Consider the following 72089-nt stretch of genomic DNA (forward strand, 5'->3'; position numbering starts at 1 on the left):
GCTCCCGACAATCAAAGTTACTAAGGGCAGGTGCAGAGGACCGTATTTTCGGTCCAAGTGGGTGGAATCCAACAAATCATCGGATCACACTTGAACCAATGTTAGTCTATGGGGCCTCGCACATATTCGATTTTTTCCTCGGACAGAGACTCTCTGTTGAAAAACATGGCAGCATGCCAGAGTTTGATCCGATATTCAGATCGCACTCGGCCATTCAAATCAATGAGTGTGTTGTAAACATCAGACTGAACTCTGAGTATAGTCTGATTTCTGCCCACTGACACAGTGGAGAAGATTGAGAAATTTCTGAGATAATCAGAGCACACTCTGATCAAACTCTGATCAGAGTTTGATCAGTGTCATTTTCATAATCATCCCGATTCTCTCTAATGAGAGAATCTATGGTCGTCTGCAGTGCACCTGCCCTTATACTGATCATTCTTTCTTAAAGTCTATTTTAATGCAAAAATGTCATATTTATTTAAGATGCAATATAATATAATATGTAAGATATACAACATCCTGTGTAAAAGGATTGCAGTCATTCATTTCCATTTGCAATGCACCCTTCACTCCAAATGGTCAGACTGGCTTACCAGAGCTCCAAAGAATCCTTAGATGGACATAGGTTCCAACATTATAATAGTTGCTGCCCCCTGGTGATTGCTTTCACCAATTTCCCCAAGATCAGGGTGTGGAGCAGAGATTAAGCATGGCGCTGCTAGGCTTGTCTTTTATTAGGAAATTAACACAGAAATTAATAGGATATTTAAAAAATAATTTCATGACGTAAATATTATAATATCTTATCTACATAATTTCATGGATTGCATTTAGAAGAAACTCCTGTACAATGATATATATATATATATATATATATATATATATATATATATATACATACAAAGAAAAAATGGAGCGCTGACTTCATATATACTAATTAGAAAACATTTTTTATTAATCACAAAAAAATAGAAAAATAATTATAAATCTACATTTGCAAATTTTAAAACAGGTGAACATAAAGAAGAACAAGGGTTCCACAGGAAGGGTAAGAAGTTCTGAATATTATTACCGGATTCACAATACATTCGAAGGGAAAGAGGGATGAAATATAACTAGTGTTGAGCGAACATGCTCGACACTGCTCAGTACTCGCCCGAGCATCACGCTACTCGGGATGTTCGGCGAGCACCGAGCATTTCCGGGTTACTCGGGCGGGAGCTCGGGTCTCCGCCCTGCATGTTTGGCGCTCTTTACAGAGCCAATGAACATGCAGGGATTGCCAGCCAGTCACTGTAATGCTGCAGCCATGTTGGTTGTGGGCATTACAGTGATTGGCTGGCCGCACAGCATCACCTCGAGTATTTAAAACCGGGCGCCGCCATCTTGGACACAGTCGCTCCAGATTAGACAGTGTAGGGACAGCGCTGCTGATTTAGGGAGAGATATAAACTGCGAAATAGTTAGTGTAGGGTCTGTAAAGGCTGCCAGAACAAACAAACAGTCCTTTTCAGGACTAATATCCATCCCAGATACCAGGCAGGGAAGGCAGGCTGTATAGGAGACACAGTGGTTATACCAGCAAACGCTGCATTACAGTCCTGGGTGCTCCTGTTGCTGGACTTAGCACCAGGTGTCAGGGGCCATGAAAAATCCTTTTTTTTCATCTAAATCCTCCTTTTTTTTTCCTCCTTCACACTGTTCAAATACCCGTTTTATTAACCTTTTGGTGTGTCCCACCCCCCCCAAAAAAAGCGTGTCTCTGATTTTTCAGACACAAATATAACTGTTGAAAATAGTCTGGTGTAGGCTAGAGAAACAGAAGTGTTGTTTTACACTTCCACGGTTCAAACCTCTGTATTATCCATTTTGGGCCATTTTTATCGAAAAAAAAAAACAGTTTGAGTGCGTCGCTCACTGTTCAGCCGCAAATATCTCTATTTAAAAAAGTGTGGTATACCCAAGTAAACAATAACTGTGGTTTTGCCATCCCACGGTAAAAAATCTCTATTATTCAGGTTTTGGTATATTTTCCGTAAAGAAAAACAGTAGTGTCTCCTGACTGTTGTGACACAAAAATATATCTGTTGAAAATAGTCTTGTGTAGGCCCGACATCCCAGTGTGGTTTCGCAGTTCCACAGGTCAAATCGCTGTACTATCCAGTTTTGGGCCTTTGGTATCTAAAAAACAAGCAGTTTGAGTGTGTCGCTCACTGTTCAGCCGCAAATATCTCTATTTAAAAAAGTGTGGTATCCCCCAGTAAACAATAACTGTGGTTTTGCCATCCCACGGTAAAAAATCTCTATTATTCAGCTTTTCGTAGTTTGACGATGACGAGACACAATTGCCAGGAAGTGAGGAGGAGGATCGTGGTGCGCAAGTGGAAGAGGAGGAGGTGGTGGACGATCTATTAACTGAGCCAACGTGGAAGGAGGACATGCAGAGTGAGGCCAGCAGCACACAGGGGGAGGGAGGCAGAGTACCCCAACAGGCAGGAAGAAGCAGTGTGGTGGCCGCAGACAGAAGGCAGGCAACCGTTCCCCGTAACACCAACACGAGGGACGTTGCCAGTACAAGCGGTAGGTCTTCCAGAGTCTGGAATTTTTTTAAAGACTCTGCTGATAACCCCAAAAAGGCCATATGTTCCACCTGCCATGCCAGCATCAGCAGGGGTGACAAAACTACCAGCCTGACCACCACCAGCATGATCAGGCACATGGCAGCAAAGCACCCGACTTTGTGGGGCGAAACCCAGGGTCCACGACCAGTGTCAGCGGGTGTCACCACTGCTTCTTCCACTGTTGTGCATGCAATAGAACCCCCTGTTGTGTGTGCAAGGCAATCCCCTGTCCATACTGCAAGTAAAGATGCCCCCTCCTCTCAGTCTTCACTTGTTATGGCAGTTTCTCAAGAAACAGCATCAACGTCCACGTCCACGTCCCACCGCAGCGTTCAATTGTCCATATCCCAGACCTTTGAACGAAAGCGGAAATTCGCAGCTAACGCCCCACAGGCCACAGTCCTAAATTCGCACATTTCATGACTGCTTGCGTTGGAAATGCTGCCTTTTAGGCTGGTGGAGACGGAATCCTTCAACAATCTTATGGCGGTGGCCGTCCCTCGGTACTCGGTCCCCAGCCGACACTATTTTGCCCGGTGTGCCATCCCCGCAGTACACAAGCACGTGTCCCAAAGCATCTGCCATGCCCTCAACAACGCAGTTACTGGGAGAGTCCACCTGACAATGGACACGTGGACAAGTGCTTGTGGCCAGGGACAGTACATCTCTCTGACGGCACACTGGGTAAACATAGTGGAAGCCGGGACCCAGTCGGACCTTGGGACGGAACACATCCTCCCCACACTGAGGATTGCGGGCCCTATGTCAGTCAGAGTAGCCCCCACAGTGTACAGCTCCTGCGCATCCTCCTCCTCCCCCTCCTCCTCCTCATGTTCAGCCTCCATCTCAGATATCACCACATCAGTTACAAGCTGGAAGCATTGCAGTACTGCCTCCACCAAGCGGCAACAGGCTGTGCTGAAACTCATAAGCTTAGGTGATAAACCTCACACTGCTTGTGAGTTGTGGACAGCTGTGAAAGAGCAGGCAGATCTGTGGCTGAGACCGCTGAACCTACATCCCGGCATGGTCGTGTGTGACAATGGCCGTAACCTGGTGACGGCTCTGAGGCGAGGTGAGATCACACACGTACCATGCCTGGCTCATGTGCTTAACCTCGTGGTTCAGCGGTTTCTTAAATCGTACCCCGAGTTGCCAGATCTGCTCGTGAAAGTACGCCGCCTGTCAGCTCATTATCGCAAGTCGGCTACAGCTTCCGCCGCCCTTGCTGTGTTGCAGCAGCGTTTGCAGCTTCCGGCACACCGACTGGTGGAACTCTACCCTCCACATGTTGCAAAGGATTTGTGAGCAGAAGAGAGCAGTTGTGGAGTACCAGCTGCAACAAGGCCGTCAATATTCAGGTCAGACTCCACACATAAGACCTCCAGGAGTGGACCTGGATGTCTGACATATGTACCATCCTGACAAACTTTGAGGAGGCCACCAAGATGGTGAGTGGCGATGACGCCATCATTAGTATCAGCATCCCACTTGTCTGTCTTTTGCAACGCTCTCTGCAGAGAATTAAACAGGAGGCATTGCAGCCAGAGTATGATGAGATGGATCAAGAAGCCGTAGCGGGCGATTATACACAGCCCAGCCTCATCTCATCCCAACGTGCATTGGGGGACAATGAGGGAGAGGAGGAGGAGGAGGAGGAGGAAGAACAGGAGCTGCTATCATGCGCTGTAGACGGTAGTACCTGTACAAGTGTCATACCGTCGGTTCAGCGTGGGTGGCCTGAGGACAGGGGGGAGGAGGAGGAGGAGGAGGAGAGCATGGTCAGTCGTCATCTTGGTGAGGACACGGAAATCTTTCCTGTTACCAGTCTGGCACGCATGGCTGACTTTATGTTACGCTGCCTTAACCGTGACCCTCGCGTTGTCAAAATGTTGGGTGACAGTCATTACTGGTTGGTGACACTTGTAGACCCCCGCTACAAGGAGAACTTTCACTCTCTTATTCCTGAGGTGGAGAGGTCTACAAAAATGGGGCAGTACCAGAAGGCCCTTGCTGCAGAACTCTTAAAAAAATTCCCATCTGAACATGCTAGCGGCAGAGGTCACAGTTCGTTGCCCAACCAAGGCGTACAGGCGAGAGAGATGCAACTCCAATCCAGCAGAGGCAGGGGAACACTGTCAACGTTCTGGGACAGTTTTCTGACACCCTCCCAGCTTACAGGCCCTGAGGCGCGGGGTACTCTCACAAGGAGTGGAAAGTTTCAAAAGATGGTGAGGGAGTACCTTGCCGACCGTACCAGCGTCCTCCGTGATTCCTCTGTGCCTTTTAATTATTGGGTATCCAAGCTGGACACTTGGAATGAACTCGCTCTGTACGCCTTGGAGGTCCTGGCCTGCCCGGCCGCTAGCGTGTTATCGGAGCGTGTTTTTAGTGCCGTTGGGGGAATTATAACTGATAAGCGCACTCGCCTGTCAGCTGACAAGCTGACCCTTATCAAAATGAACAAGGGCTGGATTGGGCCAGACTTCTCATCACCACCAAATGACAACAGAGTAACATAAAGTCAAATCCACTGTGTTATTTCGGGAGGTGTATTCACATGCACCGCTTCACACCCACACATGGGTATACGCTTCCTCGTTTCGGCTGTTTTATCTTCTTCTCCTTATCCTCAGCCTCCACCACCACTATACCAAAAGAGTGCCAGCATTGCAAGTTCCTCCGTCCTTATTTTTGGCAGCTTTTGCTTGGAAAGCATAAGCAAATACTATGGGAGACCCACTCCCCAATAATGGGACTTATGTTTGTAATATACTGTACTGCATGGCTCTTGTAAGGGGCATTGCAAGTTGCTCCATCCTAATTTTTGGCAGCTTTTGCTTGCAAGACATAAGCAAATACTATGGGACACCCACTCCCCAATAATGGGACTTATGTTTGTAATATACTGTACTGCATGGCTCTTGTAAGGGGCATTGCAAGTTGCTCCGTCCTAATTTTTGGCAGCTTTTGCTTGCAAGGCATAAGCAAATACTATGGGACACCCACTCCCCAATAATGGGACTTATGTTTGTAATATGCTGTACTACATGGCTCTTGTAAGGGGCATTGCAAGTTGCTCCGTCCAAATTTTTGGCAGCTTTTGCTTGGAAAGCATAAGCAAATACTATGGGAGACCCACTCCCCAATAATGGGACTTATGTTTGTAATATGCTGTACTGCATGGCTCTTGTAAGGGGCATTGCAAGTTGCTCCGTCCTAATTTTTGGCAGCTTTTGCTTGGAAAGCATAAGCAAATACTATGGGAGACCCACTCCCCAAAAATGGGACTTATGTTTGTAATATGCTGTACTGCATGGCTCTTGTAAGGGGCATTGCAAGTTGCTCCGTCCTAATTTTTGGCAGCTTTTGCTTGCAAGGCATAAGAAAATACTATGGGACACCCACTCCCCAATAATGGGACTTATGTTTGTAATATGCTGTACTGCATGGCTCTTGTAAGGGCCATTGCAAGTTGCTCCATCCTAATTTTTGGCAGCTTTTGCTTGCAAGGCATAAGCAAATACTATGGGAGACCCACTCCCCAATAATGGGACTTATGTTTGTAATATGCTGTACTGCATGGCTCTTGTAAGGGGCATTGCAAGTTGCTCTGTCCTAATTTTTGGCAGCTTTTGCTTGCAAGGCATAAGCAAATACTATGGGAGACCCACTCCCCATTAATGGGACTTATGTTTGTAATATGCTGTACTGCATGGCTCTTTTAAGGGGCATTGCAAGTTGCTCCGTCCTAATTTTTGGCAGCTTTTGCTTGGAAAGCATAAGCAAATACTATGGGAGACCCACTCCCCAATAATGGGACTTATGTTTGTAATATGCTGTACTGCATGGCTCTTGTAAGGGGCATTGCAAGTTGCTCCGTCCTAATTTTTGGCAGCTTTTGCTTGGAAAGCATAAGCAAATACTATGGGAGACCCACTCCCCAATAATGGGACTTATGTTTGTAATATGCTGTACTGCATGGCTCTTGTAAGGGGCATTGCAAGTTGCTCCGTCCTAATTTTTGGCAGCTTTTGCTTGCAAGGCATAAGCAAATACTATGGGACACCCACTCCCCAATAATGGGACTTATGTTTGTAATATGCTGTACTGTATGGCTCTTGTAAGGGGCATTGCAAGTTGCTCCGTCCTAATTTTTGACAGCTTTTGCTTGCAAGGCATAAGCAAATACTATGGGAGACCCACTCCCCAATAATGGGACTTATGTTTGTAATATGCTGTACTGCATGGCTCTTGTAAGGGGCATTGCAAGTTGCTCCGTCCTAATTTTTGGCAGCTTTTGCTTGCAAGGCATAAGCAAATACTATGGGACACCCACTCCCCAATAATGGGACTTATGTTTGTAATATGCTGTACTGTATGGCTCTTGTAAGGGGCATTGCAAGTTGCTCCGTCCTAATTTTTGACAGCTTTTGCTTGCAAGGCATAAGCAAATACTATGGGAGACCCACTCCCCAATAATGGGACTTATGTTTGTAATATGCTGTACTGCATGGCTCTTGTAAGGGGCATTGCAAGTAGTGTTGAGCCACCCCCGTAGTGTTTGAGTTCGGTTCGGTTCGTCGAACACCCGTGTGTTCGCCGAACTGTTCGTCGAACTGTTCGTCGAACACCTTCGAACACCGTTAAAACCAATGGCAGGCAAACAAAAACACATAGAAACACATAGAAAACACCTTCAAAGGTGTCCAAAAGCTGACAAACTGCTCAGAAGACACAACTAACACAAGTACATATAGTCATGCGAAAAGAAAAGAGGTGGAGGAGTAAAAGGAGGGGGAGACACAGATATAGGCATATCATGCCCTTCTAAAATCCAAAAAGTGAGAAGCCGACACGTTCAGTCCGCTCCTGCCCCTGCCACCTCCGTGTCACCGGGTTTGTGCCAGAGCCGCGGTGAACCCTGACGGCCAGCCCCCCTCTCCCAATACTGGTGCCTGTCCGCTGGTGGGTCGAGCGAGCCCCCCTGTGGTGGAGGTAGCTCTAAGCTTTTTAATTTAAATTTTCTCTCTAATTTGAATGAATACACTTTAAATCCATTTACAAGGATCTATTGGAGGGCAAGTCTCATGCCAGCAGCCGCGTAATTCCAGCTCCAGTAGCGTCCACTAAAGCTGCTGCAGTTAAAAAGCTTTTATAAGGATCGAGCTCGGCTGTCCACCGCAAGGCATCCTACTGCCAGTCCCAGCCCCTATGCCTTGGGGTGCCTCCTGATGCTCTTCACTGAGTATCCCGTGGTCCCAAAGCATTTTCTTTGAAAAAATTAAGTGTCCAAACTACAGGTGGTGTAGCTTGCTTAACAGCCGGGATAATCCGCTGACTAGCAGACACTGCTACTAGGCACAAAGTATTTCCTGGGCTAGATGCAGTTAAAAATTTGTAATTAGATACTCTCGTTGGATGGTGAGAAAGCATTCCATAGAGTCTCCTGGCACGCCATATATGATTCTCTTAAAAAGCTTGGGGTAGGGGTCTAGGGGACCCTTTTATAGCCAAAATCACGGCCCTGTATCACAATACGTCACCTAGGCTGAAGATAAATGGAACTGTAGCACCCTGAGGGCTCAGTTGCTACAGAGGTATTGCACCTCACCCAGAGGTGTGATATCTCACTCTCAGGTAAGGATGGAGTGTGGATCAGGACCCGACACCTGCATGCATTACACCACATTGCCGTGGGGCAGGGCGACCAATATGCCTCTGAGATGGGCATGACAGTCCCTGTCCCTGGCTGGAGTGGGGGGAGGGAACACTGAGGAAGGGGAACCCTGTAGTGCAGGAGCAGGGAGGAAGCAGTTCCTGGGTGCATTGAGAAGGGAGTATAAAAGGTGGGCACCATCTTAGTTCAGTGCAGAGAAGTCTGAGCAGAAGTGGCAGGGAGCAGAGGCTCTGCATGAGCACTGCTCCGGAGGCGGGCCTAGTAACAGAGGCCCAGGCCTGGAAGAGGGAGAAGGAAGGAAGAGGAGCGGAGAAGGCTCCAGGAACGAGGAATGAAGGGATCCCAGGGGTGCGGACGGGCGAGTCGCCACCGCACGCCCGAATCCACCTGCGTGGAGGGGTCAGGCCAAAGGGGGAGACCGGTCCCCGAAACTAGTGGAGGCAGGAAACGACCCTCAGCTAGAAACCGGAGGCTGTGACATTTTATGTGGCGCAGCCCCTCGCTACACCCGCTAGGAAGGCACCACATAGGGTCAGGGAAACTGGCGCCAAGTTTACCAAGAGGAGGCCCGAGGCAGCCGGACAGAAGGGTTGGTAAGAAAGGCCAGACAAAGGACACACAAAGGGGGTCCTGTGAAGCGCTCCAAAGTTATCTGGGAGTTGTCTGAGCCCCTCACCTGGTGAGCACAGTACGACCTGGGCAGCCGTTACCTGCAGACGTGGTCTGGATAATAAGAACTGTGAGTAAAGGCCCTGGACTGCATCACTGACTCCGTGTCGTTACTGCTGCTGCCCTGCACCATCACCCCCATCCTCTGCATACACTGCCCTGAGGCTATACTCCTCCCGTGGGGAGTTATGCTACGCTCTGCTGCACCCACAACACCAGCCTCAGCGGTCTGCCCTGCAGCGGCGGTTCACTCTGACCGCAATCGACGGGTGGCGTAGTCGGACATTTAAACATCAAAACCACATAAATAGTTCCGCCACTGGTTTGACCACCCTGAGCCACGGAACCGGGTCGCCGCCACGAAGACTACAACCACCAGCATCCACCAAAAAGGGTCCGGCTCCGGGTGTCCCAAGGCCCAGGGGGTGCATCAGAACATTTTCATCACCTTTCACAATCACCAATGGGACAAGGCAGGGATGTCCTCTGTCCGCTCTCTTATACATCCTAGTGACGGAGCACCTGCTCTCATCAATTCGCCATAACCCCAATATTAGGTGGATTGAGGTGGGAGGCACCGAGTACAAGTGCTCTCTATTTGCTGATGATGTCCTAGTATATATCACTCAATCACATATATCCATCCATGCTGTTATGGCTGAAATAGATCACTTTGTTACATGGTCAAATTTTAAAATCAATGCAGCGAAGTCTGAGGCCCTCGATGTCTCCCTCCCCAAATCCATATAGGATTCCATCCAGTCCAACTTTCCCTTTGCCTGGCCCTCACAGGGTATTAAATACTTAGGAATTCCTATTCATAGAGACCTCTCCCATCTATGTTATCTTAATTTTGGTCCCTTTATTGAACAACTCCATACAGACCACGGTTGGCAAGTTAGAACTGTAAGATTCACTACGTGAACCACTGGTGTTTTGTGGAAAAGCACATGTACACTGTGTTCCAAATTATTATGCAAAAAGTGTTTAGGAGTGATAAGGGAAGAATTTGTTTGTTTGTCAGTTAAACTCATTGATGGTGATGTGTGTCAGGGCTCTTTATATCACTGTAAGCAATTGCAGACACCTGTGCTAATTAGTTTGGCAGGTGTGTCCAATGAAAGGCAAGACTACTTAAGAAGGCTGTCTCACATTATTAAGCAGCCTACATTTTCTGCCAAAATGGGAAAGAAAAAGGATGTGTCGGCTGCTGAGAAGCAACAAATTGTGGAGTGTTTAGGTCAAGGCATGAGTACAATCAACATTGTGTGATGATCAGGATGAAGTGTCTTGGCAATCAAGAAGTATGTAGCTGATTCACAGTACACACGTGTGCGTGCTGATAAGGGCAAATTGAGGACTCTTTCCTACAGGCAATTACGTCAGGTTAAAAGAGCAGCGGCAAAAAAGCCTTGTCATAGCAGCAGACAAGTTTTTGAAGCTGCTGGTGCCTCCAACGTCCCCCGAACAACAAGATGCAGGGTCCTTCAGAGGTTTGCAGCTGTGCATACGCCATCCTGTCGACCTCCTCTATCCACTTCACACAAGCAGAAACGGCTCCAGTGGGCCAAACATTACATGAAGACTGATTTCAAAACTGTTTTGTTCACAGATGAGTGCCGTGCAGCGCTCGATGGTCCAGATGGATGGAGTGGAGGATGGCTGGTTGATGGACACCCCACGCAAACACGGCTACAGCGCCAACAAGGAGGAGGTGGAGTAATGTTTTGGGCTGGAATCATGGGGAGAGAGATTGTCGGCCCCTTTAGGATCCCTGAAGGCACTAAAGATGAACTCCATAATGTATGTGGATTTTCTCAAACAGCACTTCCTGCCATGGTTCAAGAAGAAGAACCGTGTATTTCACAGCAAGATCATTTTTTTGCATGATAATGCACCATCTCATGCTGCACATAAAACATCTGCATCTCTGGCTGATATGGGCATAAAAGGGGACAAACTTATGGTGTGACCCCCATGCTCCCCTCTACCCCATTCAGAACCTCTGGAGCATCATCAAAAGGAGTGTCTATAATGGCGGGAGGCAGTTCACATCTAAGCAACAGCTCTGGGAGGGTATTCTGTCCTCATGCAAAACAATTGAAGCAGAAACCATCCAAAACCTGACAAATTCAATGGACGAGAGAGTTCAGAAGCTCCTTTCGAACAAGGGGTCCTATGTGAAAATGTAACATCACCTAGAATAAAGTTTTGAGTTGAAAACTGTTTGATTTCAGTTTCTAATAACCTGCTAATGCTTATAATTTCAAAAATGACCATTTTTTTGGTCTTTATTAAAATGAAAAGGTTGATCGAAAAGTTTGGGGGATCTAAGATGGTGGCAACCCAGTAGTCATGATTACTTCGAATTCTGACAATATGAGGGTCATGTTGCAGGTAGTGCAGAAAGAAGGCACTTATGTGTCTTGCGCATCTCGGAGCCCCAAAATTATTTTCCGGGCTAGATGCAGCTAAAAATTATTATTAATTTTAAATCTGGTGGAGCTTAGTATAGATGGCCTAATAGGATCAGTGCTGCACACTGCTACAAAGCCCAAATTATTTTCCAGTCAAGATACAGATAAACATGATTAGTAATTTTAAATCTGGTGGAGCTTATTATAGATGGCCTAATAGAATCAGTGCTGCACACTGCTACAAAGCCCAAATTATTTTCCAGCCAAGATACAGATAAACATGATTAGTAATTTGAAAGCTTAAAACGGTTGGTAGGGTGATTTTAACCAATCATCAAGCTTTTACTCTCCCCAGGATGACACAGGGGTAGAAAAGTCGTTTCGGATCCATGATTTGTTCATCTTTATGAACGTGAGTCTGTCTACATTATCAGTGGAGAGCCGCGTGCGCTTATCTGTCAGCACACCACCAGCAGCGCTGAACACATGTTCAGACAGAACGCTGGCTGCGGGGCATGACAAGATCTCCAAGGCGTAAGTGGCTAGCTCCGGCCATTTATCCAGATTGGAAGCCCAAAAAGAGCAAGGGTCCAGTGACACAGTCATGGCTTCAATGTTTACTTGGAGATACTCCTGTACCATCGTCTCTAGGCGTTGACTATGTGTCAGACTTCTTGTCTCCTGTGGCCTTGCAAAGGATGGGCTAAAAAAGTGGTGAAATGATTCCGCAAAATTTATGTTACCAGCAGATACTGTGGTTCTGTTACGGTTTGAGTGCTGAACACTTGACGGTCCCACGGTTGGCAAGTTGGAACTGTGAGATTCACTACGTGCACCACTGGTGTTTTGTGGAAAAGCACATGTAAGATTCTGCAACAGTCTCTGCTGATACTCCTGCATGCGTGCATCCCTTTCTATGGCAGGAATAATTTCTGCAAATTTACTTTTGTACCGGGGATCTAACAGTGTGGCAACCCAGTAGTCAGGATTATTTCTAATTCTCACAATTCGAGGGTCATGTTGCAGGTAGTGCAGCAAGAAGGCACTCATGTGTGTTGCGCATCCAGGAGCACCAAGTCCCTGTTGTGTTGGTGGCGAGGTAACAATCATGCTTCCTTCCTCTGTACTCTCCCCCCAACCTCGCACAACAGAAATGTGATCAAGGTCTCCCTCATCTGATGAGTCTTCCATCAGTTCGTCCTCCACTTCTTCCTGGGCTCCTGCACCTTCCTCACTAGTTTGGCTGCTACCATGCGCCCTGGTAAAACCATTTCCCCCACCCTCACATGCCTGCCGCCTTGGTGCTGCCGACTGTCTGGACCTTGCAGATGTTAGCCCTTCCGCATACAACTCCTCCTCCTCTACTTCCTCCACCTCCTCTTGTGCCACCACCTGACTCCGAATTCTGTTTAACATGTGCTCCAGCATGTAAATCACCGGAATAGTCATGCTGATAATGGCATCGTCAGCACTAAACATCTTCGTCGCCATTTCAAAACTGTGCAGAAGGGTGCATAGGTCCCTGATCTGAGACCACTCCTCCAGAGTGATTTGCCCCACCTCTGGATCTCGTTGGCCCAGGCTATACGTCAGAACGTATTGCACCAGGGCTTGTCGGTGCTGCCACAGTCGCTGCAACATGTGCAGAGTTGAATTCCACCGGGTAGGCACATCGCATTTTAGCCGGTGAAGTGGCAGGCCCAACGACTTCTGTAGAGATGTAAGTCGCTGAGCGAACGGCGGAAGTAAGCACACAGCGACCGTGCCCTCTGCAGAAGGCCATCTAGTCTGGGATAGTGGGCTAAAAATTGCTGGACAACCAGGTTCAACACGTGAGCCATACAAGGCACGTGTGTGACATTGCCCCGGCGAAGGGCCGCACCCAGGTTTGCAGCATTGTCGCACACGGCCTTCCCTGGTTTCAGGTCCAGTGGAGACAACCATTCATGAAATTGGTTTTCCAGAGCTGACCACAACTCCTCAGCTGTGTGACTCACATTTCCCAGACATTTCAAAGTAAAAACCGCCTGATGACGTTGAGCCCTACTGCCGGCATAGTAAGGAGGTGTGCAGGATCCCTTCTGCGCAGTTAGAAAGCTTGTGGCATGACCAGACAGGCTTTGGGTGCAGGTGGAAGACCGAGAGGAGGTTGAGGAGGCAGAAGCAGTGGAGGAACTTTGACATAAAGAGGATTGACGCACAACTCGTGGGGACGGCAAGACTTGGACAGCAGCCCCTTGTCCTGCTGTCACCATAGTTACCCAGTGCCCAGTCAGCGACATGTAACGCCCCTGTCCATGCCTAATCGTCCAAGTGTCTGTGGTGAAATGCACCCTGTCACATACAGAGTTTCTCAAAGAAGCGGTGATGTTGTGTGCGACATGCTGGTGGAGCGCAGGCACACCTTTCTTTGAGAAGTAGTGCCGACTGGGCATCTGGTACTGGGGCACTGCGACGGACATAAGGTCTCGAAAATCCTCTGTGTCCACCAGGCGGAAAGGCAGCATTTCTGTAGCCAAGAGCTTGCAGATGGTGAAATTCAACCTCTTAGCTTTCTCATGGCTAGGAGGAAATGGTCTTTTACTTGTCCACATCTGAGGGACCGAGGGCTGGCTATTGTGCTTAGACGGGGTTGATAAGGGTGTCCCCGGCAAACTGCTGGTCTGTGAGGAAGATGCAGGCGGACATGTTAGGTTGCCTTGATCCAAAGGTGGTGCTATCGATGTCGGACAGCGCTCAACACCAGCTGGTGTTACCACCTCCAAAGAAAATGATAACCTGCCAATCACGCTGGCTGTTGCGGGTAAAGAGGTGGCAGGTCTGCGCCCCAAAACAGGTGTGACTGCTGTCCCCCCAGTCACAGAGGATGAAGAGGCCGCGGATGCACAAGATATGGCAGACGGTGGTTGGCCCGGCCGGCTAGGCCGCATTGTAGCACACTGAGCTTCCCACTGCAACTTATGCTTCATGTCCATGTGCCGGTTCATGCATGAAGTACTCAAACTATGTATTTTTTGGCCTCTACTTAGCTTTTGCTGACAAATGTTACAAATAACACGAGTTGGGTCATCTTTATCGATCTGAAAAAATGCCCAGGCTATGCAAGGCTTAGCACCCATGCGACCTGAAGAGCCACCACGACTTGTGGTGAGAGGCAGAGTTGTGTTTGAGGATGCAGTTGTTGACGTGCTTCCAGTACTACGTCTCTGTCCAGGAAGGCGCAACCTGACCTTGTCGTCACTAGCATCTTCCTCCACCTCCTCTGCTGACCTCATCTCTTGGCTGACTGTGGGTTGACAGTAAGTGGGATCTCCAACCTCATCATCATCACCTTGTGCGTTATCACACCCGTCGTCCTCAGAGCCAACCTGTTCCTGCCCTGACAAAAAACTAAAGTTGTCGCTCCAATCAGGTATTTGAGTCTCATCATCGTCTTCCTCATTGTCTCCACCAACAGGAGTTACAGTTTGGGAATGAGGGTCTACATTATGGTCAGAACCTTCTGCGTCTGGTCCTGGATCCGACTCATAAAGATTCTGGGCATCAGTGCAGATCATTTCCTCGTCTGGATTCACAGAAGCGCTGGAGTCGACCTCTGATTCCCAGGCTATAGTATGAGTAAACAGCTCTGCAGACTCAACCACCTGTTCTACCTCATACTCAGACGGGCAGCTGGAGATTTGGGAGCTGTGAGGAAGTAAGTGCGATTGGGGTGACACCTTTGAGGACTGGAGTATTTGTGATGTTGAAGTTGATGTAGAGGAGAGCCCACTTAAAGGAGCACTTGATATCCGTTGAAGCACCTGCTGTTTTTGTGCCTCATCTGGAATTTGTAGCGATTGGCGTGGCCGTAAGAAAGGGATCTTATCACATTGTTCGCTAAAAGAAGTAGACATTTTAGTTTGGCTGGAAGATGGTCTTTCTTCTGCAGATGTTACTGTTGCTTTAACACCTACCCCACGGACACAACCTTTTTTCCCCTTCCCAACACGCCTATTCCCCTTTCCACCAGCAGCAGGCCTTTTTCCACTCATTTTGGTGGTTAACTAATTCACAACTCTGGAGTTGTTTGCACAAAAAAACAATGGATGGGAACCGAGCAGAGCTGAGTGGCCAAACTGTGGTATTAGGCCAAAACTATTGGCTGGGTTAGATGCAGAAAAAAATTATATTCAATTTGCAACCTGATGGAGGTCAGTATAGATGGACTAATAGAGAAAGTCCCACACACTGCTAGAAGGCCAAATATTTTTTCAGAGCTAGATGCAGACAAAAAATTATTTTTAATTTGCAACCTGATGGAGGTCAGTATAGATGGACTAATAGAGAAAGTCCCACACACTGCTAGAAGGCCAAATATTTTTTCAGAGCTAGATGCAGATAAAAATTATTTTTAATTTGCAACCTGATGGAGGTCAGTATAGATGGACTAATAGAGAAAGTCCCACACACTGCTAGAAGGCCAAATATTTTTTCAGAGCTAGATGCAGAAAAAAATTATATTCAGTTTGCAACCTGATGGAGGTCAGTATAGATGGACTAATAGAACAAGTCCCACACACAGCTAGAAGCCCAAATATTTTTTCAGAGGTAGATGCAGAAAAAAATTATATTCAGTTTGCAACCTGATGGAGGTCTGTATAGATGGATTAATAGAACAAGTCCCACACACAGCTAGAAGCCCAAATATTTTTTCAGAGGTAGATGCAGAAAAAAATTATATTCAGTTTGCAACCTGATGGAGGTCTGTATAGATGGATTAATAGAACAAGTCCCACACACAGCTAGAAGCCCAATATTTTTTCAGAGGTAGATGCAGAAAAAAAATATATTCAGTTTGCAACCTGATGGAGGTCAGTATAGATGGACTAATAGAGAAAGTCCCACACACTGCTAGAAGGCCAAATATTTTTTCAGAGCTAGATGCAGACAAAAAATTATTTTTAATTTGCAACCTGATGGAGGTCAGTATAGATGGACTAATAGAGAAAGTCCCACACACTGCTAGAAGGCCAAATATTTTTTCTGAGCTAGATGCAGATATAAATTATTTTTAATTTGCAAACTGATGGAGGTCAGTATAGATGGACTAATAGAGAAAGTCCCACACACTGCTAGAAGGCCAAATATTTTTTCAGAGCTAGATGCAGAAAAAAATTATATTCAGTTTGCAACCTGATGGAGGTCAGTATAGATGGACTAATAGAACAAGTCCCACACACAGCTAGAAGGCCAAATATTTTTTCAGAGGTAGATGCAGATAAAAATTATTTTTAATTTTCAGCCTGATGGAGGTCAGTATAGATGGACTAATAGAGAAAGTCCCACACACTGCTAGAAGGCCAAATATTTTTTCAGAGCTAGATGCAGACAAAAAATTATTTTGAATTTGCAACCTGATGGAGGTCAGTATAGATGGACTAATAGAGAAAGTCCCACACACTGCTAGAAGGCCAAATATTTTTTCAGAGCTAGATGCAGACAAAAAATTATTTTTAATTTGCAACCTGATGGAGGTCAGTATAGATGGACTAATAGAGAAAGTCCCACACACTGCTAGAAGGCCAAATATTTTTTCAGAGCTAGATGCAGATAAAAATTATTTTTAATTTGCAACCTGATGGAGGTCAGTATAGATGGACTAATAGAGAAAGTCCCACACACTGCTAGAAGGCCAAATATTTTTTCAGAGCTAGATGCAGAAAAAAATTATATTCAGTTTGCAACCTGATGGAGGTCTGTATAGATGGATTAATAGAACAAGTCCCACACACAGCTAGAAGCCCAAATATTTTTTCAGAGGTAGATGCAGAAAAAAATTATATTCAGTTTGCAACCTGATGGAGGTCTGTATAGATGGATTAATAGAACAAGTCCCACACACAGCTAGAAGCCCAATATTTTTTCAGAGGTAGATGCAGAAAAAAAATATATTTAGTTTGCAACGTGATGGAGGTCAGTATAGATGGACTAATAGAGAAAGTCCCACACACAGCTAGAAGGCCAAATATTTTTTCAGAGCTAGATGCAGACAAAAAAATATTTTTAATTTGCAACCTGATGGAGGTCAGTATAGATGGACTAATAGAGAAAGTCCCACACGCTGCTAGAAGGCCAAATATTTTTTCAGAGCTAGATGCAGATATAAATTATTTTTAATTTGCAACCTGATGGAGGTCAGTATAGATGGACTAATAGAACAAGTCCCACACACTGCTAGAAGGCCAAATATTTTTTCAGAGCTAGATGCAGAAAAAATTATATTCAGTTTGCAACCTGATGGAGGTCAGTATAGATGGACTAATAGAACAAGTCCCACACACTGCAAGAAGCCAAATATTTTTTCAGAGCTAGATGCAGAAAAAAATTATATTCAATTTGCAACCTGATGGAGGTCAGTATAGATGGACTAATAGATTGATGCTATGCCCAAAAGATTTTACTTCACTAGGTGCAGTAAAAAAATTTGATATTCTATACACAGGTGGTATATCTTGCAACACAGATAGGCTACTCCACTGACTAACACACTCTGCAATAGGCCAAAAAGGATTAGCTTTGCTAGATTCAGCCAAATGCTGTGAAAAAAACTTGCACAGCACTGGCACAGACCTGCCTGGCAAAAACTGATAGGAACTGATGTAACCTAGTCCTGAAAAGGACTGCAATTACAATTAGTCTTTACTCCCACAATCTATCTATTTAAGAGCACAGACTTGCCTGATAAAAGTCGTAGGAAATGCTGTAACCTAGTCCTTAAAAGGACTGCAATCACAACTATTCCCTACTCCCAAGCTATCTGTAGATTTGTGCGAAAATTGGCTTGAAATTAACAAGGTATAACGCACACAGCAACAGCGGTGCCGTCTAACACGCAGCTGCAGCAGTGAGAAAATGGTGGCGACGGGGAAAATGGCTTGGTCTTATAGGGCAAGGGCAAGTGACATACACTGCCAATGACACATGCCCTTGCTTGTGTGAAAAAAAGCACTTCGCTCCGTGTGTGCGCTGCTGATAGGCTGACAGATTGCACCTCCCCACTGTAAATGCGGGAAAGAGAAAAAAAATGGAGATCTTCATTATTCCTGCAGAGATCCATCCCCTGCCCCTCCCCCCACCCCGCTGTACACTCAAACTGCGTATTAACATTCATTTTCATCATTACTGAGAAAAAATCCAGTTATGATTTTGGTGCACGAACAGTTATCGAACATAACCTCGAACAGCCGAATTTTTCTCAAATCATTCGTGTTCGCCGAACGGCTCGAACACCGCCCAAAACAGCTCGAATTTGAGATTGGCGAACAGTTCGAGTCGAACAATGCTCATCTCTAATTGCAAGTTGCTCCGTCCTAATTTTTGGCAGCTTTTGCTTGCAAGGCATAAGCATATACTATGGGAGACCCACTCCCCAATAATGGGACTTATGTTTGTAATATGCTGTACTGCATGGCTCTTGTAAGGGGCATGGCAAGTTGCTCCGTCCTAATTTTTGGCAGCTTCTGCTTGCAAGGCATAAGCAAATACTATGGGAGACCCACTCCCCAATAATGGGACTTATATTTGTAATATACTGTACTGCATGGCTCTTGTAAGGGGCATTGCAAGTTGCTCCGTCCTAATTTTTGGCAGCTTTTGCTTGCAAGGCATAAGCAAATACTATGGGAGACCCACTCCCCAATAATGGGGCTTATGTTTGTAATATTCTGTACTGCATGGCTCTTGTAAGGGGCATTGCAAGTTGCTCCGTCCTAATTTTTGGCAGCTTTTGCTTGCAAGGCATAAGCAAATACTATGGGAGAACCACTCCCCAATAATGGGACTTATGTTTGTAATATGCTGTACTGCATGTGACGCGCCCCCTGGGCCGTGGGTACACGTGTGTGGGATACCCGGTGCAGGGTCTCTGGGGTCTGTAGTCTCCGTGGCGGTGACCCGGTCCCGTGGCTCAGGCTGGTCAAACCAGTGGCAGTCTTTCTTAGGTTTTGAGGTTAATTGTCCGACTGCGCCACCCGTGGATTGCGGTCAGGGAGTACCACCGCTGCGAGGCTGGTGTTGTGTGCGCAGCAGAGAATGGGATAACTCCCCACGGGAGGAGTATAGCGTCAGGGCAGTGAGTGTGGATGATGGGGGTGATGGTGCACGAGCGCAGCAGGAACGACTCAGAGTCTTTGCAGTGCAGTTCAGGGTCTTTACTGATTATAAGGTAGACCCTCCTGGGAGTACTGGCTAGCATAAGAGGCCTGGTCAGTCTGTGAGCAAGCAGGAGTTCCCCTGGCCAGGTGGAGTTGTAGGCCTCCCCGTCTGTCTGCACTCTTCCTGGCTACCTTGCTGTAAGCGGGTAGAAGTAGCCCACATTCCTCAGTGTACCGTGTAGTGCTCACCCGTATGGCTGGTGACTTGGGGCCTTCTGTTAGCCTCCGCTCCACGAAGGCTGTGCTGGTCCCTTGCTTGTGAATGAGCCTCCGGGCTTCTATGGCCAGAGGACCTGAAATCCCCTGCCGGCTGGTTTCTGCTGCTGGATATATAAGTCCTCACAGCCTCGGACTCCTGTGTCCGGTTCCTTTTGTCTTCTGCCAGGGCGAGCTCTGCTCAGCTTCCAGCCCCTGGTCTTTAGCTCCTAGCTCCTACAGAGCTCCTTGCTGTTACTTTCCCTTGCTCTCACTCTGACTCTGACTGTTCTCTGTTCTCTGACTCACTCAACCCCGCCCCAGATCCAGTTTATAAGGGCAGAATTCTCCCCTCCCAGGACTGGGGCAGGAGGATGTTGCATGTTTAAGGGATCCTGACCAGGAAACCTCCCACTTGCTCTCCGACGTAATATCTCTATTACTGTGGTGACCAGACTCCTGGGGGTGCCACACATGGCTCTTGTAAGGGACATTGCAGTTCCTCATAATTTTTGGAAAGCCTTCCATTCACTGCTTAGGCCAACAGTGCACAGGAGACCCAGTTGCTATAAATGGAAAAAAAGGTTTAGTTAACGCCCTCTGACCTCCATGTCATTTCCAAGGGGCATTGGAGTGCCTCGAAATTTTTGGTAGGCATTGCACTCACTGTATGCCCTATAACTGTGTAGCCGAACCGCTCCTTTTGTTACAGAAACATATCCTACAAGACATATCTGGTTGACTGGCCTGATATTGATGTGAATGGTCCCTGTACCTCCTGCTCTTTCTCCTTTGCCACTACCTCATCCATAATTTATCACCTGAAGCTTTGTTTTAACGGGAGTCACAGAACTTGGATAGTAGCAGGAAAACATCCAGCAATCCTCGGAGGAGGTAGAATATGCGCCAAAACGCTGACCACCTCAGGCCTAGCCGCTACTACATACATGCGCTTGCATTACAACAAAACAAAGCAGATGCTAACTTCTATCATCCTCATCATGCTCCTCACCTTGGCACTCTCAACTCCCCTGATGGAGAAGCCAGGGCCCACCGGAGGAGTCTGATAGTCCGGTGGGCTCAGCCAATGCTGCCCTAAAGCAGGCCAGGCTAAGAAAAGTGTAGGAAAGGTTACCGGGACAAATAGGGGTGGCTGTGAACCGAGTATGGACACCCGGCCACCCCCTGGAGGCTGGGGAGCAAGCGGGGACACCCGGCCACCAGGCGGCTGGGGACTGAGTATGGATACCAGGCCGCCGACACAACCATGGCGTGGTGGCCAGATTCCGCCTCCACATGCCTAAAAGGTCCAATTTAAAGTGCAAGCAAGCAAGCAGTATGGTATTGCAGCCTGGGGGTGGGTGGGTGGCAGGCTGCATACTTGCACTTGCATTGCAAAGAATGGGCGAGGTACAATTGAACACTGCCCTGGGACAAGGACTTGAATGGGGATAGTTGCAAGTCTGCAACGACAGGTGCAAGGTGGGAGGCATCTTCGCATGTACCATGAACAGGGGTTTGGCATGCACACACTACAGCGGAATAGGCTCTCCTTCCCACTAAATGCACTGGGGAGGGCACAGGTAATGTTTTGGTATACGCGCTTAATCTTATGTATAAGGCACACCAGGACAAATAGGGGCGGCTGGGGACTGAGTATGGATACCTCGCTGCCGAAGCAGCCATGAGGTAGTGGCCAGCTTCGGCCTCCTTCAAACTAAAAGGCCCCATTTCAAGTGCAAGCTAGCAGTATGGAATTGCAGTCTGGTGGTGGGTGGGTGGCAGGCTGCACACTTACACTTGCATTAAAAGAAAACATAGCAGATGCTAACTTCTGTCATCATCATCACGCTCCTCATCTTGGCACTCTCAACTCCACCGATGGAGAAGTCAGGGCCCACCGGAGGAGTCTGGTTCTCTGGTGGGCTCGTCCAATGATGCCTAAAGCAGGCCGGGCTAAGAAAAGTGTGTGGGGGGATGTTCCAAGGAGAAATAGGAGCGGCTGGGGACCGTTTATGGACACCCGGCTGCCCCCAGGCGGCTGGGGACCGTGTGTGGACACCCGGCCGCGGGGCGGCTGGGGACCGAGTGTGGACACCCGGCTGCCGGGTGGCTGCGGACTGAGTATGGATTCCAGGCCGCCAACACAGCCATGACGTGGTGGCCAGATTCCGCCTCCACATGCCTAAAAGGCCCAATTTCAAGTTCAAGCAAGCAAGCAGTATGGTATTGCAGCCTGGGGGTGGGTGGGTGGCAGGCTGCATACTTGTGCTTGTGTTGCAAGGAATGGGGGAGGTACAATTGAACCCTGCCCTGGGACTAGAACTTGCATGGGGATAGTTGCAAGTCTGCATCTTCTGATGCGGCAAGGATCACTTATGATGGGCACACTTTTAGACAGTGACCTGGGAGTCAGAGATGCTTCCAGGGGTCTTCCCCATGCTGTTCCCATGTCTTTTCAGCACTTTATGCATGTGTCACACAGCACATGGCCAGATAAGGTTGTAAAATGTTAAAATGACATTTCCCGGAGAATGCATTTGTCATAGTTGAAAGCAAAACCTACAAAAGACAAAAATATATCTCATACCCTACCATCATTATATATAAATGTAAAGCAAAGTTGCATAATAAATATAGGGTACTTAGTGAACTATTTTTGATCAAAAAAAGTATACAAGCCGTCCCACCAGCGGCAAGGTGACCCTAAATTGGGACGGTACCTATACTGTCTATATTAAAAACCTTACTGTATATCAAAGTTGAAGTAATGCATATAAAAGGGTAGACAAATAGGACCGGGTCCCAACTCCAGACCACCTAGGCCCGTGGTAAGCTACATATATACTAATCAGCTCAACAAAGGGGATGCCACACCCTTAAATTGCACAGAATGCAAACAAGACAAAAAACCAAGCAATGTGAACTGAGGTCTAAGATGGCAGACATGCAAGAAACAGGAGTATGTTCACACTAGCAAAAAGAAGCAAAACCTACAAAAGACAAAAATATATCTCATACCCTACCATCATTATATATAAATGTAAAGCAAAGTTGCATAATAAATATAGGGTACTTAGTGAACTATTTTTGATCAAAAAAAGTATACAAGCCGTCCCACCAGCGGCAAGGTGACCCTAAATTGGGACGGTACCTATACTGTCTATATTAAAAACCTTACTGTATATCAAAGTTGAAGTAATGCATATAAAAGGGTAGACAAATAGGACCGGGTCCCAACTCCAGACCACCTAGGCCCGTGGTAAGCTACATATATACTAATCAGCTCAACAAAGGGGATGCCACACCCTTAAATTGCACAGAATGCAAACAAGACAAAAAACCAAGCAATGTGAACTGAGGTCTAAGATGGCAGACATGCAAGAAACAGGAGCATGTTCACACTAGCAAAAAGAAGCAAAACCTACAAAAGACAAAAATATATCTCATACCCTACCATCATTATATATAAATGTAAAGCAAAGTTGCATAATAAATATAGGGTACTTAGTGAACTATTTTTGATCAAAAAAAGTATACAAGCCGTCCCACCAGCGGCAAGGTGACCCTAAATTGGGACGGTACCTATACTGTCTATATTAAAAACCTTACTGTATATCAAAGTTGAAGTAATGCATATAAAAGGGTAGACAAATAGGACCGGGTCCCAACTCCAGACCACCTAGGCCCGTGGTAAGCTACATATATACTAATCAGCTCAACAAAGGGGATGCCACACCCTTAAATTGCACAGAATGCAAACAAGACAAAAAACCAAGCAATGTGAACTGAGGTCTAAGATGGCAGACATGCAAGAAACAGGAGTATGTTCACACTAGCAAAAAGAAGCAAAACCTACAAAAGACAAAAATATATCTCATACCCTACCATCATTATATATAAATGTAAAGCAAAGTTGCATAATAAATATAGGGTACTTAGTGAACTATTTTTGATCAAAAAAAGTATACAAGCCGTCCCACCAGCGGCAAGGTGACCCTAAATTGGGACGGTACCTATGCTGTCTATATTAAAAACCTTACTGTATATCAAAGTTGAAGTAATGCATATAAAAGGGTAGACAAATAGGACCGGGTCCCAACTCCAGACCACCTAGGCCCGTGGTAAGCTACATATATACTAATCAGCTCAACAAAGGGGATGCCACACCCTTAAATTGCACAGAATGCAAACAAGACAAAAAACCAAGCAATGTGAACTGAGGTCTAAGATGGCAGACATGCAAGAAACAGGAGCATGTTCACACTAGCAAAAAGAAGCAAAACCTACAAAAGACAAAAATATATCTCATACCCTACCATCATTATATATAAATGTAAAGCAAAGTTGCATAATAAATATAGGGTAGTTGAAAGCAATACAAAAGTGCAAAAACGCATAAAAAATGCTAATTGTGAACATAGCCGAAGGTGTGGAGGAGTATTTTTGTTTTTGGCTGATTTATTTTAACTTATACACAAGTCTTTTCCCTGGAAAGGAACTTCCTTAACATATTTCACAGGAAAAAAGTTTCACTTTCGTTTTTGAACGTTTTATTGTGAGCCCGTAAAAGTGGCTTAATACCTCTGACAACGTTGTTGACAGCAGTGACCTGGGGGTCAGAAATGCTTCCTGGGGCGATCCCCATGCTGTCCCCATGTCATTTGAGCACTGTCACTATCTTTTTGGGCAGGTTTTAGGCTTTCTACAGACTGCCGGGGGTGCCACTGCAAAAATGCTTGAGTCTCCCATAGACTAACATTGGGCTCATTGCTCGGGTCGAGCACCCGAGTATCACGGCGAGCTCGGCCCGAGCTTCGAGCACCCGTGCATTTTAGTGCTCGCTCAACACTAAATATAACCTCATAATCACAATCACTAATCAATTATAGCCTATGCCTAGATATATTTCATGAACACAGAGGGGGACAAGTGTATCCAGCACTATTCCTAACCTGTGTATCCAATACTTACATAGCTAATCTTGTGCAACAATTGCGCATATTGTTTGTTCAGACAAAGGGAAATGTATAGTAAAGTGCAAGTGCATCTAGCAACATATGAGAACCAGAATGAGGCCAGACCGTTATCTTCTGGACAATCAGAAGCTGTGGTCACAAGATGGGATATCTGGACCGGAGCGGTGCCAGCAAGAGCTGAAGACAGTGGCTGGTAAGTACTGTATATTACTAGGATCAGTGAACATGGATTAATGATACCACTCCAGCGCTGAAATAAAAAAAATGCTGGCGTGGTACTTTAAGTAAATAAACGAACATGAAAATGGTACTGATAAATCAGGCTACATTGTGTAGCAAAAAAGCATATGTATAAATTAAGTATATTAGACTACAGCAGAAATGCCTCTATGAGCCAGACCAAAGAGCCAAAGAAAAGAGGAGCTACCAATCTTGATGGCTCCACACATGATATGATCCCTCATATTGGTGAAATAAGTAGCTGTCTGCAGCGCCCCATGCCTGCAGTGATCCACATTTAGCTAGAGTGACAGAAATAATCTAGACCTCCACATAGAACCTTGAAAATTGATATCTATAAGGCGAGTGTGGTCATTAGATAAAGTCTATAACCTGAGTGGCTACATCCTACCAGAAGCTTGCCCAGATAAATCCCCTATTCAGTCTCTCTCTAGATTTAAAGAGCACCGCTCAGCATATTTGTCTGTTTTTATAAGGTAATGCCGTGATATTTGCTAAAATGATAGTAATCATCTATGACAAGATTGTTTCCATCAAGTTGTCACATATGAATGTCACTACTTACTGTAGCATCCCAGACTACCAAATTAGAGCAAATGCAGGATCATATCTGATAAATTATACTAACAATGAAAAGTTTTCTTTTCAACAGAACAGAACAACAGATTTGCATGTATTTCAGGAATCTGAGATACTGTATGTGCAATTGATGCATACCTCATCCTAAGCAACTGATGTATCCCATTGGCTAACATCCTAATTCTAGGATACAACATGCTTCCAGAAGTTGAGAGAATACTTTAACTTTTCATTATTTTAGGAAAGAAAACACAGATTGGGTAAAGGTTACTATTTAAGGAGACTCTTTCTGCATGTCAGTAAAAAACTTTAAAATAAAAACTTTCTAGAGAACAATTACAGAGAACAATAATTTCTTCTCAATCGCTGCATACAGGTATTCAGGCTTGAGTGTGTATCATACACCATTGCTCATAAAAATTATGTAGACTGTTGCCTAGAGCAGAAACAGTGCTAAATACTCCACAACAAGGTACTCAATTATGGCTGTAATCATTTCCGTGTTTACGGTCTTGATTCTCTAGTCTGGTGCAGTTAACAGATAGACTTGAAAACCACAATGAAGATTTTACTAACATGAGTTTTAGATAACGTCACTGTACCACAGGGGCGTTTGGAGCAAACTCTGGACCATTGTTATTAAAGCTTAATAGAAGAAGACTGCAGAAGACTAAAGAGTAGCTTCTGTCTCGGTTATCTTGTTTATATTGTTACTTTTGTATGATGGTGGAAAATTTATGAAATTCAGCTTAGGAAACTAAGAGTATACTAAATGTAAATGCTATTTATGCGTTGCAGTTATTTTTTTTCTCTTACTGTTTAGTTACAATTATTATAAATACTGTATTTTTAAAAGTCCTAATTTTTGGGACCTTTCAAGCCCAAGGATTCAGGAGTGATGGCACTTTTATAAAATAATAAATCATAAAAACAAAGAGTAGACTGTCATATAATTGTGCATATATATGGATCCTAATTGAAATCAATTGATAGACAAAATCGATTGGTTATTATTAGTGATGAGCGAGCATGCTCACTACTGCTCGGTGCTCTCCCAAGCATCTCACTACTCGAGATGCTTGGCGCTCGCCGAGTATTTCCGGGGTTGCTCGGCGGGAGCTCGTGTTCCCTCCCTGCATGTTTGGCGCTTTTTAGAGCGCCAATCAACATGCAGGGATTGCCTGCCACTCACTGTAATGCAGTAGCCATGTTGGTTGTGGCATTACAGTGATTGGCTGGCTGCATAGCATTATCAGGTCTATATCAGTCCTGGCGCCGCCACGTTCATCACAGTCACTCCGGAATTAGACAGTGTAGGGAGAGGTGCTGCTGCGTCAGGGCGAGATTTGCTTTTGTATTAGGTAGTGTAGGGAGAAAAAGCGTACATTACACATATCCATCTTAACAAACAGTCGTTTTGAGGACTAACTAATCCATCTGCAGAAATATCAGGCAGGCAGTGTATATAGGCAGGCGGCATATATAGCAGACTGCAGTGCATATAGCACAAGAGGCTCCATTCCAATTCTGCCTTCTGCTGCTGTTAGATATTTCTATACAAAGGCCCAGGTCTCAGGGGCCAGGAATACTTTTCTTTGGATCTTAATCCTCATTATTTGCTTAAAAGGCAATCCAGAGAACACCGTTTTTCTGCGCCATTTGCTTGTTTGCACTGCATAATACAGCCAGGTCCTTTCCATATTACAGCGCTAAAAATCCATCTGTTTAAAACTGTGTTTTCTCCGTCAAACGGATCACATATATGTTGCCAGAAAATACTGCCATTTCTGGCCTCCATTAAAAATTTCCTTTAGTGTGTCAGGGAAGCAATTCACAGCAGTTTGCTGTTCAAACTACTTACCTACAGGCCAGGTATTTAAAACTCTGTTTTCTCCGTCACACGGATCACATATAAGTTCGCTCCAAACTCAGTCATTTGTAGTGAGCGTGGAAGATACTGTCTTCCATTTAAAATGGGCAAGGCACGTTGCAAGTGACTGGACATGATGGTAATGGTGCATGCAGAGGCCGAGGACAAGGCCGTGGGCAAGCTGAAATTGTGTCACAACAAACACCCATATCTTCTCGCCTGACCTTCCTGTCCCAATTTCTAGGGGACCGCAGCACACCACTATTGAACCCAGAGCAGTGTCAAAAGGTTGTTGGTTGGATAGCGGATAATGCTTCCAGTCACTTAGCCACCACCACCACCACCCTGTCTTCCACATGGTCAAGTCTCAGTAGCCGTGAGTCTGGACCGCATATTCCTCATCCTGATCCTCCTTACTTCCACCATGCCGAGTGATCAGAGACAACTGATCCCACACTTGGACACTCTGAAGAGCTGTTCACTTTTCCATTTATAGATTCGGGCCTCTCGCCTGGTCCACTTGAAGCGGGGCAAGAGGAGATCGCGTGTAGCGATGCCCAAATATTTGAGCAGCCATGGTCACACGAAGGCGACGGTGGGAAAGTGTCACAAGAGGTGGACGATGATGAGACACAATTGCCAGAAAGTCAGGAGGAGAACCAGGGTGCGGAAGTGGAAGACGAGGTTGTGGATGATATAGTAACTGACCCAACCTGGCAGGAGGACATGCAGAGTGAGGACAGCAGCACACAGGGGAAGGGAGGCAGAGCTCCCCAACAGGCAGGAAGAAGCAGTGTGGTGGCCGCAGACAGAAGGCAGAAAACCATTCCCGGTAACACCAACACGAAGGAAGTTGCCAGTACAACTGTTAGGTCTTCCCGAGTCTGGTTGCTTTTTAAAGACTCTGCCGATAGCCCCAAAAAGGCCATTTGCACCACCTGTCAGGCCAACATCAGCAGGGTTGGCAAAACGACCAGCCTGACCACCACCAGAATGATCAGGCACATGGTAGCAAAGCACCCGACTTTGTGGGCCGAACCCCAGGGTCCAGGAGCAGTGTCTGCAGGTGGCACCATTGCTTCTTCCGCTGTTGTGCATGCAAGCCAATCCCCTGTCCATGGTGCATGCGAACATGCCTTCTTCCCTGCACCTGTCGTTGCGCACTCTCAAGTAGCAGCATCAGGAAGCAAGTCCATGTCCTTGTCCCAGTGCAGCATTCAATTGTCCATACCCCAGTCCTTGGAACACTTGTGCAAATATGCAGCCAAAGCCCCACAGGCCACACTACTAAATTCTCACATTTCACAACTGCTTGCGCTCAAAATGTTGCCTTTTAGGCTTGTGGAGATGGAAGCATTCCGCAACCTGATGGCGGCAGCCATCCCTCAGTACTCGGTTCCCAGCTGCCACTATTTCTCCCGGTGAGCCGTCCCCGCATTACACAAGCACGTGTCCCAAAACATTAGCCGTGCCCTCAACAACGCAGTTACCGGAAAAGTCCACGTGGACAAGTGCTTGTGGGCAGGGACGGTACATCTCGCTGACGGCACACTGGGATAACATAGTGGAAGTCGGGACCCAGTCAGACCTTGGGACGGAACACGCCCTCCCGACGCCAAGGATTGCGGGCCCTAGGTCAATCAGGGTTGCCCCCACGGTCTACAGCTCTTGCACCTCATCCTCCTCAGCCTACTCCTCCTCTTCAGCCTCCCTTTCCGAAATGACCACATCAGTCACAAGCTGGAAGCACCTCAGCACTGCCTCGGCCAAGCGGCAACAGGCTGTGCTGAAGCTAATATGCTTAGGTGACAAACCGCACAATGCTGAAGAGTTGTGGACAGCTCTGAAAAAGCAGACAGATCTGTGGCTCACACCGCTGAACCTACAGCCAGGCATGGTCGTGTGTGACAATGGCCGGAACCTGGTGGCGGCTCTGAGGCGAGGCGAGCTCACACACGTACCATGCCTGGCCTATGTGCTTAACCTCGTGGTTCAGCGGTTTCTCATATCCTACCCGGAGCTGCCGGATCTGCTTGTTAAAGTACGCCGCCTGTGTGCCCATTTTAGAAAGTCAGCTACAGCTTCCGCCACCCTTGCAGTGTTTCAACAGCGTTTGCAGCTTGCGGCTCACAGACTGGTGTGTGATGTCCCCACGCATTGGAACTCTACACTGCAGATGTTGGGAAGGATTTGTGGGCAGAAGACGGCAGTTGTTGAGTACCAGCATCAACAAGGCCGTCGGTATTCAGTTCAGACTCCACACATAAGACCTCAGGAGTGGACATGGATGTCAGACATATGTACCATCCTCCAAAACTTTGAGGAGTCCATCAAAATGGTGAGCGGCGATGATGCCATAATTAGCGTCACCATCCCGCTTCTCTGTCTTCTGAAACGCTCTCTGCTCACAATCAAAGAGGATGCATTGCAGGCGGAGCACGATGAGATGGAGCAAGGAACCATACAGGGTGATTACACACAGCTAAGCCTCATCTCATCCCAACGTGGATTGGGTGACAATGAGGAAGAGGAGGAGGAGGAGGAAGGACAGGAGCTAGTTTCATGCACTATAGATGGTACTAGTTGCACAGCTGTCATACCGTCTGTTCAGCGTGGATGGCCAGAGGACAGAGAGGAGGAGGAGGAGCATGAGGAGGAGACCATGGTCAGTCATCCTCTTGGTGAGGACACGGAAGTCTTGCCTGTTAGTAGTCTGGCACGCATGGCTGAGTTTATGTTATGCTGCCTTTCTTATGACCCTCGCATTCTCAAAATTTTAGGTGACAGTCATTACTGGTTGGTGACACTTCTAGACCCACGCTACAAGGAGAACTTTATGTCTCTTATTCCTGAGGCAGACATATCTACAAAAATGGGGCTGTACCAGAAGGCCCTTGTTGCGGAACTATTAAAAAAATTCCCATCTGAAAACGCTGGCGGCAGAGGGCACACTTCGTTGGACAACCAAGGTGTACAGGCTAGAGAGACACAACTCTAATCCAGCAGAGGCAGGGGAACACTTTCAAAGTTCTGGGAGAGTTTTCTCAGACCCTCCCATCGCACAGGTCCTGAGGCGTGGGGTACTCTCACAAGGAGTGCAAAGTTTTGGAAGATGCTGAGGGAGTACCTTGCTGACCGTACCAACATCCTCCGTAATTCCTCTGTGCCTTATAATTATTGGGTATCCAAGCTGGATACGTGGAATGAACTGGCTCTCTATGCCTTGGAGGTCCTGGCCTGCCCTGCCGCCAGCGTTTTATCAGAGCGGGTTTTTAGTGCCGCTGGTGGAATTATAACTGATAAGCGCATCGGCTTGTCAACTGAAAATGCTGACAGGCTGACTCTTATAAAAATGAACAAGGGCTGGATTGGGCCAGACTTCTCAACACCACCGAATGATAGCAGCGTAACATAAACTCAAATACAGTGCCTTTTCTTGGGAGGTGTATTCCCATGCACCTTTCCACACCCAGACATAGGTATACGTTTCCTGATTTTGGCTATTTGCTCTTGTCCTCCTCCATCTCCTCATCCTTCACCACCATATCACCAGGGTGACCGTGGTCCGTGATGCAACACCCACATAATTTTTTTAAAGGGTGTTTATGATGCCCGTAAATTTTTTTTTTTATACAGGATGTTCATGTATACCTCCCAGGGGTAAATGTTTGTCAGCCCATACACTTAGTGCATGGGCATTACAAGTATAGGAGGCCCTCTCCTTTCTAATGGGAACATTTTTTTATGAGGCCCTCCTTCACGTCTCTTCCAAGGGGCATTGAAGTGCCTCCAAATTTTTGGCAGCCCTTGCATTCACTGCATAGGTCAACACTATGGGAGACTCTCTCCTTTCTAAAGGGAATTTGTCATTATTGTGGCCCTGCTCTATGTGTCTTTAAATTCTTAGTGGGGTTTTTCCTAAAATTGGTCAGCCGTTGGACTTACTGCATACCCTATAACTGTATAGAAGACTCTCTCCTTTCTTAAGGGAATTTGTCGTCACTCTGGCCCTGCTCTATGTGTCTTTAAATTCTTAGTAGGGTTTTTCCTAAAATTGGTCAGCCGTTGGATTCACTGCATACCCTATAACTTTATAGCAGACCCTCTCCTTTCTAATGGGAACATGTCATACTTGTTACTGTGGCCCTGCTCTGTGTGTCTTTAAATTCTTAGTGGGGTTTTTCCTAAAATTGGTCAGCCTTTGGACTCACTGCATACCCTATAACTGTATAGCAGACTCTCTCCTTTCTTATGGGAATTTGTCGTTATTGTGGCCCTGCTCTATGTGTCTTTAAATTCTTAGTGGGGTTTTTCCCAAATTTTGGCAGCCCTTGTAGTCACAGCATGGGCATTACCACTACAGGAGACCCACTCCTTTATAATGGGAACATTTTTTTTACTGAGACCCTCCTCTATGTCTCTTCAAAGGGGTGTTGGGATGCATCCAAATTTTTGGCAGCCCTTGCAGTCACTGGATACGTAATAACAGTATAGGAGACCCACTTGTTAATAATGGGAACAACAAAGCATAGCCGGCTGATGGCTCTCTAACAATAGCAAGGGCCGACTGCTGGCCTTTTAAGAATAGTAAGGGCCGTCTGATGGCCCTATAAAAATAGGCTTTATGACTTTCAGAGTCCCTCCATCATAAATAAAACAGGATGTGTCTGATGATGTGTCACACACCACATTGCCAGATAAGGTTGTAAAATGTTAAAATGACATTTCCCGATGAATGTATTTATCTTTAAAAAATAACGTAAGAAAAACAAAACAATAGGAACTTTCTTTAGTATAAAAAACAGCGTCACCAATTTAACCTCAATGTAATCACATTGTTCAGCTCCTGCACCTCCTCCTCCATCTCCGAAATTACCACATTAGTCACAAGCTGACAGCACTGCAGCACTGCCTTGGCCAAGCGGCAACAGGCTGTGCTGAAGATAACATGCTTAATGCTTAATTGAAAATCCGCCCAGCGCTGCAGAGTTGTTGAAAGCTGTAACACAGCAGCCTGATGGCTGTGGCTCTCACCGCTGAACATACAGCCAGGCATGGTCGTGTGTGACAATGGGCGGAACCTGGTGACGGAGAACACCCAGAGTAGATACGATTTCCCTCTATGTCAGTCCTTTCACCGAGCTAAATGCAACTCTCATCAAAAAAAGCTGTGGACTGGCTCTGTACCATCCCTGGCCACATTCACCTGTCCACATGTTTGTGGGTAGGCGGTCCTTCCCAGTAAGTGCACTGGGGAGGGCACGGTTAATGTTGTGGGACCCGTGCTTGTGGAAGGCGGAGACGATACCGGAAAAAGTAATGGTGGCTGGGGACCGAGTATGGACACCCGGCCGCCGCCGGCATGAGGTTGTGAAAAGCTTCCGCCTCCATGAGCCTAAAAGGCCACATTTCAAGTGCAAGTAGCTGCCCAGAAATTTGGCAGTTTAGTGTTGCGGCCTTTGGGTGGGTGGCTGGCTGCATACTTGCGCTTGCATTCCAAGTAACAGAAAACTAAGCAGATGGTGGCCTCTATCATCATCATGGCCTCACCTCGGCACTATGAACTCTCCTGAAGGAGAAGCCAGGGCCCACCGGAGGAGTCTCTGGTTCTCTGGTGGGCCCGTCCAACCCTGTCGAGAAGCAGCCCTGGCTAAGAAAAGTGTGGGGGAAGGTTCCCAGACACTATATGGCTGCTTTTTTAATGTGGATCAGACATGCTAATGCATGTTATTTCCTAAACCGCATTGCAGAGCAGGCCATTGTCCAACTCAGTATTCATGAAATTAAATGCGCAAAGAAAGATGTTTGTGTGTCAAAGCACCACCGACAAGTGCGAGTTGATGTTGGATGGGCTGCCATTGCTTCTGCAACAAGCTGCATTAGATGACTTCCTGGGAGAAATGACACCCAGGGTAGATACGGTTTCCCTCTATGCCAGTCCTTTCACTGAGCTAAATACAACTCTCAGCAAAAAAAGTTGTAGACTGGCTCCGTACCGTCCCTGGCCACATTCACCTGTCCACGTGTTTGTGGTTAGGCGGTCCTTCGCAGTAAGAGCACTGGGGAGGGCACGGGTAATGTTGTGGGACCTATGCTTGTGGAAGGCGGAGACGATACTGGGAGAAATAGTGGCAGCTGGGGACCAAGTATGGACACCCGGCCGCCGCCGGCATGAGGTTATTAAAAGCTTCCGCCTCCATGAGCCTAAAAGGCCACATTTCAAGTGAAAGCAGCTGTAAAAAAATTGGCAGTATAATATTGCAGCCTGTGGGTGGGTGGGTGGCTGGCTGCATACTTGCGCTTGCATTCCAAGGAATGGGGTAGGGACAACTGAATGCTGCACTGGGACAAGGACGTGGACGGTGATTGTTGCAAGTCTGCAATGACAGGTGCATGGCGGGACTCATCTTCGCATGCGCCAAGGATCACTTATGATGGGCACACGTTTAGGCAGTGATCTGGGAGTCAGAAATGCTTCCAGAGGTCTTCCCCATGCTGTTCCCATGTCTTTTCAGCTCTGTATGCATGTGTCTGATGATGTGTCACACACCACATGGCCAGATAAGGTTGTAAAATGTTAAAATGACATTTCCCAGTGAATGCATTTGTCATGGTTGAAAGCAATGCAAAAGTGAAACAACGCATCAAAAACGCTACGTGTAAACATAGCCCAAGGTGTGGAGGAGTATTTTTGATTTTAGTTATTTATTTTGCCTTATATACAAGTCATTACCCTGGAAAGGATGTTGCTTAATATATTTCCCAGGAAAATCCATTTTGTTTTTGTTTTTGTATGTTTTATTGTGAGTCCATAAAAGTGGTGTAATACTCTGACAACATTGTTGACAGCAGTGACCGGGGAGTCAGAAATGCTTCCAGGGGTCTTCCCCATGCTGTTCCCATGTCATTTGAGCACTGTTCCCATCAATTTGGGCAATTTTTAGGCCCTCTGCAGACCGCCTGGGGGAGCCGCCTGAAAAATGCTTGAGTTTCCCATAGACTTACATTGGGCTCGTTGCTCGGGTCGAGAATCCGAGTATTCCAATTTGCTCAACCCGAACAATGAGTACCCGAGGAATTTAGTGCTCGCTCATCACTAGTTATTATGGAGATTTAGCATTTTTGGATAGTTCCTGTCTACACAGAAGTAAAGCCCCCCATATAATTTAAATAGCTGTTAGCCGAACAACAGCTCTGCCAATGGTTCAGCTGGTAGCTATCTCACCAGACTTTCCGATACCCAGGAGCATTCACTGTTATGAGTACTTCTGTGTTTTCTATGTGAGAGCGGCTGCCAGACATGTCTGGTGGCAGGTTATCTCATAGAGAAGAAAAGAATCGGCAGTCCAAAATCTGTCATATCGAATCCTTAGTTCCTCTTACATCATGTAGGGGCGAGAGTCGATGTGCCTCCATACACATTAGACTGTCGGCTAAATCCGAATGGTTCAGCTGACGTTAGTCTATTGTGTATGGGTGGCTTAATTCATGATATTTTGTTATAAGTCACATTCCCAGCAGTGTCAGTGGGTGCTTTTCTATTTTATTTTTTTAACAGAACATTTACATTAATATAAAAAAGGGCCATCACACCAGCAACACTTTATCTATTTTTTGGATAGTGTGTATGATTTGTGAGGGTCTGACCATTGGGACCCCCGTTGATTCTTAGAATATGTGACTCTTGTCCACTGCATGTTGTCCAAACATGTGACCACCACTCCATTCATCATCTATGGGAGTGACGGTCATGCATGCACACTACTGCTTCCATAGACCAATAGAAGTGAATAGAGCTGTGGCCATGCACTACCAGTCAAGTCACACAGGGGTACAAAACTACTGTTCACAGGATTGGTGAGGTTCCAATGGTCAGATCTTCAGCCATCTTGTATTTATTATCACCTATCCTGTAGATAAATATTGGTTGAATATATATAATTTAACTGATTGATGATATATGTAAGTATAGATGTGCACACTTGATGCATAGCGTGGGTTTGGGAGCTGAGCCCACTCCTCACACTGTATGGGGCAGGTGTAACACACAGTCGGCACCCAAGTCTAACTGCTGCAAGTAAATTTCAGATCACAGCAGTTTAATACCGTAGATGCTGCTGTCAATAGTGACAGTGGCATTTAAGAGGTTGGATATAGGGGAACATTCCTATTTGGAATAATGGTGTACTTAATTGTCTGAACTAATAAAATATCATATGTATTATTGCATATGGTGAATGCCCAAAAGAAAAATAATCAAACTGGAAGAATCACTCTTTTTAGGTCACTTAGTCTTACAATAAAATGGAATAAAAAGAAATCAGAAAGTCATTTGTATCCTTAATATATGACTGCAATTTACAAGCCCTTATACAAATGTATAAACTGAAAAGTAATAAAATTGAGGCTCTCATAGTATGGTGACAAAAATTGAATGTCATAAAACCAAAATCTAAAACAGCAAGGCACAATTGCTGTTTTTTTTTTCAATTCTTCTCCTCTTGAAAAGGTTCCCCATAACATTATTCAGCACATAATATGGTAAAATGATAGATATCATTCCAAACTTCAAGTTGTCTCAAAATAACAAGCCCTCATAAAGCTTTTTCAATGAAAAAAATAAAGGAAAGTTATAGATTATGGAAGCAATGAGATAAAAGAAGAAAGAAAAAGGTGTTAGATAAGACTTTGTACTTGTGGATTACTGAAGTACATGTCTTTGAACAGTGTTTAAATGGGTTATCTTCAAAGACTATGTTTCAAGAGATGATGCCCAATTCCATCACCTGACAGTTTAGGCCAGCAGTGGTCGGTGCTTTTTTTCAGATGCTGGACAACCATTTAATACTAATATTGCACAGATTACAGCAATTTCTGATGACCACACTTTCTAAAAGGTGAAATACCAGAACCTGCGCCAAGCAGTAATACTAGACTAATGATAAATCTTCCTTTTGTATTTTGTGTACCTTGCACTATACTATAGGCCATAATAAGGTGTGTCATTAGTCTGGTATTGTATGCTGAGTTTACCATGCATAATGATAATATAGGATAATAGGATAATAATATAGGAATAGTTGTATGAATCTTAACAAATAATAGCACATAATAGTTTATATTTATAGGTTATTTAGAATTTACAGCTTGTTGTAATTTATGGGGTAAATAAATTAATATTAATATTGCAATTTTCAGGGCTGAAAATACATACAATTTATTCTACTTTAGTTTACCTATAGTTTAAATTTTTCTCTTTTTTTAGATCTCCTAGCTACAGGAGTTATCAACGAACTTTTAGTATTTATTCATAAAATATTGATTTTGTAAATCTGAGATATTTTCATTGTTTTTTTTTCTACTGTTTCTGCCTCTGTCTGCAAAGATTATATTATTATTATTATTGCTCCAATGACTGTTAGAAAAATAACTTTTACTTGTTTTCTTTTTGCTAAATATACTGTATATATACAGTTATATGAAAAAGTTTGGGCACCCCTATTAATCTTAAGCTTAATGTTTTATAAAAATTGGTGTTTTTGCAACGGCTATTTCAGTTTGATATATGTAATAACTGTTGGACACAGTAATGTTTCTGCCTTGAAATGAGGTTTATTGTACTAACAGAAAATGTGCAATCTGCATTCAAACAAAATTTGACAGGTGCATAAGTATGGGCACCCTTATCATTTTCTTGTTTTAAATACTCCTACCTACTTTTTACTGACTTACTAAAGCACTTTTTTTGGTTTTGTAACCTCATTGAGCTTTGAACTTCATAGCCAGGTGTATGCAATCATGAGAAAAGCTACTTAAAGTGGCCACTTGCAAGTTGTTCTCCTGTTTGAATCTCCTCTGAAGAGTGGCATCATGGGCTCCTCAAAACAACTGTCAAATGATCTGAAAGCAAAGATTATTCAACATAGTTGTTCAGGGAAAGGATACAAAAAGCTGTCTCAGAGATTTAACCTGTCAGTTTCCACTGTGAGGAACATAGTAAGGAAATGGAAGAACACAGGGACAGTTCTTGTTAAGGCCAGAAGTGGCAGGCCAAGAAAAATATCAGAAAGGCAGAGAAGAAGAATGGTGAGATCAGTCAAGGACAATCCTCAGACCACCTCCAGAGAGCTGCAGCATCAACTTGCTGCAGATGGTGTCACTGTGCATCGGTCAACTATACAATGCACTTTGCACAAGGAGAAGCTGTATGGGAGAGTGATGCGAAAGAAGCCGTTTCTGCAAGCACGCCACAAACAGAGTCGGCTGAGGCATGCAAAAGCACAGTTGGAGAAGCCAATTTCTTTTTGGAAGAAGGTCCTGTGGACTGATGAAACCAAGATTGAGTTGTTTGGTCATACAAAAAGGCGTTATGCATGGCGGCAAAAATACACAGCATTCCAAGAAAAACACTTGCTACCCACAGTAAAATTTGGTGGAGGTTCCATCATGCTTTGGGGCTGTGTGGCCAATGCCGGCACCGGGAATCTTGTTAAAGTTGAGGGACGCATGGATTCCACTCAGTATCAGCAGATTCTTGACAATAATGTTCAAGAATCAGTGATAAAGTTGAAGTTACGCAGGGGATTGATCTTTCAGCAAGACAATGATCTAAAACACCGCTCCAAATCTACTCAGGCATTCATGCAGAGGAACAATTACAATGTTCTGGAATGGCCATCCCAGTCCCCAGACCTGAATATCATTGAACATCTGTGGGATCATTTGAAGAGGGCTGTCCATGCTCGGCGACCATCAAACTTAACTGAACTAGAATTGTTTTGTAAAGAGGAATGGTCAAAAATACCTTCATCCAGGATCCAGGAACTCATTAAAAGCTACAGGAAGCGACTAGAGGCTGTTATTTTTGCAAAAGGAGGATCTACTAAATATTAATGTCACTTTTCTGGTGAGGTGCCCATACTTATGCACCTGTCAAATTTTGTTTGAATGCAGATTGCACATTTTCTGTTAGCACAATAAACCTAATTTCAAGGCAGAAACATTACTGTGTCCAACAGTTATTACATATATCAAACTGAAATAGCTGTTGCAAAAACACCAATTTTTATAAAACATTAAGCTTAAGATTAATAGGGGTGCCCAAACTTTTTCATATAACTGTATATATTTATATATATATATACAGTACAGACCAAAAGTTTGGACACACCTTCTCATTTAAAGATTTTTCTCTATTTTCATGACTATGAAAATTGTACATTCACACTGAAGGCATAAAAACTATGAATTAACACATGTGGAATTATATACTTAACAAAAAAGTGTGAAATAACTGAAAATATGTCTTATATTCTAGGTTCTTCAAAGTGGCCACCTTTTGCTTTGATGACTGATTTGCACACTCTTAGCATTCTCTTGATGAGCTTCAAGAGGTAGTCACCGGAAACGGTTTTCACTTCACAGGTGTGCCCTGTCAGGCTTAATAAGTGGAATTTCTTGCCTTATAAATGGGGTTGGGACCATCAGTTGTGTTGTGCAGAAGTCTGGTGGATACACACCTTATAGTCCTACTCAATAGACTGTTAGAATTTGTATTATGGCAAGAAAAAAAGCAGCTAATTAAAGAAAAACGAGTGGCCATCATTACTTTAAGAAATGAAGGTAAGTTAGTCCGAAAAATTGGGCAAACTTTGAAAGTGTCCCCAAGTGCAGTTGCAAAAACCATCAAGCGCTACAAAGAAACTGGCTCACATGAGGACCGCCCCAGGAAAGGAAGACCAAGAGTCACCTCTGCTTCTGAGGATAACTTTATCTGAGTCACCAGCCTCAGAAATCGCAGGTTAATAGCAGCTCAGATTAGAGACTAGGTCAATGCCACACAGAGTTCTAGCAGCAGACACATCTCTACAACAACTGTTAAGAGGAGACTTTGTGCAGCATTTCTTCATGGTAAAATAGCTGCTAGGAAACCACTGCTAAGGACAGGCAACAAGCAGAAGAGACTTGTTTGGGCTAAAGAACACAAGGAATGGACATTAGACCAGTGGAAATCTGTGCTTTGATCTGATGAGTCCAAATTTGAGACATTTGGTTCCAACCACCGTGTCTTTGTGCGACGCAGAAAAGGTGAACGGATGGACTCTACATGCCTGGTTCCCACTGTGAAGCATGGAGGAGGAGGTGTGATGGTGTGGGGGTGCTTTGCTGGTGACACTGTTGGGGATTTATTCAAAATTGAAGGCATACTGAACCAGCATGGCTACCACAGCATCTTGCAGCGGCATGCTATTTCATCCGGTTTGCGTTTAGTTGGACCATCATTTATTTTTCAACAGGACAATGACCCCAAATACACCTCCAGGCTGTGTAAGGGCTATTTGACCAAGAAGGAGAGTGATGGGGTGCTACACCAGCTGACCTGGCCTCCACAGTCACCAGACCCGAACCCAATCGAGATGGTTTGGGGTGAGCTGGACCGCAGAGTGAAGGCAAAAGGGCTAACAAGTGCTAAGCATCTCTGGGAACTCCTTCAAGATTGTTGGAAGACCATTTCCGGTGACTACCTCTAGAAGCTCATCAAGAGAATGCCAAGAGTGTGCAAAGCAGTCATCAAAGCAAAAGGTTTCTACTTTGAAGAACCTAGAATATAAGACATATTTTCAGTTGCTTCACACTTTTTTGTTAAGTATATAACTGCACATGTGTTAATTCATAGTTTTGATGCCTTCAGTGTGAATGTACAGTTTTCATAGTCCTGAAAATACAGAAAAATCTTTAAATGAGAAGGTGTGTCCAAACTTTTGGTCTGTACTATATATATATATATATATATATATATATATATATATATATATATATATATATATATATATATATATATATATATATATATACACACTGCTCAAAAAAATAAAGGGAACACTCAAATAACACATCCTAGATCTGAATGAATTAAATATTCTCATTGAATACTTTATTCTGGCTACATGTGCTCGCAAGAGGCTACCTCTTGCGAGCACATGGATGGCTGTGCGGCCCTCCAAAGAATTGCCACCCCACACCATTACTGACGCACTGCCAAACCGGTCATGCTGAAGGATGTTTCAGGCAGCAGATCGCTCTCCACAGCGTCTCCAGACTCTGTCACGTCTGTCACATTTGCTCAGTGTGAGCCTGCTTTCATCTGTGAAGAACACAGGGCGCCAGTGGTGACTTTGCCAATCATGGTGTTCTGTGGCAAATGCCAAGCGCTCTGCACGGTGTTGGGCTGTGAGCACGACCCCCATCTGTGGATGTCAGGCCCTCATACCACCCTCATGGAGTCGGCTTCTAACCATTTGTGCAGACACATGCACATTTGTGGCCTGCTGGAGGTCATTTTGCAGGGCTCTGGCAGTGCTCCTCCTGTTCCTCCTTGCACAAAGGCGGGGGTAGCGGTCCTGCTGCTGGGTTGTTGCCCTCCTACGGCCCCCTCCATGTCTCCTGGTGTACTGGCCTGTCTCCTGGTAGTGTTAGAACCCTCCTGTTTGTTTTTTCCATCTTGTGTTTTGCGGTCACGTGACCATCTGCCTTTATATTCCAGCTCCGCCTTTTTGGCTGTGCTGGACTACAGTGTTATTTGACTGTTTTGCTAGCCAGGTGCTTCGGTGCCTATATCTCTCAGTTCACTTGGTCCTTTGGGACCTCTAGTACCTTTTTGTCAGTATATCTTTTGTTTTCTGCAACAACTTTCTCTGTTCAGGAGGTGTCCCTTTTTTGTTCCAGTCCTTAGTTCTTTTAGGGACCCCTTCCCTTTATTCTACAGGTCTTCGTTCAGACTAGCCTAGGACTAAGGCGGGTCTGTTCGCTAGGAACAGGCAGCCCGCTACATCGTAGGGATTCAGCTTAGTCTTACTGTAGGTTAAGCTTTCCCCTTCTTTCCTTAGTTCTTCTGCAGATCATAACAGGTAGCGGCTCCAGCCCCTGGACAAAACGCTGACAGGCACAGCAAACCTTCTTTTCACAGCTCGCATTGATGTGCTATCCTGGATGAGCAGCACTACCTGAGCAACTTCTGTGGGTTGTAGAGTCCGTCTCATGCTACCACGAGTGTGAAAGCACAACCAACATTCAAAATTGACCAAAATGCCAGAAAGCATTGATACTGAGATGTAGTCTGTGGTCCCCACCTGCAGAACCACTACTTTTATTGAGTGTGTCTTGATAATTGCCAATAATTTCCATCTATTGTCTATTCCATTTGCACAACAGCATGTGAAATTGATTGTCAATCAGTGTTGCTTCCTAAGTGGAAAGTATGATTTCACAGAAGTTTGATTCACTTGGAGTTATTGTTAGAACCATCCTGTTAGTTTTTTCCATCTTGTGTTTTGCGGTCATGTGACCATCTGCTTTTATATTCCAGCTCTGCCCTTTTGGCTGTGCTGGACTTCAGTGTGTGACAGTTTTTCTAGCCTGGTGCTTCGGTGCCTTTCTGTCAGTTTGTTTGGTCCTTCTGGGACCTTTAGTACCTTTTTGCCAGTTTGTCTTTTTGTGTTCTGCAACAACTCTTTTTAGGAGGTGTCCCATTTTTGTCCCAGTCCTTAGTTCTTTTAGGGATTCCTCCCTTTATGCTATAGGTCTTCGTTCAGACTAGCCGAGGACTAAGGCGGGTTTTTTCACTAGGAACAGGCAGCCCGCTACATCGTAGGGATTCAGCTTAGTCTTACTGTAGGGACAACTTTCCCCTATCTTTCTTTAGTACATGCTGCAGGTCATAACAGTTATATTCTGTTGTTTAAGGGTTCCCTTTATTTTTTTGAGCAGTGTATATATATATATTTCACCACTTTACTTACTCTTTCTGAGGGGAAGATAACTACCACAAGCCTGGTATGCTAAAAACTCCACAAGGTGTCTTTGTTTTTCAGCTACAATCCACATATGGTGAATCCTTATATTCCAAGGAAACATTCAAACCAATATGTAAAAGCAAAACTAAAAGAGGAGGGGAAAGAGCGAGTAAGCAGGTACACCGACCCTTCCAAAACTGTATGAGGATTCCTCATTCAACATTCAATAGCCCTATTTTTTATGGAGGACCGCACCTACAATGTATGCCCTCGATTCCAGGAAAATACATCTGAAATCCATGCTAGCCACCAGGCAAGGGATGAACTTACAGTATTCACTCTGTCAATCCAATTGTACTTCATATTATAATTAAAATAGCCTACAATATACAAATTAGAACAGCAGAAAACATATAATTAAAAACAACCTTAAAATACATTCATAGGGGCATCAACACATTCTGGGGGGTTCCCCCTTCATCAAGACACCTCCTTATTCTCACCCAAATTTAAGCCACCAATAGGGATGTGTAGAATCATCTTACTACCCTCTCCACATTGAGAATTAGAAAGGAGTATTTTACCCGGAGGTGCTCCCGTTGGATGGTAGAAATCCCGATGGTGCAAGGGGATTGTTTGTCTTACATATGATCAATATAAAATAGATGGCCACGATATTAACAAACAAAAATGATTTAATGAAAATAACTGCAATCACTATAGGGATTGCTGTGTTCCATTAAAAATTACATAAAAGAAATACATTGATTTACACAATGTGTTTCTGCTCTGAGCCTTCATCAAGTGTATATGGAACCTTATAACACACTGAGTACTTATAATTGTCTCTATTGAGTATGGGTGGGGTTTCCGCCACACAGGAAAAAGTCGCAAGAAGCAACTGAATCCTTTCTCCTCTGCTCCCTGGACGGCAGGTGCAATCTATAAGATGATAAGTGAGAGTGGATTGGCTCATGTAAGTTGACACGTCTCCTTGTTATAGGTGTATATAGTATGGTGTTGTGCGTGTGAAAAAAGTTCATACATTTTCCTATGAAGAATATTTGTTATAATGAAAAAAATGCATAAGCTGAGTGAAAGAAGTTGGTGAGCTCACTCCATTAGTGATAAAAAAATATGATTATAAGCTATGAAAATAACTGTTGGGTTACATGTTTGAAAATGATAGATTGTTACAAGATCAACAAAATGTCTTATTTAATAATTTTCTATGAGTAATGTTCTTTTACCAAATCCAAATGGAAGCCTCATTTGCAAGCTGCGCTGTACACATCGCTGCCGCTGCAGGTCTGTGAGATAGACTGATTATATCTAACTGTGGACATATATAAAACCATATGATACAAGGATATGTAATGTGGCTTAAAATTGGAATATTAATGAACATCCTTGCTGATTGGATATAGGATTTAGACAATCCCCAGTGCTGATCTGGTATAATATTTTTCATTCCAATTGCAAATAAATATGATATTTTTAAAATATGACTTTAACATATCTGTGTCTGAGATTAACTAAACTGATCAGCAATAACATTAAAGAGGTTGCCCACTAATTTTTCATTTATGACTTATCTTTAAGATAGGTTATGAATGTCTGACAACCGACACACCAGCTGACCGATCAGCGGTCATAGGTGTCGGCGGCTGCCGGCCAGAGGTACTCACTTGTGGAGCTGCTTCGTCTCCTGGTAGTGGCCCCGGCTTGACACTACACATCCGCCTCCTATTTAAATCAATACCACTATCAGAAGATGGCCAGTTCCGCAAGTGAGTACTTCCGGCCGGCGATCACCACCGCCGGCACCAGTGACCGTAGTGGACAACCTCTTTAAATGCAAATGCCTAATATTATGTAGGTCCACATTATGCCCTCCAAACTGCTTTGAACCATCAAGACCTCTGAAGGTTACCTGTATTATATGGCTCCAAGATGATAATATCAGATTCTTTTTAAATCTTGTAAGTTTCACGGTTGGGCCTATATGGATCAGGCTTATTTTTCAGCTCAGCCTACAGGTGCTCAATGAGATTGGAATCTGGGGAATTTAGAGGCCAAGTCTAAATCTTGAACTATTTGTCATATTCCTGAAACCATTCCAGAGATTTTTTTGCTGAGTGTATTAAGAGGCAACATTAATTAAGTAATGGCACTGCTGTGAACAGGCTTAATTGGTCTGCAACAAAGTAACATTAACGTGAATGCCAGGACCCTAAGATTCCCAGCAGAACAGTACCTAAACCATTACCCTGCTCCATCCATTCTGATGTTCAGGTGCCCTTTGTAGGCACTTTTGGCAACAAAATGGGGCAATTTATATAGCAATACAATGTGTTATCTATCATCTTCTTATAACAACCAGCAATAGCCTTTTCTGCCAATTATGAAACTGTTGTTCTTTAGTGAGATTGGACGAGACTGGCTAGTTGCTCCTTACGTAAAACAATGATCCTTTATTGTCCTCAGAACCACTTTTGGTAGGTGACAATCACTGAATTTCAGGAATAGCCAGAAGATCTACTGTCTTAGATATGATCTGATCCAATATTTTAGCCATCATAGTTTTGCCCTTGTCAAAGTCACTAAGATTCTTATACTTGCCCGTTTCTTCTGCTTTGAAAACATCTTAACAAATTGATTGTTCACTTACTGCCCAATGTATCCCACTCCATTACAGTTGCTATGTTAATGAAAAAATCAATGTTATTAATTTCATCTGATTTTAATGCTGTGACTGATCAGTGTGTACTTGCAGGATTTATTGCATAATGTATTTTTTACGGGAACCTTAATTTCTATATTTTCTGTATAGCTGTAGAGTTAAATTATACAATTCTAGCTTCTTGCAACCACTATAGAAGGGCTTTACTACGTACAGATGTATACAGCTTCTATTGAACTCAATAGGATATTTGTATGCAATTAAATATTTATTCCCTGACTAACACAGCAATGGAAATTGCTGTTGGCAATTTTTAGCCTTTAGATTTAACTCTATAAGAAGCTATGAGGCTATACGATTGATTTAAAGCTCATACTAATTGTACTAGCATTTTAAGTGTTTACAAGAAACTTTAGAAATACAAATCTTGGGCTTTAAAATTGTGGTCCATTCTAAAAATGTATCCCAAATTGGCATGCTGTATACATGTAATCCTGTCTCTGTCTATTTCTAATTACAGATAAAAACGTTACGCATAATAATGCAAGAGCATCGATTGGACAACAACTTAATTTATACAAAGAGAATTGTGAAACAGATGATCCATTACAAAAAGACAGGCTAATAAATGATTATAAAAAACAATTATGCCATAATTAAAGACTTGTCCTATATTGTTTTTTTTTCTCGTTCTGTATTGTTGCTGAGGTTTATTTTTTATTTTTCATTGATTTTCTTTTCATATCATTTAAAACTTAATTATATTAAAAAGCCCATTTAAAAAGACCTGGACAGAGAAATAATTAAAACAAAGAGCAGCTTTAACCTAAATAGGTCTTTAAATTAAAGCGTTTCGGTGAAAAGCCAGGTCTCCAATGAGAATACACACAGCCAATGTTATTTTAGAGCTCTATAGTAGAGATTAACAGGTTGTTCCCATTGGACTCAATGATTAACTTCTTTTACTCACTTTAGAATTTAGTTTCTTACCATTCATTGATAGATTTATATTTTTTGTATTGAAATTAGTTAATAGAACAGAAGCAATCATGTTTAACATGAATGTAATCTCTTATATTCTACTGCCATGTAGAAGTAAATATAGAATATTGAAGCATCCTCCAGTGAAATAACATCATTAACAGAATCACACTTCAGGTAGGATAAATGATGAATTAGTCAAAACTTGCTGTGTTCCTTCCTGCTGTGTTGGCCGTATACCTAAAGGTGAAACTCCAAGGTGCTGGAAAGGAGGGGATAGAAAGAGGCCAGTCAACTTTCTTCTTCAATTTTTTTTTGTGAATAACCTGTGGATGAAGCGGATTTTAGTTTACTTGAAAACATTGGTAACCTGCTAAATGTAAAAGGAATAGCTAAAACCAAATTGGAGTTGGCCTGCTGTTTCTTTGTGAGGATCTGCTGTATCTTTGTGAGGATGATCAGACACCAGGCCTCGCTGATGCTCTGGAAGTCTTTGATGATGAAGACAGAGAAAACCATCTAGGTGACTGGGATAGATGACACCTTTTGTAGGACCTGGTCCTCCTACAGGATTCCTAGAACTCCTACTGTGTCATCCTAAAGAGCTAGTATGGTGTCCTCTAGGCCTACTGCAACAAGCTCCATCAGTGGGGGCAGCAGTGCACCTGTAGTGGAGGAACATTAACTGGGGGAGCACGGTTTAAAGGCTCCTTGCTAACTGGAGAGGTGTTGACAGGAACAGCATCTGCAGGCCTCTCTGCATTATGCATTATGCACATAACTACCTTTCCTGGGCTCCTCTATTGATCTAAAGCTACTAAACTGAGCTGAACTAAGCTTGTGGAATACCATGTGAAGAGGTCAGGATCAGGAACAAAATCGTAAGGCTATGTGCACACGATGCAGAAATGAAGCAGAAAATTTCTGCATCATTTCTGCATCGCCCTGGCAGAAAAAACGCATGTGGATTGTACATGCGTTTTTCCTGCGGAATACATGCAGATTCACATGCGTTTCCACATGCGTTTCCGCATGCGGATTGACAAGCGCTTTCCAGGCGATTTTAGCATCACCTGGAAAGTGCTTAACAGTCACACTATATAAATCCATGCAACTGGCATGGATTTATATAGTGTGCCCGTAAAAGAATGTTTAAAAATAAAAAAATAAAGCTATACTTACCCTCCGATGGCCCGGCGTGTGCTGCCGCGTTCGTTCCTGGCTTGTTCCTGGCTGCCGGGATATCGCGAGACACTGCGCTGAAGGGCCTGCGGTCACATGACTGTGACGTCGCCGAAGGTCCTTCAGTCTTGCACGCAAGCAGAGGGAAGGAGACCGGGGGCCGTCGGAAGGTGAATATATCTTATTTTTTATTTTATTCTTGTTTTTACAGCTTTTTTATGGTACCTGGGTGTGGAGGAGAATCTCATCTTCTCCACACTCAGGTACCATCCGCACATTAGAACGCGCCAATAACTCAAGTACAAATGCAGTCTTCCGGTATTGGCACGTTCTAATGCAAGTCAATGGCGGCGAAAACGCCGCATTTCCGCAAAATTAATGGACATGCTGCGGATTTTTGAGCGCAGCATAAACGCTGCGGAAAAATCCGCAGCATGGGCACAGCCCATGCGGATTATCATTGGGGAACATTGCTGCCCTTCTACCATGCGTTTTTAATGCGTTTCCGCAGCGTTTCCGCAGCTGCAAAAATGCTGCGGAAACGCATTAAAAACGCATCGTGTGCACACAGCCTTAAGAAGCAGGGCAGTCTAAACACAATTTGAGGTCAAGGACAGGAATAGCAAACTAAGTCAGAGCAGTGGCAAGAGGTGAACCAGAGTAATTATCACCCATAGCTGCCAACTTTAAGCAGGGAACTAAGGGTTTAAATAATGTGAAGCCCAACAAGCGTCAGAGCAGGGAGTTAACAAGACAATGTTAACAAATTATACCTCCTACAGAAAACATTGTTATGGATCCGGGTGGTGGAACCTCTGTGCTGTGACACAAGGAGGGACCAGAGGGGCGTAAGTAAGTGCCTATCCAGACTGACCCCAGCCACACGGCGACTTAGTCGACTCCGCGAACCAAGGAGGGACCGGGAAGGTGAACCAGGTGCCACTCTGAGACCGATCTTGTGTGAGAGCAGGCGACTCCCACGGGACTGATGGCCAAAGTCGACAGGCACAGCAGATGAGCACGGCTGGTAGACAGGCAGGTGATGCGGGTAGACAAGCAGGCGGGTACGGCAGATAGACAGGCAGGTGGGCACGGCTGATAGACAGGCTGGTGGGCACTGGAACCTGAGGGCTGAGGAGAGTGTTAGCACACAAACAACAACCTTGCACAGGCACCTCCATTTTGGAGCAGGTGCCTTATATAGGTGCAGTCCTCTGGCCATTGGCCGGGGACTCTTAGGATGGCGTGCGCGGCCCCTTCAAGAGGGAGGGAGCGCACGCGCGCGAGCGCCTTAATTACATTGCCCGGGCATATGCAGCATTGGAGCTGGAGGGTGTCGTACCGGGACCGCGGCGGTGAGGGGATCGGCGTCTCTGCCCAGCAAGAGGCAGAGACGCCGACGCTACAGTACCCCCCTTTACGCCCCCTCTTCTTTAGGCCCGCAAGAAATTTTTCTAGAAGACGAGGAGTATGAATGTTCTCCTTGGGCTCGCAAGACCTCTCCTCAGAACCAAACCCCTTTCAATCCACAAGAAAGAAAGTCTTTCCTCTTACCCTCTTGAAGGCCAAAATATTCTCTACCTCAAAGACGTCCTCAGCGGAGACTGGAGCTGGAATGGTACCTGGATCATCAGAGAAAGGATTAAGGATAACAGGCTTGAGGAGAGACGCATGAAAGGAATTGGGAATCCGTAAGGAGGCAAGGACTTTCAGCTTGTGCGCCACTGGATTTATTTGATTCGGAATCTCGAAAGGACTAATGAACCGCCGGCCCAACTTGTATGATGGTATCTTGAGACGGACATATTTGGAGGAAAGCCAGACCTTGTCTCACGGATGAGATAGAGGCGGATCCAGATGTCTCTTATCAGCATGCTTCTTCATCCACTCAGAGGACTGAGGAAGCGCAGATCTAGTGTCTTCCCAAATCACCAAAAAGTCACTGACGAGAGACTCCGCGGCAGGATTGCCCACTGAAGAAGAGACGGGAAACGGAATTCGGGGGTGTCGACCGTAAACCACAAAAAAAAGAGATTTAGCAGAGGACTCACTCATATGGTTTTTATACGAAAACTCGGCCCAAGGCAGAAGTTCTACCCAATCGCTATGGTGAGCGTTGACAAAGTGCTGAAGAAAACTGGTAAGGATCTGATTAACACATTCCACTTGACCATTGGACTGAGGATGATAGGCCAAAGAAAAGTCCAAAGAGACATCCACAGCTTTCACGTGGCTCTCCAGAAGCGAGAAGTGAACTGAACTCCTGTGAGTGAACTGAACTTCATGTGACAAATGAAGTCCTTAGCCAGCACAGGTGCGGATGGAAGACCAGCCAAAGGAATGAAGTGAACCATCGTGGAGAAGCGGTCAGCGACCACCCATATGACGGTAGAACCGGCAGATACCAGAAGATCAGTGATGAAGTCCATAGCAATGTGTTGCCAAGGAGCAGAAGTCACGGGGAGAGGAAGAAGACGACCAGCTGGGAGGTGCCTAGGTATCTTGTTACGGGCACAGGAGGAACAAGCCGCGACAAAATCCTTGCGCAGGGTGGGCCACCAATAATGTCGGGCAATGAGCAGAAGCGTCTTCCTCTGGCCGGCATGACTAGCCAGTTTGGACAAATGACCCCAGAGTAAGACCCTCTTCCGATCCTGAGCTGCTACAAAGGTCTTACCAGGAGGTAGATGAGACAGGTCAAACGGAGTAACAGTCATTATTCTGGAGGGGTCAATGATGTGTAGAGGCTCCTCCTCTTGGTTGGTAGACAGAAAAGAGCGGGATAGAGCGTCAGCTTTAATATTCTTGTCTGCCGAGTGGTAATGGAAAGTGAAGCTGAAACAAGCAAAGAACAAAGACTATCCGGCTTGACGCGGATTTAGTCTTTGGGCGGTCTGCAAGTAAGCGAGGTTTTTATGGTCAGTGTTGATGACCACCGAGTGTAGAGCCCCCTCAAGCAAATAGCGCCACTCCTCCAGCGCTAATTTGATGGCCAGCAGTTCTTGATCACCTATGGAGCAATTGCGCTCGGAGAAAGAAAAGAGTTTGGAGAAGAAGCCGCAGGTCACCATTCGCCTGGATGAGGATTTCTGGGTGAGCACTGCTCTGGCCCCAGAGGAAGAGGCATCAACCTCCAGGAAGAACTGTTTATTGCAATCTGGACGAAGTAGCACTGGAGCAGAGGAGAAGGCTTGCTTAAGAGAGACAAAGGCACTTTCCGCCTGGGAAGTCCATTCCCTGGGATTTGCTCCTTTACGGGTGAGAGCAGAAATGGGAGCAGTCCGGGAGGAGAAATGAGGAATAAAGAGGCAATAATAAACCGCTGAATAGTCTTCAACCTCTCAGGTCGGGGCCTCTTTAAGCCGGCAGACACCTTCTCAGGACCCATCTGCAGTCCGGTCTCAGAGATGATATACCCCAAAAATGGAAGGGAGGTCTTCTCAAAGAGGCATTTCTCGTAATTAGCATACAGGTGATTTTTCCGGAGCCTCAGCAGTGCCTGACGAACATCCCTCCGGTGAGAGGGTAGATCAGGGGAGAACACCAAGATATCGTCCAGGTACACCACCACGCAGGAATACAGGAGATCTCGGAAGATGTCGTTCACTAACTCCTGGAAGACGGCTGGAGCATTACAGAGACCGAAGGGCATCACGCGGTACTTGTAGTGACCATTCCGAGTGTTGAATGCCATCTTCCACTCGTCTCCCTGGCGAATCCGGACCAGATTGTACGCCCCACGAAGATCAAGCTTAGTGAAGATCTTCTTCGTCAAAAAGAGCCATCTTTCTTTTTGACGAAGAAGAATCCTGCTCCAGCCGGAGAGGTGGATTTCTGGATAAATCCCCTAGCAAGATTCTCTTCTGTGTACTCAGACATAGCATGGGTCTCGGCCAGCGACAAGGGGTAGATTCACCCGTGAGGAGGTGAAGCACCAGGTATTAGGTCGATGGGGCAATCATACGGCCTATGAGGTGGTAGTGTCTCTGCCTCCTTTTTCTCAAAGATGTCCGAAAATGACCAGTAGGGTGCCGGCAGGCCAGGTAGGTTAGCTGGAGTAGACGGAGGTGGAGCAGGATGAACCAGAACCAGACAGGACTTATGACATTCCTGACCCCAACGGAGCATCTCACCCGAGCTCCAATTCAGGACGGGCTCATGTCTCTGTAACCAAGGCAGGCCAAGCAAGTGGGGATAAGAGAAACCTGACAGCACATAAAAGGAGATCCTCTCCAAATGTAGCATTCCCACCTGAAGAGTTACAGGCTCTGTGGCAAACAAGATGGTCTCAGAGAGAAGCTTTCCATCCACAGGGAAACCGCTCAAGAATCAGCCAAACTTATGGTAGGAATCTGACATTGCTCCACAATGGCCTGTTGAATGAGGTACCCAGCGGCTCCGGAATCCAGATAGGCAGTCTTGAAGAAGCGGGTCTCATCACTGGTAACTGAAACGGACAGAGTCAAGGGTGGAGAGGAAGAACTATTGCCTAGGACGACCTATCCCAGCGGTCCTAGACACTGGAGTTTCCAGGTCTCACCGGACAGGAGCGGATTAGATGCTCTATACTGCCACAGTAGAAGCAACTGCCCTTGGCGCGGCGGATCTCCTGATGAGACTTGACCATTAGTGATGAGCAAGTATGTTCTGTTAACCCTTTTGGCGTGTATGCTCGGGCTGAGCACCGAGTAGTTACAGCTGCTCGGTGTTATGTTTGAATCACTCTCATGTGCATGATTTGCGACTGTTTGACAACTTTAATACATGTGAGGAATGTGATATAGACATTCCTTACATGTACTAAAGGAATGTCCCGGGCAGGGGCAGCAGGGGAGCTGGAGGACGCTGTACTGGGACTGCGGCGGTGAGGGGATAGGCGTCTCTGCCCGGCAGGAGGCAGAGACGCCGACGCTACAAACATGAATTCATAAATCGACTAACCATGTAAAGATATAAGTTTTATTGAAGATTACAAAAGTGCCAATACATATACAAAATAGTAGTAAAATTGAATCAAAGGTGAAGACTCAAGTATGAACAAGGACATGGTTTAAATGCACTATATATACAGGGTTAGTCTATATATTAACAAGTTCCAAACCATAAAATTAAACCCAGTATAAATCAGCTGAACATCCATAGAAAGTGTTTCAGGATACATCAAAAAGAGGGATCAATGATCAGCGAATAGTATGATAGAAAATAGTGTGAAAGTGGAAAAGGAAAATAGTTGACTCAAGGACTATTGCTTACCCATTATTTCCTGAGCTGAACCACATGCATGCAATTTGGGGTTGCATGCATGTAGTTCAGCACAGGGAGTAATGAGTAAGTCCTTGAGTTATGTGTGTAATATATTGACTCCTGTTGCTACTACCCCTCCATACATAGTGCATTTAAGCCATGTCCTTATTCATACTTGAGTAGTCACCTTTGATTCAGATTTTGCTAATATTTTGTATATGTATCGCCACTTTTGTAATCTTCAATAAAACGTGTAATTTTACATGGTTGGTGGATTTATGACTCCTTGTTTTCTGTAGAAGCTTAGGTGCAGTGGCACTTAGTGGCAAAAACAAAAGTGGAAGTACTGGTGCATCTCACTAAATTAGAATATCATTAAAAAGTTAATTTATTTCAGTTCTTCAATACAAAAAGTGAAACTCATATATTATATAGAGTCATTACAAACCGAAAGATCTATTTCAATCTATTTCAAGTGTTTATTGCTGTTACTGTTAATGATTATGGCTTACAGCCAATGAAAACACAAAAGTCATTATCTCAGTAAATTAGAATACTTTATAACAACAGCTTGAAAAATGTTTTTAAAATCCGAAATGTTGGCCCACTGAAATTTATGTTCAGTAAATGCACTCAATACTTGGTCAGGGCTCCTTTTGTATCAATTACTGCATCAATGCGACGTGGCATGGAGGCGATCAGCCTGTGGCACTGCTGAGGTGTTATGGAAGCCCAGGTTGCTTTGATAGCAGCCTTTAGCTCGTCTGCATTGTTGGGTCTGGTGTCTCTCATCTTCTTCTTGACAATACCTTATAGATTAAGGTTAGTTGAGTTTGCTGGCCAATCAAGCACAGTGATACTGTTGTTTTTAAACCAGGTATTGGTACTTTTGGCAGTGTGGACAGGTGCCAAGTCCTGATGAAGAATGAAATTTCCATCTCCAAAAAGCTTGTCGGCAGAGGGAAGCATGAAGTGCTCTAAAATTTCCTGCTAGACAGCGGCGCTGACTTTGGTCTTGATAAAATACAGTGGACCTACACCAGCAGATGACATGGCTCCTCAAACCATCACTGATTGTGGAAACTTCACACTAGACCTCAAGCAGCTTGGATTGTGTGCCTCTCCACTCTTCCTCCAGACTCTGGGACCTTGATTTCCAAATGAAATCCAAAGTTTACTTTGCATTTACTTAGTGTCAATGACTGCCTTCTGGACATCTGTCAAGTCAGCAGTCTTCCCCATGATTGTGGAGTCTACTGAAACAGACTAAGGGACCTTTTTAAACACTTAGGAAGCCTTTGCAGGTGTTTTTTGTTAATTATTCCAATTTATTGAGATAATGACTTTGGTGTTTTCATTGGCTGTGAGCCATAATCATCACAGAAATAAACATTAACAGAAATAAACACTTGAAATAGATTACTCTGTTTGTAATGACTCTATATAATATGAGTTTCACTTTTTGTATTAAAGAACTGAAATACATAAACTTTTTGATGATATTCTAATTTAGTGAGATGCACCTGTAGCAAGTACAGGTATGAATGTTGCAGAGATGGTGCAAATCGATTTTCAGGAGCCGATTCTGGAGCCACATTAGTAATCTTTGGCTGCAGGACAGTAGCCCAGCAAACCACCTCCAGCAACTGCGGTTCTACTCTTGAAGTCACATGTGGGTCATACTGCAATGATGACATCGCCCCAGGTTTGCTAATCAAAAGAGTAGCAGGGGATGCTGTTAAGTAGGAGGTGGTTACCTGGGCTCCCTTCCAGCACAAACAGATTGCTAATGTGGTCACTGGAACCAAGTCCTCAAACATAATATGAAATAATTTTATGATTCTATAAAATGTAATATAATAAACATTTTAGTTTTGAAAGGATTATACAAGAATTGTAGCTAAGTTTGTATCATTAGTAAATAATGTAAAATATTTAATTGACAAGTTTTGTATAAGATTTTCTTCTTATTTTAACATCTAGCAGTCTATGACAACTGCAATGTCCAACATTTATTAACCTTCTTGTCTTTGGAAATTATCCAGAGATTTAAAGAGGGCAATTTTAATAAATTGAAGGGCCCAGTGCAAAGGCTTCATTATTGCCCTCTCACCCTCCCCTCATATAGTAATTTTCAATGGGTTTCCAATGCCTCACATTTTAGTAGCTCCTATATGATATTCCATGCAGTGAACATTTCCTCCTTTGTGTTCCGCATGGTAATATTGCCCCTTTTAGCCCCCACATACTTATAGTGTCCTCTTTAAGACATCACACTGTAATAACGTCCTCATATTGCTGCCAACAGCAGTAATTTTGCCTGTTTTGTGCCCCACATACAAAGTTAATAAGCTCCTCTTCCACCTGTCCCATGCAGTAATAATTTAAACTTTTGTTCTTCCAAAATTAATTTAAAAAATACCCAAAATTTAACCCCACACACTGTGATGTTCACCTGCTGCTTTGCTTTACTGGTGGGAACCCACACTGATGTTTCACCTCTCTGGATGAAACTGCTTGCTTTTATCTCCTGAGTTTTCGGCTAAGTGCTGCCACAAGTAAGGACTAGTGTTGAGCATTCCGATACTGTAATATCGGGTATCGGCCGATATTCGCGGTATCGGAATTCCGATACTTAATTCCGATACTTTTACAATATCGAATACCGGAATCGGAAGTTCCCATAATGCCTGCGCTCTGCAGTGTCTGTGAAGGATGACAAGTTGGATGGCAGCGCTCAGCTGAGATCCAGCCTGTCATCAGAATGCCATCCCAGCGGGGGAGAATTCTCCTGATTGTTTAAAAGCCGGCGCGCGGTAAAAAGCCGCCGGCTTTTAAACAATCACACAGCCCCATACTGCTTCCCCGCAGCCTCCCACCCCGATCATCCGCTCCCCTCGCCACCTCCAATCCCAATCATAAATTAGGACCGGGCGGGGAGCGCAGCACCAAGGAGCGGGGAGCGAAGGACCCGGGCGGGGAAGCCGGCAGTGAAAAGACTTCACCGCCGGCTTTCCTGTTCTGTGCTGCGCTTTCCCGCCGGTTATTTCAAATGAACAGCTGAGGTATCAGGTGATGCCGATCAGCTGTTCATTTGAAGTCGCCGCGTTGCCCTCAGAGGGTTCATGTGAGTTCATGCTTGACTGCATGAACTCACATGAACTTTCCCACGGCCGCACAGGTCAGCCTCACCTCCCAGACCCATCATGATTAGTGTGTGTGCGGGGTGTGTGTGCGGGGTGTCTGTGCGATGTTTGTGCGGGTGTGCGCGGTGTCTGTGCGTGCAGGCAGACATAGGCCGATGTGACACTACTACTCCCATCGGCCTATGTCTGTCCCCCGTCCACTCCTGCCAGCAGGATCAGCTCGATGGGAGCAGTAGTTCCCATCAGCCTGATCCTGCTATTTAAATTGCCCTACTGTGTCCCCAATAAATGTTAAATACATGTCATTGGTGGCCAGTGGTTACCTACAATAAATTAGTTCATACATTACCTGTCCCCGCCGATCGCCACCTAAAATAAAGTAAAAAATAAAAAACTACACCTATACTCACCTAGACACCTAATTCCCCGAAGCCATCGATCTCCTGTAATAAAATATAAAATAATAAACCACAACCTTATCCTTACCCCTCCGTAGTAGTCCACGAGTGTCCCACGATGATCTCCAGTTCAGAGCAGCCACATAGAATGTGACCGCTCTGAACCGCTGCCGCCGCTAGAATGACGGGGCCGTAAGGGTTCACCGGAGTTCAGGCAGCGCTGCTCCGGTTAGCTCCTTTACGGCCCTGCTGTATCGTGAGAAATTCCCACGGTACAGCAGTGCCGTAAAGGAGGTCTCCGGAGCTGCGCTGCCTGAATGCACTCCGGTGACCTCAGTCAGTGGCTCCCGCTGCCGGGAGCGGACGTGTTCCCGGCAGCGTGAGCTTACAGCAGCCATGACAGCTGTCACCATCTCCAGATGTGACAGCTGTGCATGGGAGATCAGCGCAGGAACGTGGACAGGTAACTATTATTTTTAGTAAACTAAGAATTAAATAAAATTGTCTGTTTTATTTCAAATAAATTATTTTTTTCTGGGTGTAGTGTGTTTTTTCTTTTTAACACTTTGTAGGTTAGTAATGGGGGTGTCTTATAGACGCCCATCATTACTAACCTGGGCTTCATGGCAGCTGGCGCTGACATGAACCCCACCACTATTACCCCCTGCCACCGCACCAGGGCAGCGTGGAAGAGCGAGGCTAAGTGCCAGAATTGGCGTATCCTATGGATGCGCCATTTCTGGGGCGGCTGACGGCTGGTGTTTCTAGCCTGGGAGGGGGCCATTATTCATGGCACCCTTCCTGGGCTATTAATATCAGCCCCCAGCTGTCTGCCTAGCCATTGCTAGCTATTAAAATAGGGGGGACCCCACATCATTTTTTTTGGGGGGGTCCCCCATTTTAATAGCTAGTAAAGGCTAGGTATTCAGCTGGGGGCTGATATTAGTAGCCTGGGAAGCTCCGTGGGTTTTACCCCCTTCCCAGGCTTCAAACATCTGCCCCAGCCGTCTGCTTAACCTCCGCTAGAGACTAAAATTATAGGGGATCCCACGCCATTTTTTTTTTAAATAAATCCTTTATTTTAACACTAAATGACATTTGAGGAGTTAATAAAGATGCAGTCCCTAAATTATTATTTATTTTTTAATTAATTTTTCCCAAAACTTTTGACGTGGGCTTTGCCATATTTTTGTATGCCAGCCAGGTACAGCATCCAGCTTCTATGAACGCTCCATTTTCCGGGGCGGCTGCGGACTGCAATTTTCACCGGGGGGGGGGGGGCAGAAAGCTTGGGCCTCCCTGCGCTGCAGACTCCATCCCCCAGCTGCCTAGTTGTACCTGGCTGGACACAAAAATAGGGAGAAGCTCCACGTTTTTTTTTTTTTAATTATTTCATGAAATTCATGGAATAATTAAGAAAAAAAGGGCTTCCCTATATTGTTGTGTCCAACCAGGTACAAATAGGCAGCTGGTGGTTGGGGGCAGCCCGTTCCTGCCTGCTGTACCTGGCTGGACACAAATATAGTGCAAAGCCCCACGTCAATTTTTTTTAAATTATTTCAGGAAATTCATGAAATAATTAAAAAAAAATTATGTGGGGCTTCGCCCTATATTTGTGTCCAGTCATGTACAGCAGGCAGGAACGGGCTGCCCCCAACCACCAGCTGCCTATTTGTACCTAAGCAGGGAGGCCCAAGCTTTCTGGGCCCCACCCGCTGCAAATTGCAGTCCGCAGCCGCCCCGGAAAATGGCGCGTTCATAGAAGCGCCATCTTCTGGCGCTGTACCCAACTCATCCAGGGCCCTGGTGCGGTGGCTCACTGGGTAATAAAGGGGTTAAGGCCAGCTTGGCATTATCAGCTGGCCCTAAGCCCGAAATTCATGGGGTCACGCCAATATTAGACATGACCGCCATGAATTTCTAGTAAAGTATTTAAAAAAAACACAAACACCCAGAAAAAAGTCTGGTTCATCCTGCTCCACCTCCGTCTACTCCAGCTAACCTACCTGGCCTGCCGGCACCCTACTGGTCATTTTCGGACATCTTTGAGAAAAAGGAGGCAGAGACACATAGAATGTGACCGCTCTGAACCGCTGCCGCCGCTAGAATGACGGGGCCGTAAGGGTTCACCGGAGTTCAGGCAGCGCTGCTCCGGTTAGCTCCTTTACGGCCCTGCTGTATCGTGAGAAATTCCCACGGTACAGCAGTGCCGTAAAGGAGGTCTCCGGAGCTGCGCTGCCTGAATGCACTCCGGTGACCTCAGTCAGTGGCTCCCGCTGCCGGGAGCGGACGTGTTCCCGGCAGCGTGAGCTTACAGCAGCCATGACAGCTGTCACCATCTCCAGATGTGACAGCTGTGCATGGGAGATCAGCGCAGGAACGTGGACAGGTAACTATTATTTTTAGTAAACTAAGAATTAAATAAAATTGTCTGTTTTATTTCAAATAAATTATTTTTTTCTGGGTGTAGTGTGTTTTTTCTTTTTAACACTTTGTAGGTTAGTAATGGGGGTGTCTTATAGACGCCCATCATTACTAACCTGGGCTTCATGGCAGCTGGCGCTGACATGAACCCCACCACTATTACCCCCTGCCACCGCACCAGGGCAGCGTGGAAGAGCGAGGCTAAGTGCCAGAATTGGCGTATCCTATGGATGCGCCATTTCTGGGGCGGCTGACGGCTGGTGTTTCTAGCCTGGGAGGGGGCCATTATTCATGGCACCCTTCCTGGGCTATTAATATCAGCCCCCAGCTGTCTGCCTAGCCATTGCTAGCTATTAAAATAGGGGGGACCCCACATCATTTTTTTTGGGGGGGTCCCCCATTTTAATAGCTAGTAAAGGCTAGGTATTCAGCTGGGGGCTGATATTAGTAGCCTGGGAAGCTCCGTGGGTTTTACCCCCTTCCCAGGCTTCAAACATCTGCCCCAGCCGTCTGCTTAACCTCCGCTAGAGACTAAAATTATAGGGGATCCCACGCCATTTTTTTTTTAAATAAATCCTTTATTTTAACACTAAATGACATTTGAGGAGTTAATAAAGATGCAGTCCCTAAATTATTATTTATTTTTTAATTAATTTTTCCCAAAACTTTTGACGTGGGCTTTGCCATATTTTTGTATGCCAGCCAGGTACAGCATCCAGCTTCTATGAACGCTCCATTTTCCGGGGCGGCTGCGGACTGCAATTTTCACCGGGGGGGGGGGGGGGGGGCAGAAAGCTTGGGCCTCCCTGCGCTGCAGATTCCATCCCCCAGCTGCCTAGTTGTACCTGGCTGGACACAAAAATAGGGAGAAGCTCCACGTTTTTTTTTTTTTTAATTATTTCATGAAATTCATGGAATAATTAAGAAAAAAAGGGCTTCCCTATATTGTTGTGTCCAACCAGGTACAAATAGGCAGCTGGTGGTTGGGGGCAGCCCGTTCCTGCCTGCTGTACCTGGCTGGACACAAATATAGTGCAAAGCCCCACGTCAATTTTTTTTAAATTATTTCAGGAAATTCATGAAATAATTAAAAAAAAATTATGTGGGGCTTCGCCCTATATTTGTGTCCAGTCATGTACAGCAGGCAGGAACGGGCTGCCCCCAACCACCAGCTGCCTATTTGTACCTAGCCGGACACAACAATATAGGGAAGCCCTTTTTTTCTTAATTATTCCATGAATTTCATGAAATAATTAAAAAAAAAAATACGTGGGGCTTCGCCCTATTTTTGTGTCCAGCCAGGTACAACAAGGCAGCTGGGGGCTGGAATCCGCAGCGCAGGGAGGCCCAAGCTTTCTGGGCCCCACCCGCTGCAAATTGCAGTCCGCAGCCGCCCCGGAAAATGGCGCGTTCATAGAAGCGCCATCTTCTGGCGCTGTACCCAACTCATCCAGGGCCCTGGTGCGGTGGCTCACTGGGTAATAAAGGGGTTAAGGCCAGCTTGGCATTATCAGCTGGCCCTAAGCCCGAAATTCATGGGGTCACGCCAATATTAGACATGACCGCCATGAATTTCTAGTAAAGTATTTAAAAAAACACAACACCCAGAAAAAAGTCCTTTAATTGAAATAAAGACACAATTCTTTATTGTTCTAAATTAAACCATACTTACAGTCACGCCCATTCCAGCTGAAGCCAACGATCTCCTTCAATAAAAGAAAAATAATAAAGCAACCTCATCCTTACCTTCCCATGGATCCCACGACAGCTTCAGCTCTGCTACATCGAGATGACAGGCTGGACCGCAGCAGAAAGCTGCCATCCAGCCTGTCATCCCGCAGACACTGAGAAGCGCAGGCATGCTTGCGCTCCTCAGTGTCTCGCTGTGACGGCATCCAGATGAGCCGAGGTCATGTCCAATGAACTCAGCTCACCTCATGCACGTCACTGACAGCGTGGGAAAATTCTCCTGCACTCAGCGCTTCAGCGTGAGAATTTTCCCACTCTGTCAGTGACGTGCATGAGGTGCGCCGAGTTCATTGGACATGACCTCGGCTCATCTTTATGCCGTCACAGCCAGACACTGAGGAGCGCAAGCATGCCTGCGCTTCTCAGTGTCTGCGGGATGATAGGCTGGATGGCAGCGTTCTGCTGCGGTCCAGCCTGTCATCTCGATGTAGCAGAGCTGAAGCTGTCGTGGGAACCATGGAAAGGTAAGAATGAGGTTGCTTTATTATTTTACTTTTATTGCAGGAGATCGTTGGCTTCAGCTGGAATGGGCGTGATGGTAAGTATGGTTTAATTTAGAACAATAAAGAATTGTGTGTTTATTTCAATTAAAGGACTTTTTTTCTGGGTGTTTGTGTTTTTTTTAAATACTTTACTAGAAATTCATGGTGGTCATGTCTAATATTGGCGTGACCCCATGAATTTCGGGCTTAGGGCCAGCTGATAATGCCAAGCTGGCCTTAACCCCTTTATTACCCAGTGAGCCACCGCACCAGGGCCCTGGATGAGTTGGGTACAGCGCCAGAAGATGGCGCTTCTATGAACGCGCCATTTTCCGGGGCGGCTGCGGACTGCAATTTGCAGCGGGTGGGGCCCAGAAAGCTTGGGCCTCCCTGCGCTGCAGATTCCAGCCCCCAGCTGCCTAGTTGTACCTGGCTGGACACAAAAATAGGGCGAAGCTCCACGTATTTTTTTTTTAAATTCATGAAATTCATGGAATAATTAAGAAAAAAAGGGCTTCCCTATATTGTTGTGTCCGGCTAGGTACAAATAGGCAGCTGGTGGTTGGGGGCAGCCCGTTCCTGCCTGCTGTACCTGACTGGACACAAATATAGGGCGAAGCCCCACATCAATTTTTTTTAATTATTTCATGAATTTCCTGAAATGATTTAAAAAAAATTGACGTGGGGCTTCGCACTATATTTGTGTCCAGCCAGGTACAGCAGGCAGGAACGGGCTGCCCCCAACCACCAGCTGCCTATTTGTACCTGGTTGGACACAACAATATAGGGAAGCCCTTTTTTTCTTAATTATTTCATGAATTTCATGAAATAATTTTAAAAAAAAAATACGTGAAGCTTCTCCCTATTTTTGTGTCCAGCCAGGTACAACTAGGCAGCTGGGCGATGGAATCTGCAGCGCAGGGAGGCCCAAGCTTTCTGCCCCCCCCCCCCGCTGAAAATTGCAGTCCGCAGCCACCCCGGAAAATGACGCGTTCATAGAAGCTGGATGCTGTACCTGGCTGGCATACAAAAATATGGCGAAGCCCACGTCAAAAGTTTTGGGAAAAATTAATTAAAAAATAAATAATAATTTAGGGACTGCATCTTTATTAACTCCTCAAATGTCATTTAGTGTTAAAATAAAGGATTTATTTTAAAAAAAATTGATGTGGGGCTTCGCCCTATATTTGTGTCCAGCCAGGTACAGCAGGCAGGAACAGGCTGCCCCCAACCACCAGCTGCCTATTTGTACCTGGCCGGACACAACAATATAGGGAAGCCCTTTTTTAAAAAAATTATTTCATGAAATAATTAAAAAAAAATTGACGTGGGGCTTCGCACTATATTTGTGTCCAGCCAGGTACAGCAGTCAGGAATGGGCTGCCCCCAACCACCAGCTGCCTATTTGTACCTGGTTGGACACAACAATATAGGGAAGCCCTTTTTTTCTTAATTATTCCATGAATTTCATGAAATAATTAAAAAAAAAAATGCGTGGGGCTTCGCCCTATTTTTGTGCCCAGCCAGATACAACTAGGCAGCTGGGGGCTGGAATCCGCAGCGCAGGGAGACCCAAGCTTTCTGGGCCACCCCCGCTGCAAATTGCAGTCCGCAGCCGCCCCAGAAAATGGCGCGTTCATAGAAGCGCCATCTTCTGGCGCTGTACCCAACTCATCCAGGGCCCTGGTGCAGTGGCTCACTGGGTAATAAAGGGGTTAAGGCCAGCTTGGCATTATCAGCTGGCCCTAAGCCCGAAATTCATGGGGTCACGCCAATATTAGACATGACCACCATGAATTTCTAGTAAAGTATTTAAAAAAACACAACACACAGAATAAAGTCCTTTAATTGAAATAAACACACAATTCTTTATTGTTCTAAATTAAACCATACTTACAGTCACGCCCATTCCAGCTGAAGCCAACGATCTCCTGCAATAAAAGTAAAATAATAAAGCAACCTCATCCTTACCTTTCCATGGCTCCCACGACAGCTTCAGCTCTGCTACATCGAGATGACAGGCTGGACCGCAGCAGAACGCTGCCATCCATCCTGTCATCCCGCAGACACTGAGAAGCGCAGGCATACTTCCACTCCTCAGTGTCTGGCTGTGACGGCATAAAGATGAGCCGAGGTCATGTCCAATGAACTCAGCTCACCTCATGCACGTCACTGACAGCGTGGGAAAATTCTCCTGCACTCAGCACTTCAGCGTGAGAATTTTCCCACGCTGTCAGTGACGTGCATGAGGTGAGCTGAGTTCATTGGACATGACCTCACCTCATGTATGTCACTGACAGCGTGGGGCATTATAAGGTGGGGAACAGCCTGCATGGGGCATTATAAAGGGGGGGGGGACAGCCTGCATAGTGCATTATGTGGGGGGAACAGCCTGCATGGAGCATTATAAAGAGAGGGGGTGACATCCTGCATGGGGCATTATAAAGGGGGGGGTGACATCCTGCACGGGGCATTATAAAGAGAGGGGGTGACATCCTGCATGGGGCAGTATAAAGAGAGGGGGTGACATCCTGCATGGGGCATTATAAAGAGGGGGGTGGCATCCTGCATGGGGCATTATAAAGAGGGGGGGGTGACATCCTGCATGGGGCATTATAAAGAGGGGGGGTGGCATCCTGCATGGGGCATTATAAAGGGGGGGTGGCATCCTGCATGGGGCATTATAAAGAGGGGGGTGGCATCCTGCATGGGGCAGTATAAAGAGAGGGGGTGTCATCCTGCATGGGGCATTATAAGGTGGGGAACAGCCTGCATGGGGCATTATAAAGGGGGGGACAGCCTGCATAGTACATTATGTGGGGGGAACAGCCTGCATGGAGCATTATAAAGAGAGGGGGTGACATCCTGCATGGGGCATTATAAAGGGGGGGTGACATCCTGCACGGGGCATTATAAAGAGAGGGGGTGACATCCTGCATGGGGCATTATAAGGTGGGGAACAGCCTGCATGGGGCATTATAAAAGGGGTGATATCTATTGTAAATTCCACAATAGCTCAGAAACCGGTGAATCGCTCCACACGGAATACTGGCCCCCATATAAGGCCCCATACGGAATACTGGCCCCCATATAATGCCCCATACGGAATACTGGCCCCCATATAAGGCTCCATACGGAATACTGGTCCCCATATAAGGCTGCATACAGAATACTGGCCCCCATATAAGGCTCCATAAGGAATACTGGCCTCCATATAAGGCTCCATACGGAATACTGGCCTCCATATAAGGCTCCATACGGAATACTGGCCCCCATATAAGGCTCCATACGGAATACTGGCCCCCATATAACGCTCCATACAGGATACTGGTCCCCTTATAAAGCTCCATACAGGATACTGGCCCCCATATAACGCTCCATACAGGATACTGGTCCCCTTATAAAACTCCATACAGGATACTGGCCCCCATATAATGCTGCATGCAGGCTGTTACCCCCCACATAATGCCCCATACAGGCTGTCTCCCCCTTATAATGCTCCATGCAGGCTGTTACCCCCCACATAATGCCCCATACAGGCTGTCCCCCCCTTTTAATGCTCCATGCAGGCTGTTACCCCCCACATAATGCCCCATACAGGCTGCCCCCCCTTATAATGCTCCATGCAGGCTGTTCCCCCACATAATGCACTATGCAGGCTGTCCCCCCCCCTTATAATGCCCCATGCAGGCTGTCACCCCCTCTCTCTATAATGCCCCATGCAGGATGTCACCCCCTCTCTCTATAATGCCCCATGCAGGATGTCACCCCCTCTCTTTATACTGCCCCATGCAGGATGCCACCCCCCCTCTTTATAATGCCCCATGCAGGATGCCACCCCCCCCTTTATAATGCCCCATGCAGGATGTCACCCCCCCTCTTTATAATGCCCCATGCAGGATGTCACCCCCCCTCTTTATAATGCCCCATGCAGGATGCCACCTCCCCCTCTTTATAATGCCCCATGCAGGATGCCACCCCCCCTCTTTATAATGCCCCATGCCTCCATACATAAAAAAAATAAAAAAATAAAATACTCACCTCCCTCCTCCTGCCCCATGCAGGATGCCACCCCCCCTCTTTATAATGCCCCATGCAGGATGCCACCCCCCCTCTTTATAATGCCCCATGCAGGATGCCACCCCCCCACTTTATAATGCCCCATGCAAGATGTCACACTCCCCCCCCTCTTTATAATGCCCCATGCCTCCATACATAAAAAAATAAAATACTCACCTCCCTCCTCCTCACCTGCTACCTGCTGCCCGCTGCTCGGGTCCGGACTCCAGCGTTGTCGGCGTCTTCCCGCTCAGCGCTCCCTGTGACGGCTCAGGGGAGGACGCGGTGTAAAGATGTCACCGCACCCTCTGACCTGAGACGTCACAGGGAGCGCGCACCAGGAAGACAGCGGATCTGCGGAGGCACGGGGAGAGGTAAGTATCCGGCTGCCGAGGCCCTGAGCAAGCGGGGGGAAGGGCGGGCGCTGACACCGCTCTCCTCTGCCCATAGCCCAGTGGGGTGCGCGACTGCCAGTGGGCCCCTCTGCCTGCTCAGGGCCCCGGCACTTGCCCGGGTGCGCCGGGTGCTGACGCCAGTCCTGCCTGGATTGATGATCCCCTGCTGCAGGTTTTCAACTCCTTTGATGTCTAGAAGACACAAACACAGCCGCAATGCCACTGAGACCATCATTCTTGGCTGAATGAATGTACTCATACATGTTTGGGTGATCTGAGAGTGTATATTCATGGAAAGATCTTTCATATAAGATATATTTCAGCAATTAGAACACGGCCACCAACTTCTGTCTAAAGCTGGTCATGCTAGTGTTTCTGAAATCTGTCACTCATTAAATATTCTTAGAATGGCTTATTGTACAAATAGCACACTGCTCAATTGACAGTTGTGAAGCAAAACAAAGGTGATATCACAACTGTTACGGCAGATGTCAACTATCATACTGTCAGTTGTATCTCAGCTTTTACTAGGAATGGAACAGCGCTTTTTAATACATACAGGCATGATTCGTCTTTACTGTTACTAATTCACAAGCTTTTCATGGTATAGAAAATAGATATCATGCACAGGCAGAAGGAACAAGTTTTTAAGTTCTTGATATGAAATGAGTTCAGTCAGGAATAAACAAGCACAAGGTGCACAATGCATAATAAACATAGACAAAGTATCGAGGAAAAACGTCTCATAAGTGTCAAATAGTAAAACAATTAAACAGTGAGAAAACATATTTTGGAAAATAAGTAATTAAATATTTCTACTTTTTGTTGCATGAAGGTATTACTGTATTGCCGACTAATGATGAGTATGCTCTTCATGGGTGGCAGGCAGTTGCAAAGCTAATGTGCAATGTGATCATCAATGTCTTCAATATTCAGGCAGAAGCTATTAGTGGAAATCAGAGTAACCACGTATTTTGGCCATGTAAGCTTTTTAATGCTACAATCAAGAAAGGCTAAGGGGACATTCCCCATTAAATGGACCAAAGGAAATGTCTGTGACACCATCCTGACACAGCCCCTTGAGGAAGTACGGAAACATGTGTCGGGGCTTCTCCCTGACACGGCTGGTGCAGCCACACACTTTATAGGGTACGATTGCAATATTGAATATTACTCATCTGATTCGCAACTGTGTTATTGGAACATTTTTGACTTATTGTTATAGCCCACATTTCTGCATATATTATTACTGTGTTCTTTGTAGAATTGGAAGTTTATACCAATGTGGGTCGTATACTATCAATAATGTTATATCATTTTACTGTATGAGACTTGTGATACCCTGTTCTCTTCCAAAATAACCAAATATTGTGAAATGTGTTACCATTATAGCTTAAACCCATGGATTGTGATGGCTTACAATTGCACCATCTGTGTCGTATCTCCCCTTTTTGCCTCATCGTCCTATGTAACTTTGTATTATTATGATCTGGATCGTGTGTTGTTCTTTATATGACTAATTATTAAACTTTTTGTAATTTGCATATTAACACATGGTCTTTTTCTATATTTACCTTGGGTACGTTAAACATTTCGTGTTCTTCTGAGCCTAGTGAGTTAATAGAGTGGTGTATCCCTCATTACATATGAGTTCCACAAACTCCCCTACTAATTTTGTCGCTGGCCCATAATAATGTAGACACACAGCCCAGAGTCCACTTCAGGTCTCCAGGCCAATAGTCTCTCTTTTTTAGACATACTTAGATATACCCCAGCAATTGTATGTACAGTTTTGAGAATGACACCAAAATTATATTTTCACATGATCTGCTGGCCTCTGGTTTTTATTAGTGTTTGTCTGATGTTTATATCACATACAGAAATATAATTGCAATCATATTATGAGTACCAATAGGTTATATTGACAGTTAGAATGAGTTAATGCAGCAAGTCAATATTTGCAGTGTTGCCCCTTCTTCTTCAAGACCTCTGTAATTCTCCCTGGCATGCTCTCAATCAACTTTTGGACCAAATCCTGACTGATAGCAGTCCATTCTTGCATAATCAATGCTTGCATTTTGCCAGAATTTGTTGGTTTTTGTTTGTCCACCCGTCTCTTGATGATTGACCACAAGTTCTCAATGGGATTAAGATCTGGGGAGTTTCCAGGCCATGGACCCAAAATCTCTATGTTTTGTTCCATGAGCCATTTAGTTATCACCTTTGCTTTATGGCAAGGTGCTCCATCATGCTAGAAAATGCATTGTTGGGCGCCAAACTGCTCTTGGACGGTTGGGAGAAGTTGCTCTTGGAGGACATTCTGGTACCATTCTTTATTCATGGCTGTGTTTTTAGGCAAGACTGTGAGTGAGCCAATTCCCTTGGCTGAGAAGCAACCCCACACATGAATAGTTTCAGGATGCTTTACAGTTGGCATGAGACAAGACTGGTGGTAGCGCTCACCTCTTCTCCGAATAAGCTGTTTTCCAGATGTCCCAAACAATGGAAAAGGGGATTCATCAGAGAAAATGACTTTGCCCCAATCCTCAGCAGTCCACTCCCTGTACCTTTTGCAGAATATTAGTCGGTCCCTGATGTTTTTTCTGGAGAGAAGTGGCTTCTTTGCTGCCCTCCTTGAAACCAGCCCTTGCTCAAAGAGTCTCCGCCTCACAGTGCGTGCAGAAGCACTCACACCAGCCTGCTGCCATTCCTGAGCAAGCTCGGCACTGCTGGTAGTCCAATCCCGCAGCTGAAACAGTTTTAAGATACGGTCCTGGTGTTTCCTGGTCTTTCTTGGGCGCCCTGGAGCCTTTTTGACAACAATGGAAGCTCTCTCCTTGAAGTTCTTGATGATGCGATAGATTGTTGACTGAGGTGCAATCTTTGTAGCTGCGATAATGTTCCCTGTTAGGCCATTTTTGTGCAGTGCAATGATGGCTGCACGTGTTTCTTTAGAGATAACCATGGTTAACTGAAGAGAAACAATGATACCAAGAACCAGCCTCCTTTTAAAGTGTCCAGTGATGTCATTCTTACTTAATCATGACTGATTGATCGCCAGCCCTGTCCTCATTAACACCCACACCTGTGTTAATGGATCAATCACTAAAACGATGTTAGCTGCTCCTTTTAAGGTAGGACTGCAATGATGTTGAAATGTGTTTTGGGGGTTAAAGTTCATTTTCGGGGCAAATATTGACTTTGCAAGTACAGTAATTGCTGTTAAGCTGATCACTCTTTGACATTCAGGAGTATATGCAAATTGCCATTACAAAAAATGAAGCAGTAAACTTTGGAAAAATTACTATTTGTCTCATTCTCAATACTTTTGGCCATGACTGTATACTCATAGAACACTGTTTAATGTACAACCCCAATTGCAAAAAAGTTGGAACGCTGTGTAAAATGTAAAGAAAACAAGAATGCAGTGATTTGGTACCCTCTTATAGCAGTATTTTATTCACAACAGAACACATATTAGAAGTTGAAAGTTAGACTTTTTTTCATTGTATTTGATATCATTATATTAATATCATGAAGCAGAGCTGAGAAAGCTAACCCCGCCCACCCCACAGCTTTCTGTGTACATTGTATATTGACAGTGAGGCACCTGTGCACAGAAATCGCAGCTTGCACCTGCGCATTATGCTTTGCCCTACTGCGGGCAAAGCCGAAAACATAAGTGAGCCTGCAGTAGGGCAAAGCATAGTACGCATGGGCGAGCAGTGATTTCTGTGTGAAGGCGCAAGATTTTGCCTGGCAGTGTGGATTACTCATAGTGTTATCCACGTCAACTAAAGAAGGAGGACGGCGAGCAGCAGCCGGGGGGAGGGATGGAGAGGCCCAAAACCATTCCCATTGGACCGGACTGACTGGATTACCATGCAGCGTGGAAGAATTTAAAAAGGTTTTTCGGGTGTCTATAGGGGAGTCAAGCGGTAATATAAGCATTTATGGAATGCAGCACAGGCGCTGCATAAGGTGAGAGTTTTAGTTTACATAGGACAAAACTGGAGACAAGTTCCCTTTAAGTGGCATGCTGAAAGTTTGGCTACATTAATGGTAGAGAAATAAAGTTGTCCTTAAGATGTGCAAATTTGCAGCATGCGTTTTCCTGCACTGGGAGTCTGGAGCAGTCTGGGGCCAGGTAAGTCTAGTGAATCAGAGTGAGAAAGTCTGAATACTGTTAGAGCAGTAATCATTCACTACAAAGCTCATTCACATTTAGTTGAAGCTAAGCAGTGTGAGTACCACTATGCATCTGTGCTTCATTTAAGTAGGACTGCTACACCTAATGAAAGTATAACAGTCATCAAGGCTGTCATCAGGAATTTCAGGGCCCTATACTGGCAAAATTTTTGGGCCCCCTTGAGAGGCCATCCAAGCTCCACCCCAGCTCCGCCTCCAGCCCTTGAACCTTCCACAGTCCCACCGCCCACTCTTGGAAAAACTCCACTTCTGCACCATGTCCTTACCAATCACACATAACAGTTTCCATTGAACACCATACAACATACATAACCAGCAGCTTTTGTTTTGGTCAAAAGATTTTTTAAGCCTCCACCACGACAAGGTAGACTCTTTTGGATACTCTACTCTAACCTATTAAAAATTTCATAAAATACCCAATACTGTTTTTAGGTAAATTTTTCTTTATTTTTCTTTAAGGAAGTGTATCACATACATTTTTTAAAATGACAGGTAATACCACATACAAGGGACATATACTGTCACACCATGGCTGGATCGCCTATTACCACCACATAGTGACCGAATAATACCACGTACAAGGAACAAATACCGCCACACCATGACCAGACCACATATTACCAACACATAGTGACTGAATAATACCACATACAATTAACAAATACCACCACACCATGACTAGGTCACATATTACCACCACATAGTGACTGAATACTACAATACTGATCATTAATAAAAAAAGCACAATACTAATATTACCATGATTGCCATTATACACAGGAGCTCTGTACATAGTATACAGTGTATAGTGTAAGTGTACACGTAATTAAGGGACTCACTAGTGACATTATACACAGAAGCTCTGTATATAGTGTCAGTGTACAGGTAATACAGGGAACAACAGTGACATTATACACAGGAGCTCTGTATATAGTGTACAGGTAATATAGGGATCACCAGTGACATTATACACAGGAGCTCTGTATATAGTATATAGTGTACAAGTAATACAGGGATCACTGGTGACTTTATACACAGGAGCTATGTGTATAGTATATAGAATACAGTGCATAGTGTAAGTGTAGAGGTAATACAGTGATCACCAGTGATATTATACACAGGAGCTATATATATAGTGTATAGTCTACAGTTAATACAGTGATCACCAGTGGCATTATACACAGGAGCTCTGTATATAGTGTCATTGTACAGGTAATACAGTGATCACCAGTGACATTATAAACAGGAGCTGTGTATATAGTGTATAGTGGACAGGTAATACAGTGATTACCAGTGGCATTATACACAAGAGCTCTGAATATAGTATATCGTGTATAGTGTAATTGTACAGGTAACACACTGACTCACCAGTGACATGTTCAGTTGAAGTCCTTCATCTTCGCTTTTCTTCTTCATCCAGCGCAGACCGCCATCACTTCTTCCAGCCAGGACTTGTCTCTGCAGAAAATAACACACATTTATCTAGAGCACTGCTTCCAGAACACATTCCCCAATTTTTCCCCAACTTGTACACTACACCAGATAAAGAAAAAAAAATTTGTCTAGGCATGAGTGAACATTTCAATGTTTGGTTCGGAAAAGTTCACAGAACAAATTGATATTTGCCGAATTTATTTGCCGAATGTTCGTCGAACATTTCCGAATCCCATAGGAGTCAATGAGGGGACCATAAAAATGCATAGACAACACCTAGAAATGGGACCAAAAGCTGCCAAAATGCATCAAATTAGGTGTAGACACTAGGGAAGTGCCATCAATTGACCCAGAGTACAAGTACTGTAATTATTATTACTGTGACAGCGACATTTATTCAGTTGCGCTTTACATGTCAAAAGGGGTCACCGACTGGTACAACAGGAGAAAGGACCCTGCCTGCGAGGTCGCACTGTCACGGACGTGGTTTGTCGAACAACTATGCCACGGACCCCGGAGAGCCTGGAGGGGCGTGACTAAGTGAGCACCGGACTGTTCACTAGAGCCTCTGATGGTGAGGTTAGACTTGGCTTCCGATGAATGCCAGGTGCAACTCCAGGACAGACCAACGGACGCACAGCAGCTGGACCCAGTAGGACAGACTAGATGGTGCAGCAGTCTGTATCAGAGTGCAGAAGGCAGAGTTTGTATCAGAGTGCAGCATGCAGAGTCTGTATCAGAGTGCAGCAGGCAGAGTCTGTATCAAGAGTGCAGCAGGCAGAGTCTGTATCAAGAGTGCAGCAGGCAGAGTTTTTATCAGGAGTGCAGCAGGCAGAGTCTGTATCAGGAGTGCAGCAGGCAGAGTCTGTATCAGGAGTGCAGCAGGCAGAGTCTGAATCAGAGTGCAGCAGGCAGAGTCTGTGTCAGGAGTGCAGGAGGCAGAGTCTGTATCAGGAGTGCAGCAGGCAGAGTCTATCAGGAGTGCAGCAAGGAGTGGTACTAAACCTTACACAACTTAGACTGCAGACCAGGAAGGTTCCACTACAGCCAACCTAATAGATGGAGGCCCAATCAGAATTTCCCACATTTAAAAAAATTAGTAGCAGACACTAGCAATGTCTAATCAATTTCACTACAGTAGAAATAGTGTAAATAAGACCCACACCTCTTCCAGTACAGCCAACCCAGGAGATGGAGACCTAACCAGGAGTGTTCACATTGCCCTAAATGAGGGCCTAACACCACCAAAGTGGCATCAATGTCATCAGACTATAAGTAGTTTAACGCCGACCCAAACCTGTCCCACTACAGCCAACCCAATGGATGGAGACACAATCAGAATTCTCCACATTTCCCAAAATAAGGGCCTAAAACCTGTAGCAGCAGCAAGAGCAGGCACAGAAGCAATATCACAGACTGCAATTTCAAGAGATCAATGCTGCACACTCAAAACGACAACATCG

Source organism: Phyllobates terribilis, unplaced genomic scaffold (genome assembly GCF_046119375.1).
Source record: "Phyllobates terribilis strain yellow unplaced genomic scaffold, ASM4611937v1 Scaffold_1__5_contigs__length_1240528914, whole genome shotgun sequence".
NCBI classification, from domain to species: Eukaryota; Metazoa; Chordata; class Amphibia; order Anura; family Dendrobatidae; genus Phyllobates; species Phyllobates terribilis.